General features: G+C 44.9%; 2 protein-coding genes, 2 long non-coding RNA genes and 1 pseudogene across 5 annotated transcripts; 3 read left to right on the plus strand and 2 right to left on the minus strand.

Moving 5' to 3' along the window:
• Positions 1–2,880: 2,880 nt before the first annotated feature.
• On the minus strand, positions 2,881–21,767 carry LOC118092896 (vomeronasal type-2 receptor 26-like). The gene is made up of 8 exons (XM_088657279.1): positions 21,722–21,767; positions 20,107–20,148; positions 19,142–19,367; positions 16,691–16,982; positions 14,668–15,528; positions 13,696–13,923; positions 6,439–6,565; positions 2,881–3,782 (listed from the first exon to the last, which is right to left on the minus strand). Exons 1-8 carry the CDS (start codon positions 21,765–21,767, stop codon positions 2,881–2,883), a joined length of 2,724 nt encoding a protein of 907 aa, XP_088513405.1.
• LOC148683738 (uncharacterized) lies at positions 11,132–13,253 on the plus strand. Its single transcript, XR_015946792.1, has 3 exons — positions 11,132–11,304; positions 12,615–12,744; positions 13,126–13,253. It is a non-coding gene; the product is annotated as an uncharacterized LOC148683738 (long non-coding RNA).
• A 4,400-nt stretch (positions 21,768–26,167) lies between the features above and the next one.
• LOC132593160 (vomeronasal type-2 receptor 26-like) lies at positions 26,168–33,581 on the plus strand. Of its 2 annotated transcripts, XM_088657041.1 has the most exons (6): positions 26,168–26,394; positions 27,469–27,760; positions 27,828–28,640; positions 30,956–31,183; positions 32,041–32,167; positions 32,683–33,581. In XM_088657041.1, exons 1-6 carry the CDS (start codon positions 26,168–26,170, stop codon positions 33,579–33,581), a joined length of 2,586 nt encoding a protein of 861 aa, XP_088513167.1. The 2 variants fall into 2 exon arrangements, with proteins under 2 accessions (XP_088513167.1, XP_088513168.1); XM_088657042.1 differs by lacking the exons at positions 26,168–26,394; positions 27,469–27,760; positions 30,956–31,183 and having other exon boundaries at positions 27,876–28,640.
• A 5,173-nt stretch (positions 33,582–38,754) lies between these two features.
• LOC148683739 (uncharacterized) lies at positions 38,755–47,775 on the plus strand. The gene is made up of 3 exons (XR_015946820.1): positions 38,755–38,800; positions 43,877–43,979; positions 45,405–47,775. It is a non-coding gene; the product is annotated as an uncharacterized LOC148683739 (long non-coding RNA).
• Positions 40,702–41,627, minus strand: LOC132593183 (olfactory receptor 13H1-like; annotated as a pseudogene).
• Positions 47,776–50,832: the final 3,057 nt, after the last annotated feature.

Below are 50,832 nucleotides of genomic sequence, written 5' to 3' on the forward strand. Positions count from 1 at the left end.
CCGAACCCAAAGGGTGCTCATCAATGGCTCCTCCTCATCCTGGAGAGTAGTGACTAGTGGGGTGCCACAGGGTTCTGTTTTGGGCTCAGTCTTATTCAACATCTTTATCAATGACTTGGATGATGTGCTTGAGGGCATCCTGAGCAAGTTTGCAGATGACACCAAATTGGGAGGGGTGGCTAATACCCCAGAGGACAGGATCACACTTCAAAATGACCTTAACAGATTAGACAACTGGGCCAAAGCAAACAAGGTGAATTTTAACAAGGAGAAATGTAAAGTACTACACTTGGGCAAAAAAAATGAAAGGCACAAATACAGGATGGGAGACACCTGGCTTGAGAGCAGTACATGTGAAAAGGATCTAGGAGTCTTGGTAGACCACAAACTTGACATGAGTCAACAGTGTGATGCAGTAGCTAAAAAAGCCAATGCAATTCTGGGCTGCATCAATAGGAGTATAGCATCTAGATCAAGGGAAGTAATAGTACCACTGTATTCTGCTCTGGTCAGACCTCACCTGGAGTACTGTGTCCAGTTCTGGGCACCACAGTTCAAGAAGGATACTGACAAGCTGGAACGTGTCCAGAAGAGGGCAACCAAAATGGTCAAAGGCCTGGAAACGATGCCTTATGAGGAACGGCTTAGGGAGCTGGGCATGTTTAGCCTGGAGAAGAGAAGGTTAAGGGGTGATATGATAGCCATGTTCAAATATATGAAAGGATGTCATATGGAGGAGGGAGATTGTTTTCTGCTGCTCCAGAGAAGCAGACACGGAGCAATGGATTCAAACTTCAAGAAAGAAGATTCCACCTAAACATTAGGAAGAACTTCCTGACAGTAAGAGCTGTTCGGCAGTGGAATTTGCTACCAAGGAGTGTGGTGGAGTCTCCTTCTTTGGAGGTCTTTAAGCAGAGGCTTGACAGCCATCTGTCAGGAATGCTTTGATGGTGTTTCCTGCTTGGCAGGGGGTTGGACTGGATGGCCCTTGTGGTCTTTTCCAACTGTATGATTCTATGATAACCTATGCTCTCAAGTACCTAGCAGTGCACTTGCTGTGGAGGGAGGGACCTCCTGCTCTCAGTTTTCCTGCAGGGCTGGAACATGTGTATAATAGTAGCAACAGAGACAGTGAATCATCATCACTTATCTAAAAAGATTTAAAAGGATATTTGTCAATGGGCAGCAGTGTGATCTGCAGTGGGCAAGAGTCATGAGCTACAAGGTTTTCAAAGTTCTCCAGTGGCGTCGAAACCTTAGCCAAAGTTGTTGAGCCCCCTTGCAGTGCCTTGCTATGCTACTGCAGTTCACCATGTGTGTGGTCTGTCCAAGGCAGAATACAGTGGTACTACTTGATTGGGATACTATATTTCTGCTGATGTAGCTTATAATAGCATTAGGGGTTTTTTTTGTTTTGGTTTTTGCTGCTGCTGCTGCATCGCACTGTTAACTCATGTGAAGCTTGTGGTGTACCAAAACCCTTAGATCCTTTTCACATGTACTGCTGGCAAGCCAGGTGTCTCTCATCTTTATATTTGTGCAGCTAGTTATTCCTGCCTAAGTGTAGAGCTAAATGCCTCAAACATTCCTCATCAGGCTTGGTTTCCAGACCCATCATCATCTTGGTCGCCCTCCTCTGCACACCTTCCGGCTTGCCAGTATCCTTATTCAAGTGTGACACCCAGAACTGGACACAGGATTCTAGGTTGAGTCTGACCAAGGCAGACGAGAGTGGGACTCTTGCTTCCCTTAAATGGGACACTAGACTTGTCTTGATGCAGCCTAGAATTGCATTAGGTAGTGTTGCTGTTGGTGTTTTTGCTGCTGCACCACACTGTTGACTCATGTAAGCTTGTGGTCTACTAAGAAACTGTGTGTAACCAAATGGGGCAAATGTCCTGGACAATTGCATTTATTCAAAAAGTTTCCAGGTGAGTTGTACACACACACTGTCAAAAGTCTGGGCTTAAAGCAATGGGCACCCAAGTGGTGGCTGAAGACACCCCTCGTGTCACCAGTGCTTCCCATGGAACCCATAAGGGATATTGTTGTTCCAGTTCTGATGGTTTATATTGCTATGACATTTGTTTGCATAATGCACAAGAATATCTAAACTAGTAATTTTGGCAATGATTGGTGTTATTATAATGTTCCATGTGTGCATCATGAATGGCAAGACTACATACAAGGAGTTTTTATTGTCATTTCTTTTTTGAACTCTACAACAATTATTTTCTTCTTTGAGATATATGTAGTCAGTGGCACTTGATGAGGAAGTTGAAGGCTGCTTGTGTCCTTAACTAGAGAGAGGTTGTAGTTATTACTAAATTTGTTGCCCGCATCACACTCTAAATTCCAGGGGTGCCAACTTGAATGAAATAGGGGGGGGCAGGTAAGCTCCACCCCACATAATTGGTCACAAGATGTGGTGCACTCACAGCATTTGAATGGCAGCGCCCATTTCCCTGAGGGGGCCTAGACCCCTCAAATATTTTTAAATCAATCTATATTTTTGGCAGTTATGCATAGTTTCTGGCCCTGATTTATAAATCTGGATCAGATTCTATAGGGTCCGAACTCACCCAAATGATCTGCATCCATATCCACATCTAGAGTGGTTGGGGAAGCCCAGCCAGATGGGTGGGATATAAATAAATTATTATTATTATTATTATTATTATTATTATTATTATTATTATTATTATTATCATTACCCAGAAAATACAGTTCCCCAGTCTGTAGGTGGTCAAGAATAAGAAACCAACACAGAGGAGACACAAATGTATTCAAAGATCAAGATCAGGTGAATGATATCCCAGGACTTTTCAAGCTCTAAGATATGGGGACACACACACACACACACACACACACACACACACACTATTTTCTCCCCCTTATTAGGCTTTCCTTGTTGTTCAGGTCGGACTTCAGCACAATGATGTAGCATTTAGGGAAAAAGATGCAACCCAGTAACCCAGCACTGGAGGACAAGATGGAGAAGACCTCCACGGCTACCATGTATTTCCCTTTGGTGCTCAGGTAGGTTGGAACAAAGGTCAGCCAAACACTGCAGAAAACCAACATGCTAAATGTGATAAATTTGGCCTCATTAAAACTGTCAGGTAACTTTCTGGCTAGGAAAGCCACAAGGAAACTCACCACGGCCAGAAAACCCATATAACCCAAAGCACAATAAAACATGGTAGCTGAACCCTCGTTGCATTCAAGGATGATTTCAGTCTTCAGTGACTGCATGTCTGTATCTGGGAATGGAGGGGAAGCACTTAGCCAAAGGGTACAAATGCCAGCTTGAACGAAAGAGCAGGAAAAGACCACACAATTGGCCAGCCCCTTCCCCACCCATCTCCTCATTCTGGATCCTGGCTTGGTTGCCATGAATGCTAGAACCACGGTGATGGTTTTGGCCAGAATGCTGGAAAGGGCCACAGAGAAGACGATGCTGAAAGTCATTTGTCGGAAGAGGCAGGTCCCTTTTCCAGGCTGACCAATGAAGAGCAAGGAGCAGAGGAAGCAGAGAAGGAGGGAGAGGAGGAGGAGGTAGGTGAGGCTGCGGTTGTTGGCTTTGACGATGGGAGTGTCCTTGTGCTTCACAAAAGTCGCCAGCACAAAGGTGGTGATCAGAGAGAAAGCCAGAGCGGAGACAGCTAAGCTGAGCCCTAACTTTTCTTGGTAGGAGAGGAAGCTCAGACCCCTTGGAATACACCCTGTTTTGTCCTGGTTTGGGTAGTTTTCTTCTGCGCACTTGACACAGGTATCCATATCTGGAGGGTGGAGGGGGAGAAGAAGGAACAAAAAAAATGTCACGATGATGACCTACATCCCCTGAAAGAATCAGTTATGGCAGGCAGTGAAATTCCTCTACTCCCTCTGCATTTTCCTTTCGTTTCCTTTTCCTTGGGTTTCCTTTGCTCTGGGCTGTTGTTGGGGGATTGTGCACACATGGGGGGCAGATGGTTGGTGGGAGGACCCTGAGTGAGAGACAGGGAAGGGAAAACCTCCCAGTGCGAGGGACTGGGAAAACGAAAGCTCCCAGGTGAGAATTAGAGGAGTGCACCACTTTCTGTGTGAGACCAGAGTCAAAAGCAGCTTTGGAGGGAGGACTCTGCGTTCTATCTCTATCTCTCTGTTTTTATGTAGAGCGGCTTATTTTGTCTTATTGTACAGTGGTACCTCGGTTTATGAACTTAATCCGTTCTGGAAGTCCATTCTTCAACCGAAACCGTTCTCAAACCGAGGCGCGCTTTCCCTAATAAGGCCTCCTGCCACCGGTGCCCTTCCACCATTCGACTTCCGTTCTTAGTCCGAGGTAAAGTTCACAAACCGGGACATTACTTCCGGTTTTGCGGAGTTCGTAAACCGAATCATTCGTAAACAGGACTGTTCTAAAACTGAGGTACCACTGTATTGTTAAAAAGCTTTGCTAAAATCCCGTTTTTAAAAGAAATGAAAGTGCTTTTGTGTTCTTGCAGTTCTTTGACCAACCATAGGACACTCGTGATTTCACTGAGAAAGTTTGGAGGATGCTGAACTGGTCTACTAGATAGTTTTTCCATGATATAGTAAATTCTGCTCTCATTGAAAACCATGAATACACTAGGCTGTTGTCCTATTCCAATACTTTATTATTATTATTATTATTATTATTATTATTATTATTATTATTATTATTTTGTGGCTGTTCCTGTTGTTGTTGAAAGTTACCATAAACTGAACTTTATTCCAAAGAGGAAAGTTTGGTGAAATTTCTGTGAGTGTTGTGCAGGACTTTTGTTGCACTTATTATTTTTCTGGTTGCTGGGGTTTTTAGATGTTCTTTCCTTTATTCTACAAGCCTTCCCACATACCCCTGCTTCCTGCATACCCCATTATACCCTCAGCTGAGCTTTATTTGAGATACCCTATGATTCACCTGACAACTGTTCATTTTGACTCAAATATTTTTACTTCCAAAGAAACCAGAGCTGAAATACATTTCTTAAGGTAAAAGGAAGAACTTGTTTTTAGCATACAACCGGTTAACATTTTCAACATTTTCAAGCACTTGGTGTTCAAACTTCAATTAAAGCCAGGAGAAGATGTCATGACAAAACATCTTTTCAGATAAGGAACTGAGAGCAACAAGGGAGACTGAAGGAAACGGTAGAAATATTTAATGAACTTAAAAGAAGACCTATACACCCGAGACCCATGGCCATGGAAGGTGGGAACTAGCATCATAGTCTCTCTTCCAGGATTTTCCTATGATTTATTGGGGTAAACACTAACAAATTCTTTTCGATTGCCAAGTATAATTTGTTAAATGTGTTCTTTGCAGTTCTGGTACATTTTATTCCTAAGGCATGGACCACATGACAGCCCCACATTTTCTTGAATTCCAATAAAGAAAGAAGACAGGACAAATTGTGCAATAAAGATAGGTGGAGTTGAAATTAATGTGAAAATCTACAAATGAATTACCATAATTCCCATTGTTCTCCTTGGGAACCAAGTACAACCAACTTAGCCTGGATGCAACCCACCCATCTAAGATCTAGAAATACCAAGAGCAGGATTAGGGTCATCTAGCCACACAAACCTGTTTGTGCCTTGAGGACTCCAATGCTCCTTAGCTTTGGAAGACTACTGGCCTTTTGCAAATGCTCAGTCATTTGACAAAAGACATTGCTGATGTGTGTGCTTTTAAAGATACATTTTATTCTCATTTCTCCCAGTTAGCTCAATGTAGCATATATTATTGCCCTCATTTGATCACGAAAACCCATTTAAGGTGGTTAGACTGAGAGACAGTAACTGACATAAGGTCACAGTGCTCTCTTTTTGAAACTATTGGAGAAAAGAATGTTACTTGTTTGATCTCTTCAAAATATGTATTGCAAAATATATTGAAAGGAATACACTATTTTCAAAGGAGGAAATAGCAAACATGTCATATTAAATACACGCCCAGAAGGTCGGCGGTTCAAATCCCCACAACAGAGTGAGCTCCCGTTGCTCAGTCCCTGCTCCTGCCAACCTAGCAGTTCGAAAGCACATCAAAGTGCAAGTAGATAAATAGGGACCGCTTCAGCGGGAAGGTAAATGGTGTTTTCGTGCGCTGCTCTGGTTCGCCAGAAGCGGCTTAGTCATGCTGGCCACATGACCCAGAAGCTGTACACCGGCTCCCTCGGCCAATAAAGCGAGATGAGTGCCACAACCCCAGAGTCGTCTGCAACTGGACCTAATGGTCAGGGGTCCCTTTACCTTTACTTATTTCTCTGTACATATTGCCTCCTACCCAGTGCCCTTTTTTCAGGGGGTACTGAAGGGTACACAGTGCCGGTACCTCTTTCAGCTGTTGTTAAAAAGTGTGGCACATATGCAACAACTTCATATTGAGAACTGTCACCTATTTTTCTAGAAAAAAAGCACTGCTCCTACCCTTCCGGTTCGAGATCGTCCCTTCTGGACATGGAACACAATCATAGCAGCAGAATTTCTCTCCCTCCTTCTTTTTCCTGCTGTAGCCAGGATAGCAGTTGTCATTGCACACAGAAACTGGCAGCATCTGCACCAAAACAAGAAAGGAAGATTAGCAAGAGGATATTATCCGTCATTTGACTGTTGCATGATTAGGATTATGTGCTGAGGATGGTGACTGAGCATGGAGCAGCCAGCTGTTCCTCCACATGTGGTAGGGAGTGAAATCTGGAAGCTCCTAGTCATGAACTGGCACATGGGTGGAGGATACAGATTCAGTCGTTCTGACTCAAGGAATGAGGCAGTTGAGCAGCTCAGCAGCTGTATCCATGACTGAGCAGCCCTTTTTAGGATCCACTCTGCTCACCCCGTAAAGGGGGGGGGCTAGAAAAGGTGCCCTAAACATAGTCTGCCTCCCTTTTCCGCTGATGGATTACCGCGCCCAGTGGGGTCACCACCTAGTGGTCGTAAAAGACAATTGAAATTTGGAACATGGAATATATGGACTTTGTCAGATAACACAGACAGCGAGCATCCTGAATGCAGAACTGCCATCATTGCAAGAGAGCTGTGATGTTTTAACATCGATATTGCAGCGCTTCAAGAGACTCGAAGAGCAGGCGAGGGACAACTGAAGGAAGAAAAAGGAGGCTACACATTCTTCTGGAAAGGTCTATCTGAACAAGAACATCGAATACATGGGGTAGGCTTCGCTATCAAAAATGACCTTGTGAAGCTCCTGTCAGAAGTCCCTACCGGCATTTATGAGCAGACTCTCAACCCTTCGAATAAAGCTCTCCAAAAACCAACAGGCTACTATTATAAGCACTTATGCACCAACACTGGATGCCGATGAAGACATTAAAGAAAATTTTTACTCTCAGCTGGATACCGTCCTATCAGAGACACTGAAGGAAGATAAAAATTATCCTCCTGGGTGAATTTAATGCAAGAGTTGGGTGAGATTTTGATCTGTGGCCTAGGACTATTGGGAAAGTAGGAGTTGGCAACAGCAACCAGAATGGAATCTTACTTTTGCCGATATGTGCAGCACACAACCTTGTTATCACCAACACACTCTTTTGACAGAAAAATAAATTTAAAACTTCATGGAGGCATCCTTGGTCAAACCACTGGCACCTCTTAGACTATGTTATTGTCCGTGCTAAAGATCTACCTGCCAAAGCAGTCAGTCCACGTTTTGCATCTATACTAGGGGAAACTGAGGAAAGGGGTGGGTTTGGGGTTTTTTTTACAATAAAAAAATATTTTTGGTAATAGGGAAATATTCCCCAACTGAACCATGTTGCTTCTCTCCAGAGAGAGTTTAAATAGAACAAATTCAACTGAATTGATAAGGCCCGAAGTTTAGCAAAGTTCTTTTATTGACCCCTAATGAGAATTAAAGATGGGTGGATTAAGGTGGTACTTCCTCAGTATCTTGCTCACTTTGGGTTGGGTTGTGCCAGGGGGGTATTGTTTTTGTTTGTTACTTTTGTATTACTAGTGAAGGGCAGTATAGAAATGTTGTTGTTGTTGTTTAGTCATTTAGTCGTGTCCGACCCTTCGTGACCCCATGGACCATTGCACGCCAGGCACTCCTGTCTTGCACTGCCTCCCGCAGTTTGGTCAAACTCATGTTCGTAGCTTCGAGAACACTGTCCAACCATCTTGTCCTCTGTCGTCCCCTTCTCCTAGTGCCCTCCATCTTTCCCAACATCAGGGTCTTTTCCAAGGATTCTTCTCTTCTCATGAGGTGGCCAAAGTATTGGAGCCTCAGCTTCACGATCTGTCCTTCCAGGGAGCACTCAGGGCTGATTTCCTTAAGAATGGATAGGTTTGATCTTCTTGCAGTCCATGGGACTCTCAAGAGTCTCCTCCAGCACCAGAATTCAAAAGCATCAATTCTTCGGCGATCAGCCTTCTTTATGGTCCAGCTCTCACTTCCATACATCACTACTTTGAAAACCATAGCTTTAACTATACGGACCTTTGTAGGCAAGGTGATGTCTCTGCTTTTTAAGATGCTGTCTAGGTTTGTCATTGCTTTTCTCCCAAGAAGCAGGCGTCTTTTAATTTTGTGACTGCTGTCACCATCTGCAGTGATCAAGGAGCCCAAGAAAGTAAAATCTCTCACTGCCTCCATTTCTTCCCCTTCATCTTTTTAAATTTTTAATAGTTCAGCTGGAATATCATCACTTCCACTGGCCTTGTTATTAGCAGTGCTTTCTAAGGCCCATTTGACTTCACTCTCCAAGATGTCTGGCTCAAGGTCAGCAACCACACTACCTGGGGTGTACGAGACCTCCATATCTTTCTGGTATAATTCCTCTGTGTATTCTAGCCACCTCTTCTTGATGTCTTCTGCTTCTGTTAGGTCCTTACCACTTTTGTCCTTTATTATGGTAATCTTTGTACAAAATGTTCCTTTCATATCTCCAATTTTCTTGAACAGATCTCTGGTTTTCCCCATTCTATTGTTTTCCTCTATTTCTTTGCATTGCTCATTTAAGAAGACCCTATTGTCTCTCCTTGCTGTTTTTTTGGAAATCTGCATTTAGTTTCCTGTATCTTTCCCTATCTCCCTTGCATTTTGCTTGCCTCCTCTCCTCCGCTATTTGTAAGGCCTCGTTGGACAGCCATTTTGCTTTCTTGCATTTCCTTTTCCTTGGGATGGTTTTCGTTGCTGCCTCCTGTATAATGTTACGAGCCTCCATCCATAGTTCTTCAGGCACTCTGTCCACCAAATCTAAATCCTTAAACCTGTTCCTCACTTCCACTGTGTATTCATAAGGGATTTGATTCAGATTGTATCTTACTGGCCCAGTGGTTTTTCCTACTTTCTTCAGTTTAAGCTGGAATTTTGCTATAAGAAGCTGATGATCTGAGTTACAGTCAGCTCCAGGTCTTGTTTTTGCTGACTGTATAGAGCTTCTCCATCTTTGGCTGCAGAGAATATAATCAATCTGATTTCAATGCTGCCCATTTGTAGAGTCGTCTCTTGTGTTGTTGGAAGAGAGTGTTTGTGTTTGTGATGACCAGCTTGTTCTCTTGACAGAACTCTATTAGCCTTTGCCCTGCTTCATTTTGAACTCCAAGGCCAAACTTGCCAGTTGTTCCTTTTGTCTCTTTATTCCCTACTTTAGCATTCCAATCCCCTGTAATGAGAAGAACATCCTTCTTTGGTGTCATTTCTAGAAGGTGTTGTAGGTCTTCATAGAATTGGTCAATTTCACTTTCTTCAGCTCCGGTAGTTGGTGCATAAACTTGGATTACTGTGATGTTAAAAATGTAACAAATAATAATTCCTGGGGAGAAAATGCCAGGATGGAGGGTGTGTGTGTGTGTGTGTGTGTGTGTGGCCATGGAGGTGCTTCTCTTCATCCCTCAGGTTTCATCCCAAGTCATCCTTTCCATGACCCTCCTCCCACCAGCCCTGCTCTGCACCTCCTCAAGCTCTTCTGATTGGCTAGAATGTGCCCCTGAACAGCGATCATCCATTTTGCTTGCCTCTGTGGAGAATAGAGAAAAATGCTGGGATGTCTCCAGAAGCCTCTGTGTTTGGAATCTTTGGAATGTAGCTGTAAGGGGGAAGGCTTATAGGGAACAGCCCCCCTCATCAGGTCAAGTTCCTCTCAGAGCAGTAAGTCCAGCAGCAGATCAGATTACAGGAGTCAGGAAGCAGAGAGGGGGAGACAAGGCTCTAGCAGCGTCAAACAGCCTCCACACCGAGTGGAGGGGGAGGAAGGGACTGGAGAGCAGTCAGAGGAACGGCCCTTTCCTCCAACGCCTGATTTGAGGCGTACGGCACCCCGTAGGACAAGGGGGAAGCGCTTTGGCGTTCCCAAGCTGTTGTGTTGGGCACGTAACAGAAAGAAGCCATTGCGAGGTTCTGACTCAGACTAAGCAGACATGATTTCCAGGCACTTTGCACTGTAAATAGAATGCACAATAAAAAACATCTTAAAGACAAGCAGATGTGGAGAGTTGTTACTCAAGAGTAGCCACAAGAAACTCTGACAGTAGCCTATTAAACAAAGGCAAGAGTCATCCCTGCTACTTCACCCTCTTTGGTCGCAGTCATATCCCTCTTTCCCACTCACCACCGACTGGCATATGATCCCTGAATGGTTTCCCCTAAGACGGGGGTCGGCAACCCGTGGCTCCGGAGCCGCATGCAGCTCTTTTACACCTTTGCCGCTGCTCCGGGGCGGATACTAACGCCACCGTCGCCTGCCGCCCTCCCACGGCGCCCCTGTGCGCCTTTCATTTGGTTTTCCCCCCGGCACGCGTGTGGATTCCTCTTTTTTTTTCTGAAGCTGCCGGGCTGGGGGGCGGGACCTGGGAGGAGGTGAGGGGCGGGCTAGGCTAGCATGGCGGTGCGTTATTGGCTGGCTGACGCTGACGCCCCTCCCTCCTAACTGGCCCGCCCCTCGCCTCCATGCCGGCTGCAGCTTCCTCTTTTATTTTTTCTCCTCCCGCCGTTGCCAGGCGAGGGGCGGGTTAGCGAGGCGCCACGCTAGTGGCTGACTGGCGTGACGCCCCTCCTCGCTGGCCCGCCCCTCACCCGACAATGCCGGGAAAAGAGAAAATTAAAAAGGAAGCACCGGCCGAGCGAGGAGCCCCGCCCAGCAGCCCTCCGGGCACAGAGCCTATGCCTGAGCCAGCAGGCACGGAGTGGCAGCCCTGCCTGCCAGGGCGTGCTGCCAAGCGCCAGGGCCGGAGACGGCTGGGCAAGCCAGCAAGCCTTGGGTGCCTGGTTCCTCAGCGGAGTCTCCTGGGTGCGTCGCCGCTGGGACAGGGAGAACTTAGCTGAGGAAAGGGAAGGTGTGTGTGGGTGTGGGTGAGTGAGTGAGAGACAGACAGACAGACAAACAGACTGTGAGGGAGAGGGGGGAGCCTTGCCCCCTTCTCTGTTTCTTCCCCTCCCTCCCATCCCTAGTCTGTACAAAGTGGGCCAATGCCATGTGGGGAATTGCTTGATAGGCATGGAGTGATCGGCCAATAGGGGTGTAAGGAGGGGAGGCCGAAGAGGGAGGCTGGTCAGGCTTTACCCCACCCTCTAAGAGGCATCATAGAATCATGGAATGGGGTGGAATTGGAAGGCATCCAGGGATCATCTAGTCCCCCAGCAATGCAGGAATCTCAACTAACGTATCCAAATGGTCCTCCAACCTTTGTTTCAAAGCCTTCCCGGAAGGAGAGTCCACCACCTGGGGGGGGGGGGGCAGGGCGCCAGAAGGTGATCTTGCCTAGGGCGTAAAAAACCCTAGCACCGGCCCTGCTAAGGAGGCCAACTGGCCTGGGCCAACAAGGCTTCGCCCCTTGTCCACCGGGCGCGCTCCGGCTTTTCTCGATCGCGAGGCACGCACTTTTGCCGGGCGACCTCCACTGCCGTGCGCCATCAACAGCATTTTAAAGAAGCGCAGGGCAGCGCATGACTCCGGCTTTCCGGCTGGCTTTCCCGAGGGGGCCAGCAGCGCGCGCGCCTCCAGTCTCACATTTCCACCACGTCTTCTTTCTTGGAAAGGGCTTTTGCGAGGCGAGCAGCTACTTGTGGAAAAATGTAACCGAAGGGGAGGAAGGAGGAGAAGAGCTGAGCGGGCGGTGGCGGGGTGTGTGTGGAGGAAAAGGAGGGACACACACACACACATGTCCCGGGCGCCCTCCGTCCTTTCCTTCCTTCCTTCCTTCCTTCCTTCCTTCCTTCCTTCCTTCCTTCCTTCGCCAGCCACTCAGTCTCTCCAAGGTACAGTCAGAGGGCGCTTTAGCCATGCCCACCCCCTGCAGTTGCTGCTGCTGCCACTCCAGCGCTGAGGAGGCTCCCGTTCCCCGGCCCCTGCTGCTGCTGCCGCTGCCACTGACAGACGCCCGGGGAAGCGGTGAGGAGACGGAGCCGCGCCACTGCCCCTCACCGCCTTCGTCCCTCCTTGGCATATAGCCCCCCCCCGGGGGGGGCTGGTGGCTTTTTTGTATGGTTGGACAAATCCATCTATTTCTGGTCTATACTAATTCTGCACAAGTCCATTCCATTAATCTGCCACCTATTTAAACAAGAACCCAAAAAACACACATTTTGAAATGTATATTCTTTTAAAAAGACATGTTTCTATAGATATTTTCGCTTTTTTAAATAGGCATTTTTAAACAGAGGGGTTTTTTTGGCCAGTAACTACATTTGAACATCTGAGAAGTCTAAAAGCCAGTAGATAATGATCCTAACCATGTTTCTCAGAAGTAAGTCCCACTGAATTATATAGCATTAAGGTAAGAAACCTTACCTTTTGAATTATGGTGCTGGAGGAGACTCTTGAGAGTCCCATGGACTGCAAGAAGATTAAACCTATCCATTCTTAAGGAAATCAGCCCTGAGTGCTCCCTGGAAGGACAGATCGTGAAGCTGAGGCTCCAATACTTTGGCCACCTCATGAGAAGAGAAGAATCCTTGGAAAAGACCCTGATGTTGGGAAAGATGGAGGGCACTAGGAGAAGGGGACGACAGAGGACAAGATGGTTGGACAGTGTTCTCGAAGCTACAAACATGAGTTTGACCAAACTGCGGGAGGCAGTGCAAGACAGGAGTGCCTGGCGTGCTATGGTCCATGGGGTCATGAAGAGTCGGACACGACTAAACGACTAAACAACAAGGTAAGAAACAATATATGCAGTGTTATATTTGTTTTAAATGTCGCAATGGTTTTGCGGCTCCCAGTTTGTTTGTTTTCTTTGGAAACGTGTCCAAGTGGCTCTTTTTGTCTTAAAGGTTGCAGACCCCTGCCCTAAGAGAATGTGGGCATAGGACTGAAAAAGATTCTGAGCTCCTGGTTTAATTGGCTTTATTAATAATCAGCATGACCATGAGTGAATATGGAAAATGGGTTACTAGAATCATGCCCAGAATATGGAAATATCTAGCAAATGGACATTCTCTCTGGCTACCGCACGCCAGAAATCAAGCAATTAAAAAAAAGATTATGTGGGATTTTACCAAAATTAAATCTGGAACACAATAAGGTACTTGCAAATTTTTTGAAACTGATCTCAATACCTGTCCTTCAGGCTTCAGCTCCCAGATACTGGTGCATTTTATTACACCTCCCATCACCCTTGATTATTGGCTAACCTGCCTGATGATGATGGGAGTTGTAGTCCAACAACCTTTGGGACCCAAGGTTGATTTCATGGCAATATCTGGTCTCACACACAGCTATGTCTCACCTGATTAAAGCTTTTATGCCACTCAATCTGATCATCATGAATAGTTAACTCTTTGCCGAAAGGAGCCTGAGGGTTCAGTTTCCCAACTTTGGCTCTAATCACTGAACCATTGGGGTAAATCCTCCAGTTTGTAACATCGAAACCTACAACTAATTCTGCATTTTCATTGAAGTGCACACTATCTCCAGCACTGTTATTGAAAACGATGCTCCGTAGAAAACGATGGACCTGGATTGAAGGATTGAAGGATAACACAAAAAAAGGACAACCATTTCACAAAGGCAGATATCAGGAGTTTTTTAAACTGCAGGTGTCAGAGGTGCAGAAACCTTTGGGTCCTCAGATGTTGTTGAACTACAACTTCTATAAACCACAATTGATTGAGCTGCAATTCAGCAACATATGGAGAACTGGGCACTCCCCACAACTAGCATAGGTGGGGGCTTCATCCATCTGACTGTCATGTCCTACTCTTGAATTGTACATGATATGGGATCATTTGATTTTTCTTTTCCTTTCACTGCCTCCATATGGGTGACAGATTATGAATTACAAACAATTCACTAGACGGCCATTGCTTATCCAAGTGGATTTGCAAAAAGAAACCGAAAGAAAACTGTTGCCTCATCGATAGCACCCCCAGGGTCCTGCTCCCGGGTCAACTTAAAATTCATTTTGCTACCAACTTTGTGTTCAACAAGCCTTCTATAGATTTGTGAGACCATGCCTCTAGCACACTCTGCACCTAAGATTATAAATTGTTCCCACATTGATCACACTGGCCTTTATAACTTGGTTTCCAATTCAGATATCATCCCATCTTTTACAACAAGAACCGGCTGCATGAGATCATTAAGGGAATTGGAGGGGTGATGGCTCTGGGGCGAACAGTACAGCTCTGGGTAACCACACCTTAAACACCTTAAACATAGTTATAGTAAAACTCAATTTAAATTTCTTTATTTCCGTTACCTGCCATGGTTCCACATTCTGAAATTCCGTTTTTCGTCTTACTTTCAATCTTCCATGCATGGATTTGAATTGGAATATAGCATTCAGAGCATGTGCAACAGCATAGATAGCATTGTAGACATTGTAGCTGTGGCCAGTCATTTTCATTTCAAACAAACTTCCAGGAAGACTCTCCAGATTCTCTTCCCCAGTGCAGATTTTATTCTCCTCTCCTTCCCACTCCTCGGACATTGTTAGCAAACAGTCAAAAGCCTGTTCCCAGAAGTCTTGAATAAAGCCATCTCTTTTGAACCACGAAGGTCTTACCATCTGAAGGAACTTTTGGAAACCCTCAGGCTGATTTGAGTGAACTGTGAAAGATATGGAACCATGGAAGATTTGTAAATCCCAATTCTTTTGAATAGAGAATGATGCAAAATCCCAGTGAGATGTAACAATCCAGACTTTGCCAAGAGGTGGCAATTCCATGAATGGTGCTGCAAAGAACAGCACTCTCAAAGCCTGAAAGGATGGCGGTTCTCCATAAACAAAAAATACATTGGCTTTCTCCTTGAAGACAGTTACATAGTGTTCTATGCGTTGTGAAACATATTCTATAATTTCATCCACATAATTCCATTTTGGTATTCTCATGATGAAGGCATAACAGATGCCATTTTCATCAAGCATTGGGGCCATTGTCTGTAAAAACTGGTCCCCTTTGTCGTCATCCACAGCACCAAGCCCAATCCAGGTCCATCCAAAATGCTGAAGTAGTATCACAACTCCTGTGTTTTGGTGGGCTTCCTTTGGGACCATCTGGTACAAAAAGGGGAATAAAGTGTTGGCATGTTGTATTGGCAAAAATGATCCATAGGTGAGCTGAAATAAAATGCATAAATATTATTAAAAAGTGATGTTAAATGAATCTATTCCAGTCGGCTTGTATGCTATTTTATATGTGGAATATCAGAATAACACCATCTGCAAGTAATTGCTTTGCTCAGTTTAAGTACCAGTCCTAGTCCTGACTTCCGGGACTGTAGAAAAGGGGGTCTCTGCTATGTGGCAGTCATTAAAATATCTGAAGTATTTAAAGATTCCTGGGGTTTTGCTTCAGGCGGTCATATGTTGCCATCATCTGTAACAGAAGATCTACAGGAATCAAGAATCATGTCAAAGGGGTGGATCCAGGCAAAAAAATAAAGAAAAGGGGGCTTTTGTGCACATTCTGTAAATCCGTTGTTTAATGCCAATGGAGGATACAGGGTATTGACAAATCATCACCTAAATATGCCAGGCAGACCACAGAGAGCTGGTACACATTCAGGCTCATGCAAGTAAGGTGTCAGATTGCTTTGTGTGCGAACATGCAAGCTCGATCCCAGCTCCCTCTTCTGCTCACTTTGAACACATTTTGTCACCATCCTGATCTGCCACCCTCAGTCTTCAAGGGGAATCAGGCATGAAAGCAGGACTTTCAGATTGTGAGAGAGGCTATTTGGGCTATTCGGGAGATCAGCTGAGTCCGATCTGTCAAGAGGCACTTCAGGTGGTCTTAGGACAGGAGTGGTTCCTCCAGATCAGGCATAGGCAAACTCCGGCCCGCCAGATGTTTTGGAACTACAATTCCCATCATCCCTAGCTAACAGGGCCAGTGGTCAGGGATGATGGGAATTGTAGTCTCAAAACACCTGGAGTTTGCCTATGCCTGCTCCAGATCCTCGGTTCTCCTGAGCTCCTCTGCAGGCCCCACATCTTTCCCTCCGAGGACGTTGCCCCTTTGTCTATGTCGGACAATGTTCATAGCATACAGCTCCCAACTAGTGATCAAAGTCATGGATGAAAATGTTGAACAGGACCCGGGAAAGGATAAAGCCCTGCTTAAAACTTGTTGATCAGCACAGTTTCCCAATGAACTGTCAATAAACCTGATAGCAGTATCATTATACCTGCATTTATCCAAAGGGTCACAGGCAGTTTTTCTAAAATCATGATGATCCCACCATTATGTGTCTCTCTATTCTCTCATGAACAGGCTTACCTGTGGAGTCTTGTACATTGCTGAAATGATGGCCACATTAGCAGAGATTTCGGAGATGCATCCTCCAATCAGAGCTATCACTTTGTTCTGGTTGTGACCCTGGAAGTTGGGGACAAACCTCTGTTGTGCAGAAAAGAGACTGAGGCTGCCCTTATAGGTCATTCTGGCAGTGTAGTAGCTGTTGAGGATGTGAAATCCCAGAGAGACGTTGGATAAAATGTCGGGATTTTCATTGATCTCTTGGACAGCAAATGCCAAGGCCAGGATGTGCTGGTAGTTCTTTGGCACCGAACTGCAATGGAAGTTGTTATACAGTTGTTATAGCTGTTGGTAAAGAACAGCTTTTGAATTATGGTGCTGGAGGAGACTCTTGAGAGTCCCATGGACTGCTAGAAGATCAAACCTATCCATTCTTAAGGAAATCAGCCCTGAGTGCTCCCTGGAAGGACAGATCGTGAAGCTGAGGCTCCAATACTTTGGCCACCTCATGAGAAGAGAAGAATCCTTGGAAAAGACCCTGATGTTGGGAAAGATTGAGGGCACTAGGAGAAGGGGACGACAGAGGACAAGATGGTTGGACAGTGTTCTCGAAGCTACGAACATGAGTTTGACCAAACTGCGGGAGGCAGTGCAAGACAGGAGTGCCTGGCGTGCTCCGGTCCATGGGGTCACGAAGAGTCGGACACGACTAAACGACTAAACAACAACAACAAAGAACAGTAACAGAAGCAACCAAAGGACATTAAGACTCTTCTTCTCTCATCTGCTTGTTTCCAAGATGGACTTGCAGTTTGAACCTCGGATAAGTCATTCCCTTTGCCAATCAACCGAGTATAAAAGTAAGATTTTCTTTACATGTTTTCACAATGTACATAAAATATTTTGTATAGTTTTAATCGTATTTCTCCTGGATCAGTATGTTTTTTCATTATTAGTTATTTAATGTATAACCTGCCTTTTGCCCCAGAGTTTTATATACCTAATTTTTCTCCCATTTTCTATCTTTATTCATCTTCCTAATCAGCCACATGATTACAATTTTCATTCTTTTATTGGCATTTCCCAAAATCACTTTGTTGTTGTTGTTTAGTTGTTTAGTCGTGTCCGACTCTTTGTGACCCCATGGACCAGAGCACGCCAGGCACTCCTGTCTTCCACTGCCTCCCGCAGTTTGGTCAGACTCATGTTCGTAGCTTCGAGAACACTGTCCAACCATCTTGTCTTCTGTCATCCCCTTCTCCTTGTGCCCTTGATCTTTCCCAACACCAGGGTCTTTTCCAGGGAGTCTTCTCGTGAGGTGGCCAAAGTATTGGAAAATCACTTTAATTCCTATTTATCATTGTTATAATCCTTTGCACTATTAATTTAGAACAAGCTTCCCTTAAATTCATAGCTAGAGAGAATCTATATGATTCCCCCATCCTAACTTTTCTCATGTCAACATGGGCAGACACTTTCCTATGTTCCACCCCCCCCCACCCCCATTTGATCATTATTTCCTTCCCCAGTTCAAGTTTAGTACTGTTTTTCAGGGATGATGTGTTTCCTACTTATTTTAGAAGGAAACTCTAAGAAGAGAAGTGATATAGAATGAGGCCCTTTTGCCGACTCTCTACTGACAATCTCGCTATTTCATTCTATACAGAGTTATTACTGAAAATCTCTATACCAATAGACACAATCAAACAATAACTGAGATAAAATTGCATTGTGTAACTAATAATGGATTATTTATTATCTGGATATATTATTGCAGCTGAAGAACATTTGCTACTTGGTGATAAAATGAGAGAAGAAAGCAAGAAGAAAATCAAACTTCAAGCCTTGTAATAATAGCAAGTGTATTATGTTTTACGTAGGACCAGCTTTAAATATCACACACAACCGTGCACGAACACACATCCCTATACTATTTTGCCTGTGCCTATTTATATATATTTAAATTTAAATGAACAAGACGAGGGGTCCAGGCTATATTTCCAAATGCATCTGGCCAACACATTCTCTCACCATCACAAATGCAGCTTGATGATCTGTTTGCTCCCAGCTTGACTCACGTTTATGTAGGAGCTAACCTTAACCTTTGATAAGCAACTTCATTGTGCATTTTGGGGGGCATTTCCACTGCCCCTTTGTTCCCTCTATTATTTCTGGTTTTGCTCATTTCTCTGGAGCAGAGTGCCTCAATTTACCAACACAATCACCAACCTAATTCCAATACAATGGACACCTTCCATACATTTCAAGAACACTTTTAAGAGAAAACTATGCTTTCTGCCGCCAATATGCCATGGAAGGCAATACAAGCCTAAATGTTCATGGGATGCCACTTTTCTCACTCCAAAAATGAACAAACACAATTGTTCCTGAAACATAAGTTCTCAGTAACTACGGTATACTTGGAACTTATTAATTAAGTAGCATGAGTGAGAGGGAGAGATGGTGCCTTACATTGGCTCATTAATCACAATCTGTGTCGGCTGTTTCAGGAAAGAGAGAAGATTATGGAGGAAGATGACCTGAGAAACAATCTCTCCAATGACCAGGTCTCCAGGATGGTAAAATTCATGAGGGATCGGGAGGGGATCCTCTTGTATGCTACAATTAATGGAATGTTTCTGGCCCACCACATGACACAGCAGGACAAGCAGAAGCATTGCAACCAGCACGATTCTGTTGGAAGAATATAGCCATGAACTGCAGGGTCCCATCTTTGCCTCTGCAGCATCACATACCACTTTCATCAGGATTGACTTCAACAACATCTAAAATAATTCTTTTTGTTGTAAAAATCCTCCTAGAGAGCAACAGTTATCCCAGCACTGGTGTATAAAGAGGAAAAAATGGTGCAACCTTGCAAATCAACTTCTCCAAAAGAAAGTGAGGTCAGTTATGATGAAGCAGTTTGCTTGGATATGCGTGTTAATTAAGAGCCATAGAATGAGGTCCAATTTTACACTGGTCAGAGATGAATGCCATAACAAACAGGGTGAAATGATCATAACAGGAATGATACAGAGTCCTGCCTAGACCCAAATCTAGTTCTAAATAATGTGAGATTTTTATAACTTCAGATGGTTGTTGATGTAGCCGAAGAGCTCTCGAAACACTTTGTGTTTTTCAGGATGAAAACCAGCAATTCTGCTAATGATGGTGAGGATTATCTGTTCCCCGGGGTGTTCCTTGCTTTGGAAGTTGCATCTTGCATGATGAACCTGTGAGGAGTCATCCTCCTGAATTGCAATCCTACAAATCTTATTATTTCTTTTGAAGAGTAATTAGTAGGCGGTGGCACTTAGCTCAGTAGGTCCAAACTGCACCTGCCTAGAACTGGAGGAAATTCATCTACACATCTCTGATATTGGGCATAACCCAGCAAGACTTCATTCCCCCCCCCCCGCCAAATGTGAAGGCCTAGAGCAGGCATCCCCTAACTTCAGCCCTCCAGATGTTTTGGACTACAATTCACATCTTCCCCGACCACTGGTCCTGTTAGCTAGGGATCTTGGGAGTTGTAGGCCAAAACATCTGGAGGGCCACAGTTTGGGGATGCCTGGCCTAGAGCTAAAGGCAGAATCACAGCCTAGGGAAATTCAAGGTTCATATCATGATTATGGATTCATCTCTTTAAATTGTTTGCCCCATTCATTGTTATCTGCGTATTGTGTTAATATCAAAAGTATTTGCTTAGGCAGTATTATCAACATGAATGTCATGACATAAGAGCATAAAACTGTCAAATGATTAGAATTATTTGTTGAGGAGAGTACGCAAGGGCCAGTTGGGTCCATGGGCATTTCTCACACCCGAGTCACTTGTTCCAGGTTTCCTCTACATATTATGGCCTTCTCTCCTTCTGTCACATTTCAGTACAGCTTAGAGCACTTCATTCAGGTTACTTATGCTTTGGGGGCAAAAAGTGTAAATAATTGATAAATGTCCTGCTTGCAATAAATTCAAATTAAGAGAACAATTGTTTCATACTTACTAAAGATAATGAATGAACAACTACATTTTCTGCATAAAGCAACACTGAAATTTTTGATGGACAGTTGAGTTTTACTGAGTTCAAGGGAACTTGTAGTAAGTGCGCTTCAGATTTCAGCTTAAATGTTTAAGCTGTAAAACGCAAGTTCTGTTAGGATCTCTATTGCATAATGCATAATGAGAGTCAGTGTAAATTGCGTCCTCCTGGAATATTCAATAAACAGTTTCCATTCTACATTAAACAGTTTATCATCTTGACTTCTTATTCTTCCAGTAAGTTTTGCCATTTTTGAGTAGTTAGTCAAGACAATTTCTTCTTTCCATCTTTGAGTAAAAATCACTCGTGTGGCAGTGGTTGCATAGATAAATGATTTTTTATATTGTCTAGGTATATTGTCCACCACATAGGGGAAAAGGTACCTTCTTTATCTTTACATTTCCAAGAGGTATTTAATTCAGATTTATAAATTTTTGCTAATATGATGGGTGTCAAATAACATCTATAGATCATTTTCATATACTGTAGTTTTTCCTCAAACCAACGCTTGCTGTAGACTTCAGATCTATATTCCACAACCGCTCCCATGTCAACATGGGAGAAAGGGAGAAAGGACTGTTTCACTTTAGCTGCAGCAGCATCTTTTTACTGCCCTCTCTCCAATGTGAAGGAAAAGCAAAATTACCTCCCTGCAAGCAGGAAATTGGGGCAATGGCTTGGCCTGCAGACAAGTGGCATCCAAACTGGGAGGAGGTCAATTGATGCAGCAAGACAGAAGGCAGAGTTTGGCCAAGGGGCAGTACAGGAGTGCCGTCAGGGCAAGACTTTGGGGCTAAAGACCAGGGCCCCAGTCAGCAGAAGGAGGAGGAGACCCCTGTCATCTGGAAGCAGGTGAGGCGCTACCAGGACCGCCTCAAGGAGGGAAGGAGGATACAAGTCTGTCTCACATTGCCCAAGTGGGGCGAGAAGGGGCTCCTGAGCAGCGATCCTTGGGACAAGCAAAGTAGCCTGTCAGTTTTGTTTTCAGTGTACATGCTGTCAATTACCGGGGTCCGGGGCGGGGGGTGGCGGCGACACAATGTCCTCTGCCATGCTACCTGATAAACTGCAAATATGGTACTCACAGGTACGTGATCCACTGAGTCAACCATTCATCCTATTATTTAATGTAAACTACTTAGCTGCTTGTTTAAGGGAGTTGCCTTATACTAAGTACATTGGTCAATCTTGTTTAGTATTGTCTACACTGACTGGCAGCAGCTTTCCAGAGATAGTATGACCTATAGCTATGGGAGAAAGAAATTTAAGCAAGGTGCCTGTCTGGAATCAGGGAAGCGGGAGCAATTTCAGAAGTGCACTTCAAAATATAGGGGAAGGGGATCTATTGCCTTTCTAATAAGGTGGGGGGGGAGAGAGATTCAGGTTTTTACTACAGAAATTATGAGAGGTGGCTTAAGTAAACAGAAAATTCTAGAGCAGCAGAAATTCTGGACAGTGTCCAAAGAGATGTTTGTGTGATTCTCTACAATTATGACCAGCAAATGTGAATAAGACCCACAAGGGATCTTTTACACAGAGGGGTGAAATCATTTTTGAGGGAAACCTATTGAGAATGGGGGTTGGGTTTTGTCAGGAAAGTAGACTCCTCTTTGAAAAGGGTTTATGTTTTTAAATGTGCGTGTGGAGGGGAGCTATATTTCCGGGTGCTGGAGGGGTGTTCTTTTTTTGGGTGGGGGGCTGGGTGTCTCCTAGTGGGAAAAGGTGTTCCTTGGAAATGGAATCAGATAATTTCCGGGGTGCTCAGAGAGGACGAATGAGGGTGGTGCCTAGCTAGTATTTGCAATTTAAACAGGGTTTTTTTTTTTGCAAATTCCACAACTCTTAAATCTCCTTGAAATCAAATAAAGAGAATGCTCAAGGCAGCACCACTGAAATCAACAAGACATTTGAAAGACTTAACTTTGGGCTGGATTACACATATTTCATTTGCCCCACCCCATTTATTTTAAATGAGAAGTTGCTTTTGTATGTATTCACGCTTGCTAGTGTTTCGAAGACTAATCTGAGGTTAAACTAGAAGGCACAATGGCAGCCTAACACAGGGATATCACTTTTTTGCATCTGCCTCCTTGAAGTTTAGGGGGAAACTACCGGTAACATGTCGCTGCCTTATTCACAAGATCAGCTAAGCTGCCTACCACCCTGGGTTTCCAGTTTTTTGCCATGATGCTCCCTAGATCCACTTTCAAACAAATACAACAGTGGGAATTTACAGTCTGTGGGGGGGGGGGGAGCTAAAGCTTTAGCGATTCAGAAACAACGAGGTAAAGACGGTATACTGAGAGGTGCTGTGAAGCCTGCCCTGGGAAATGCCCTCTCAATAGAGAAACAACTGCACGACTTTTAGAAGGCAGCCCTGTATAGCAAAGTTTTTGATGTTTGATGTTTCATTGTGTATACAGGTATTTTCCTGGGGCATCCCAGTCAGATGGGCAGCACAGAAATAATAAAATTACCATCATTGCTTTTATATTAAAGGGTAGGGAAAGCAAAGTGACGGGGCGCTCTCGATGTTTCGCTCTTTGGCTGGCATCGAGCAGCAGCCTCCTCATCTCAGGGTCGTGGGTTCGAATCCCACTGCTGAGCAAAAGATTCCTGCAGTGCAGGGGCAGGGGGTCGGACTAGATGACCCTCGTGGGGGTCTCTTCCACATCCAGCTCGGGAGAACGGACTTAGCAGTGCGTCTTTACGCACGAGTCGCCAAATGTTTCTCCCGAGCTCCATTGGGGGGGGGGGGAGAGACCTATCCCCAGACATGGGTCTACTCTACAGGATTGCGACCTAAATCCTGCTTTAGAAGCAAGGATCTTGAAAGTTTGCGCGTGAGGCAAACAGAGAAAACTCCCCCGCCCGGGAATCTGTACTTTTTCCTGGTCTTTCGAGGACGAGGTTGGATATTGGAGATGTTCGTGGCGAGGGGGGCAGAGAGAAGAGCCTTAAAGGAGAACCCCCCCTCCTGACACAGAAGCCCCTCCAGCGGTGGTTGCGGGGGGGAGGGGAGCGCCCATCGCGGTGGAATGGGGTCCACCCACAGTGGGCTTCGCAGAGCCTCAGCAAGAATCATAGAATCATAGAGTTGGAAGAGACCACAAGGGCCATCCAGTCCAACCCCCTGCCAAGCAGGAAACACCACCAAAGCATTCTTGACATATGCCTGTCAAGCCTCTGCTTAAAGACCTCCAAAGAAGGAGACTCCACCACACGCCTTGGTAGCAAATTCCACTGCCGAACAGTTCTTACTGTCAGGAAGTTCTTCCTAATGTTTAGGTGGAATCTTCTTTCTTGTACAGTAGTTTGAATCCATTGAATCCATTGTCCGCTTCTCTGGAGCAGCAGAAAACAACCTTTCTCCCTCCTCTATATGACATCCTTTTATATATTTGAACATGGCTATCATATCACCCCTTAACCTTCTCTTCTCCAGGCTAAACATGCCCAGCTCCCTAAGCCGTTCCTCATAAGGCATCATTTCCAGGCCTTTGACCATTTTGGTTGCCCTCTTCTGGACACGTTCCAGTTTGTCAGTATCCTTCTTGAACTGTGGTGCCCAGAACTGGACACAGCACTCCAGGTGACGTCTGACCAGAGCAGAATACAGTGTTACTATTACTTCCCTTGATCTAGATGCTATACTCCTATTGATGCAGCCCAGAATTGCATTGGCTTTTTTAGCTGCTGCATCACACTGTTGACTCATGTCAAGTTTGTGGTCTACCAAGACTCCTAGATTCTTTTCACATGTACTGCTCTCAAGCCAGGTGTCTCCCATCCTGTATTTGTGCCTTTCATTTTTTTTGCCCAAGTGAAGTACTTTACATTTCTCCTTGCTAAAATTCATCTTGTTTGCTTTGGCCCAGTTGTCTAATCTGTTAAGGTCATTTTGAAGTGTGATCCTGTCCTCTGGGGTATTAGCCACCCCTCCCAATTTGGTTTCGTCTGCAAACTTGCTCAGGATGCCCTCAAGCCCATCATCCAAGTCATTGATAAAGATGTTGAGGAGGGAGGAAGAAGACAAGAGAGACAAGTGGGAAGGAGGATATTATTTCCGGTGCCCCGACATGCGGACATGGGCAGCCCGGCACCGGAAGTCGCATATGCGCAGAAGCGACTTCCGGTGCCGCGCTGCTGGGTGAGGCTGCTCTGATCCCTTATTTTCCAATCCGGAAGTTGACAGCTATGGTGAAAGGCATCTCAAATCCTGATGCCAGTGTCAGAGGCCAGGCCTGCATTCTGTTATACAGGCTTTCTCATCTCAAACCAACCATGCATCTGCCATAAAAGTATAAAATCTTAAGACATAAAGACATAAAGCCTCGGTTTCATGAACATCAATTATATGCAATAAAACCACAGTCGCAGTGAAGTCATTAACTAAACACATACACTGGTACCTCCGTTTAAGTACACAATTGGTTCCGGAAGTCTGTATTTGACCTGAAGCATACTTAACCTAAAGCGAACTTTCCCATTGAAAGTAATGGAAAGTGATTAATCTGTTCCAGACGGTCCACGGAGTACTTAAACTGAAGCGTACTTAACCTGAAGTGAACTTTCCCATTGAAAGTAATGGAAAGTGGATTAATCCATTCCAGACGGGTCTGTGGAGTACTCAACCTGAAGCGTACTTAACCTGAAGTATGAGTGTGATTGGTTCTGGAAGTCTGTACTTAAACTGAAGCGTACTTAACCTGAAGCGAACTTTCCCATTGAAAGTAATGGAAAGTGGATTAATCCGTTCCAGACAGGTCCACGGAGTACTTAAACTGAAAATACTCAAACCGAAGCGTACTTAAACCGAGGTATGACTGTATTCTGAATTGTCAGTTGAAGTCATAGAATCATCTGGACACGTTCCAGCTTGTCAGTATCCTTCTTGAACTGTGGTGCCCAGAACTGGACACAGTACTCCAGGTGAGGTCTGACCAAAGCAGAATACAGTGGTACTATTACTTCCCTTGATCTAGATGCTATACTCCTATTGCTACTATGAGGTACAGGCTGTTAGACTAGTTGGGTCTTTGGTCTGATCCAGCTGCAGGGCTCCGTGTGAGAAAAGTTCAGACCAACCCCCCCCCCTGGCAATAACACACACACACTGAGTTATGCCAAATATATGAGAAACATGTTTTTCTCCAGCTCTGCACCTGCCTCTTCAGCCATTCAAAACTCCAGAAAGTTATCGAGGTGAAACTTCTTCCACTTGTAATTATCCAAATCATAGTAATTTCTTATTTTAAAAGCTCCAGAGATATTTCTGGAGATTGCATAAGCATCAGAAACAACAACAACAATATGATATTAATGACACCATGATGGTGAAAGAAAAAGTCGCTGAAGAGGATATTTCCTGTGTTGGAGACAGACTGAGCCATGATTTAGTGCAAGTGAAAGGCTGGGGAAAGAGGGATATATGTGTAAGATGCAGAGCCAGAATGAGATCCCTGCTGCTTCTGTTGCTACTTCTGCTGCTCATGATGCGCCATGTAGTCTGTGGGAACCGGAAGGCAAAATGCCCCTTGAATCTGGTCAGGGATCAAACTGATGCTTGCAGTTATTACCGGGCTGGTGACTTTCTCATTAGTGGCATTGTACCTTCAAAACATTTTGCTAATCAAGCTGCATACGTCTTTTCCAAGACCCCCTTCACCAGCACTGAGAAGTATGTCATCCTGTACAGAGGGATGCACAGAGTTCTTCTGCAGTGGTTCCTATTTATCAAGGAAATGGCCCTTATTTCAGAGTGGGGAGGGCTGGGGGCCCTCCTGATGTCACTAGACTAGAACCCCCATCATCCCTGACCATTGGCCCTGCTGGCTGGGCTTCATGGGATTTGGAAGCTGGGAAAAGAGTCACCTCTCCTATTGCCTTGTTCCCTGGGTCTTCCCTAGTCATGCTGCTGTGTTGCTTTTTGAAGGTGGTAAAACAATAATGTAAATGAATCTGGTCTGGAATCAAAAGAATGCACTGAATTATCCCACCTGCAGGATGGTACAAAACTCAAGCAGTTCCCAAGCGTCAACGATTTATTATTATTATTATTATTCTATTTGGACAATTTATAAACTATTTAATCAAAGTTGTCTTTTAGGAATGCAACCGTTTAAAACATTTTAAGACCCTCTGTGTGACTTTTGATGCTGAAAAGCAGGAAAAAATGCTTTGAATTAAACAAATGAAATAATGCAGGTAATATCACTTAATTGTTAGTGGAGTCAGATCTCTAAAATGTGAACAAGAAATTTTCTTTTTTCTTTTCACTCACACATTTTCAACACCACAGGCCTCATCTGTAATTAAAGAGGTGTTTTGTGCTTCTTCTCTAGGACACAAATTGTTCCTAACCAACTGTTATCTAATCTTGTGGTCATTTTTGGCAAAACCCTCCTTTTCCTTGACCCCCATTTTTCCTTCTGAAGAACAATTGAGGAATTTACACAGCTCCTCTTGGAAGCAGCCAAGACCACTGAAGCACAAGCAACATTTGCGGCTTCATACCGTAGTATTCCACAAACTTCATTTTTTACTCAATTTTTTTACATGAAGACTGTTTGCATCTGTGTTCCTGTAATGGAGCATGAATTGCCCAATCTTTATTGTATAATGGACAGGAAAAAATGTTGGCTATAAATGCAATAAGATAATTAAGTAAATACTAATCTCTGTTGATCATATAATGTTTGTTTTCATTCAACTGTGAATTGTAGTTTTATACTTCTTTATTCCTTTATTGTAGGGAGTCACCTTGGTTCTACTGGCGCATATCATCCTTCTTGTTCACCATCCAGGAGATCAACCAGGATCTCAGGCTCTTACCCAACATCACCCTGGGCTACAACCTCTATGAGAACTACGCAGACGCAAGGATGACTTCAGATGCTATGCTAGAGCTGCTTACAGGCAGTGGAAGCAATATTCCCAATTATCACTGTGGAGATCCAAATGATCTGCTAGTTGTTCTTGAAAGGGGAAATGCTGCCATCTCAAAAGAGATTTCAGCCATGTCAAGCATCTACAAAATCCCACAGGTATGAAGGGGTAGGGCATGGAATGTCAGAGAATTTGAAATGCATAATCTTTTCATTTCCTCACTAGATCAGTTATGGCTTCACTGCCCAGGGTCTTGAAGATAAAACTCAGTTCCCTTTTGTCTACCGGATGCTCCCGAAAGAGAAAACTCAGCACCAAGGAATTGTCGAGTTGCTCCTGCATTTTGGATGGACGTGGATTGGCCTCTTGGCTCCGGACAATAACAGTGGAGAAATGTTTGTGAGCTCCTTGACACCTCTGCTGATCAGCAGAGGGATTTGCATTGCCGTATCAAAAATAATAAAAGAAAATGATCTAGCACTTAGGATCAGCCCAAGTGAACCTTTTTTAATCTGGAGACAAGTTGGTGTATTTGTTTGCTATGTAACCGACATAATGGGAATCTTCAAAATTGTATCGATACAAAGTCTGTATGAGAAGGAAATAGGGGCGAAAGTCTGGATCACAACATCTTTTCAGGAAATCAGTGTTAGCTTGTCTAATCCCCCTATGTACTTCCAGTACATTCATGGGTCTCTCTCCTTCGTAATGAAGACCAGAATAAAGAGCACAAAACATGATTACTATGCAGTACATTCCAATCTTCTTCAGCGTTTTCTGGGGGAAATGTTTCATTGTTCATATTCAAAGCATGTGTTGTCTGTGAAAGGCCGGACAAGATGCAGAGAGGAGGAGAACCTGGAGGCTCTGCCGCAAGAGGAGCTGGAGAGAGCCCTGTCTCAAGACAGCTACAGCACTTACATCAATGCTCAAGCTGTGGCTCAGGCCTTCAGTGCTGCATTTTCATCTAGATCAAAGCGGCTGCTGAGGGTGGCGGAAGGAAACAAGGGGGAACATCAAAGGTTACAACCATGGCAGGTATTTTCTTCCCCATTTTGCAAATTGCAATCCACCGTCCTAACTTCAATACAATTTAGAAGTGAGGCAAAAAACAACAACCCTCTTTTGGGATTCCAGTGCATATTAAAAACCTCTACATATCATACCCTCCAACATTTCTCTTATGAAAATAGGGGCGTCCCATTCCATAATAATAATTTTACTATTTATACCCCACACCTCTTACTGGGTTGCCCCAGCCACTCTGGGCAGCTTCCAATACATATAAAAACATAATAAAACATTAAACATTAAAAAACAGAAACACTTTTCTATACAGGATTGTCTTCAGATGACTCAGGGGTTGGATAACTCCATACCCTCCCAACATTTCTCCAACGAAAATAGGGACATCCTAAGGCAAAGTGGGACATTCGGGGATCAAATCAGAAACCAGTACGGCTTCTCTAAATCAGAGACGTCCCTGAGAATATAGGGACACTTGGATGGTCTCTATTCCATGGTTTTGTATACTAATTTTGTGTCAAGGTTCAGATCAGTAGGTCAGCAATAAAACATCAAATCACCAGAAGCCAGTAAACTTAACTCTTTATTCAAAGTGAAACAGAAGCAACTCTGCCCTAGTGGTCCCAGTAACATTTATCTTAAGGTCTTGCCGGATTGAGGCAGTTACAAGAACTGAAGGTCCCCACTTTCCCTGTGCCCACCCATGCTACTCCTGCTCACGTTATTAACCTGACAAAAGGAAGGTAATGTAGACACTGAGAGAAATGAAAAGAGTCACTTTGGCCACAGGGCTCAGCAGGGGAGGCTATCAGGGTAAACTGAGTCTGATGCCACAAAAATATGTGTGCTTTGGAATTCTAGAGGTTGTGGAAGTTGGAGAAAGGGGAGAGGTTTCTGTGAAGGCCAGTGGCCAGTTCAGGAGGGCTCTATCTGCAAGGCAAGGCCACTGTGTTGGGCTCTTTGCTATTGAGATGACCATGTTGTCAGGCACTTAAAAATATGTCCTGAAGGCAAGCCTCCCTGGAGAGAGCATGCCACAAGTCAGGAGCCACCACAGAAAAGTCCCGCTCTCGTGTTGCCAGCCTCTGAACCTCTTGTGAAGGGGGCACAACACAGATGACAATGGCGGGGTCTGTGCAGGCCTTCTCTGCAGTTAGCCTCGTACTGTGGAATAATCTTCACTCGAGATAAAGGGGATTCCTGTGGAAATGCTGCTCTCTCAGCTATTTCCAATGCACTTATTCCCAAGCATTGTTTTTAGGATGGTGTCTGTTAGACATTTTTGATATCTATGGTCTTTGTGGGTTTTAAAATAGTATTGTCATTTGTATTAATCTCATTCTTCAAAGCTCCTTGTTATTTTATATGTAAATTATATAAATACTTTAATCCAGAGGTTTTCAGCTTTTTTTGAGTCCACAGCTCCCTTGACCAACTACATTCTTTTTGTGGCTCCCCGGTGGGGAAACAAGCTCCAGACCTCAGAAGCCCAGATATTTCAACCGTTGACTGCAGATCGGGCAGCCCCTCGCCCCTTTTCAGAAACCCTCCACTGTGGAGTGTTCCCTCAGCCTCCTCTCCTCTTCTGTCCCTTCTCCTTGAGAGTCCTGCAGGCAGGCACCACAGCCGTCCCTGATCCCTGAGCTACTCCCCACCTCAAAGGGAGATGACTCCTCATGCTGCCCCACACACAGGGGCCTGGAAAGAGGATGCCCCTGGTAGAAGGTGAATATGAGGCCACCATCTTACTCACTTTGGGAGGCAGCAGTGGGAGCAGTGGGAGCTGCCAGGCATGCATGGTGAAAAGGTTCCCTTTTGGTGCTGGGCACTAAGCTCCCGGCACACAGCAAGCACAAGAAAGGCCAGTGTGGTGCCTGCCTGCCTGGCCTCCCATTTGCCATCCATTCCACAAAGCAAGGGCTGGTGGACTAGATGGCTGGGCTCCCTTGCCCACTTACTTGCTTACTCTGAGGCTACCTCAGCTCCTGGCACCCAGCACCCCCTGGCCAGCCCCAGAGGCACCATTCGCCCGGGGAGCTTGTAGACAGGGCTGCTGCAACGAACAGCTGTGCAAGCCTTTGAGACGGAGGAGAGGAGGGAGGGAAGGAAAGAGGGATGGAGGCCAGTGTTGTCCATAGCACCCCTGACTATCATCCGACACCCCATCCGACAACCACAGCACACTGGTTGAAAATTCCTGCTTTGATCAATCAAATAAAATGCCTGAATAGGGCTTCTAGTCTAGATGAGTCTATCCCCAGTTCATAAGTGAGTAGAACTAAGATATTCAACATGGTTTCTTAATATTGCCTTCCCTATCGTTCCAGCTTCATCCTTTCTTAAATGAAATTCAGTGTTTCAATACTTCCAGGGGCAGACTTTGTTTGGATGAGAATTGGGAACTGCCTTCTGACTTTGATATAAAGAATTTGGTGATGTTTCCCAATGAGTCTCGTGCTATGGTGAACATTGGGGGCATCAGGAGAGAGGAATCAGGGGTAATAAAGTTCACCATTAATCCAGAAGCTATTGAGTGGCCTAATAAATTTAACAAGGTAGGTGGTGTAACAGATGGAGTGGGTAGGAGAGCCTGCTTAGGCTCTTCCTTGAGCAACTGCTGTAAAATGTCATTTTGTGGTCAACCAATGGTGCCTTAACTACCCAGTCACAGCTGCAACTCCTCATGTTATGAACCCCTGGAAACTGTGGGTTCACAGCAGGCCATGGGAAAATCATGGAACACTGGACCCAGCCTTTCAGAAGGGTCCTCAGAGCCTGGGCCAGCTCTAGCCATGAGCATCCTCTGCCTTGCAACCCCCACAGGGCTGTTCAGATATTAAATGAGATGAGGGAAAGCTGCAGAATTCACCTTGCGATCATTGGAGGAAAGGTCAGAGGATGATAATCGCGGTGATGACGATGATGACGATGATCACCAGAGGGGGGGGGGACTTCTCTGTTATGCAGGAACTTCCCACAAGAGGTTCATTTCTCCCTTTCTTTCCCAGCACTCAAAATTTCTTTTAATAATTATCCTAGAGTCATTTCTTCATTACTGTATTCAGGTGTCAGTATTTTCAATTAGTAATCTTCATCAGTTTGTTCTATAGCTGCCATTTTCTTAATGATGTGGTTCTAGGGTTGTTATTTGGTTTATGTATATTTTGTCCCCTGAGCAGACCTTTGTATAGAAAAGTGTGATATAAATGTTAAAACAAGCAAGCAAGCACACCTAAATGGTCTCCCTGCCATGCTGTTCTGCATCAAAAACAATTCTCTGCCAAAGTGGATGGGGTCAGTGGGATGAGAGATCCTGTTTGGTGGGTCATTTCCAAATTCTATGAGGGAATTCCGTCTGCACAAATACTCCGGACACTTTACCCTCAATACATCTTCTTCTCTCTATGGTTAGGTTGTACCTCGTTCCAGGTGTACTGAAATATGTCGACCTGGATATGCCAAGGTGGTTCAAGAAGGCAAGCCTGTTTGTTGCTATGCTTGCATTTTGTGTGCAGAAGGGGCATTCTCCACTCAGGCAGGTTGGTAGCTCCAAGGGAAAGTCTCCTTGGGAGAATAAATTCAGGGCAGAGATTCATTCAAGTGCATTTTTTTGTGTGAGAATTCTGAAGACATTGTTGAATGTACATCCTTTCTATTCTGTTCTTAATCACCTTCGTTCCAGGATGTGATTTGAAAGAAATGCCACAAGTCAGCAATCATTGTGGTTCAAAGCGGGAATCATTGCTTTTTGCTATTTTATACTGAGCTTTCAATGATAAAGGAACTAGAAGTGTGCATGCACACAAAAGCTCATACCAAAATAAAAACTTAGTTGGTCTTTAAGGTGCTACTGAAGGAATTTTTAAATTTTGTTTCAATTCAGACCAACACGGCTACCTACCTGTAACTAGCACTAAAAAGGAAATGAATTTAGAAAGTGATTAAGTAGAACTAGCAAAGCCACTCTTGATGCCCATATGGAACAGCTGCATATCCTTGCATGATAGGATTCCTTTCCAACTCTACAGTTCTGTGATTCTATTCTCTTTCTCAGATACAGAACATTGCACCAAATGCCCAGAAGATCAGCATCCAAACAAGGACAGAGATCAATGTGTCCCCAAGATTGTGACCTTCCTGGCTTATGAAGAACATTTGGGGATTATATTAGCTTGCATTGCCTTCTTCTTGTCTTTAGCAACAGGCATCGTATTAGGAATCTTCATTAAATACAAAGAAACTCCACTAGTCAAAGCCAACAACCGGAACCTCTCCTACATCCTGCTCATATCTCTCCTGCTTTCCTTTTTGTCCTCCTTCCTCTTCATTGGGCAACCACTAATAGTGACCTGCCTTCTCCGACAAATGGCCTTCAGCATAATCTTCTCTGTTGCTGTTTCTTCTGTCTTGGCCAAGACCATCACAGTGGTGCTGGCATTCCTGGCCACAAAGCCAGGAAACAATGTGAGGAGATGGCTGGGGAAGACTCTGGCCAACTCCATTGTCATTTCCTGTTCTGGTGTCCAAGTTCTCATCTGCACCATCTGGCTGGGCTCTTCTCCCCCATTCCCAGAGTCTGACATGCACTCCCAGGTGGAAAAGATAATGCTGCAATGCAACGAAGGCTCTGTGGCCATGTTTTATGTTGCCCTTGGCTACCTGGGCTTCCTGGCTGCCATCTGCTTTGCTCTGGCTTTCCTAGCCAGGAAGCTGCCTGGCTCCTTCAATGAAGCCAAGCTGATCACCTTCAGCATGCTGGGCTTCTGCAGTGTTTGGATATCTTTTGTGCCTACCTACCTGAGCACCAAGGGAAAGTACATGGTGGCCGTGCAGATCTTCTCTATCTTGGCCTCCAGTGCTGGGCTCCTGGGCTGCATCTTCCTTCCCAAGTGCTACATTATTGTGCTGAGGCCTGATCTCAATGCAAAGGAGCACCTGACAACAAGAACTTAAGATGGCACCTGAGGCTTAAAACATTCAGTGTTGTCGATGGCCAGCACAGTTCAGGCACTTGTAGTGGACATGCCCAATTGTAGTAAATTTTAGGGAAGAAATGTTTAATGAGATAAGTAACATTGCAAATCAGCATGTCACCAAGCCTCCAGAGCTTAAGTTACTGATTCGGTGATTAAATGAGAATCAGGATTTGGGGGATAAATCACAGAATTGACCTGCACCTCCATGGACAGCTGTGAGTCCAAAATGACTCCCAGGCTGCGCGTCCTGTCCTTCAGAGGCACAGTTACCCCATTCAGGACCAGGGAGTTGTCCCCCCCCACCCATGCCCCCTGTCCATCAAAAATAGTACTTCTGACTTGTAAGGTTCAACCTCAATCCATTAGCCATCATCCATCCCCCAATGGTAGAACATAAGACTCTTAATCTCAGGGTCATGGGTTCAAGCCACATGTTGGGTTGAAACCGTGTGGTGGTCCCTTCCAACTCTACAATTCTATGTTAAGAGAAGCTACTACGGAGCAATGGTTTTGCTTCGTCTACAAAGCTGATAGGCGGAGAATGACAACTCTTTTCTTTTTTAGTTTTTATGTTAAAAACACTTCATATTTGATGTTAACTGTTGTACATTACTTATTCTTTGTTTTCTCCCCCAATCTTTAATAAAAAACATTTTTTAAAAAAGTATTGATTAATCTATTTCATTTCATTCCCACCTTTCAGTGTTCTATTGTTTTTGAAACAAAATAAAAAAAATTCCTTCCAGCAGCACCTTAAAGACCAACTAAGTTTTTACTTTGGTATGAGCTTTCGTGTGCATGCACACTTCTTCAGATACACTGAAATAGAAGTCCCCAGACGCTTATACAACCCTTTCTCTCTATATAAGCGGGATTGGCCCCAACAACATCCAACATACCACCTCAGGACTATTTAATTGCTCATCTTCTAACATTGTGTATGCCATCAAATGCCAACAGTGCCCTTCAGCTCTCTATATTGGACAAACAGGCCAAACCCTACGCCAAAGGATAAATGGACATAAATCTGACATCAGGAATCACAAGACAGAGAAACCAGTAGGAGAACACGTCAATCTCCCAGGACATTCTATACAAGATCTCAAAGCAGCTGTTTTATTACAGAAAATTTTCAGAAACAGACTGGAAAGAGAAGTTGCTGAATTGCAAATCATTAGCAAGCTTAAAACCATGGAGCCACCTGGAATGAACAGAGACATAGGATTCTTATCTCATTATACATGATCAAGCTTTCCTTAGCACCTCAGCCCTTGCTTCCCCCCCCGCAAGACCTATTGCAGTCATTAACAGTCGTTAACAGTCATCAACAGGTTTACCACTCCTATCAGCCCATCACCCATTCCCATCACCCCACCCCCCACCCCCCGAATATACATAAGGGTCTGGTTACTTCTGTTTCAGTGTATCTGCTGAAGTGTGCATGCACACGAAAGCTCATACCAAAATAAAAACTTAGTTGGTCTTTAAGGTGCTACTGAAGAAATTTTTTTATTTTCCTTCCTTTCTTGACATTGTAGGGTGACTTCCTCAAGTCCCCCCTCTCTGCGTTTCATTATAAATCATCATTAGTAATTTCTATTTCATAATTATAACATCTTTTCTCTCTTATCTATTTTATTTACATACTCTTTAAATTCATTTCTATAAATTTTACTTATTTAGTAATCATTACTTCTAAATCTACAACCTATAACAACTTCCAAAAATAATCCGTATTCTCAAATCTTACAATATTTTTTAAAATAAATTTTGACTTTCTTCCAATCTTCTTCCACGGACTCTTCTCCGTGGTCACGTAGTCTCCCAGTCAGTTCAGCAAGTTCCATAAATCCAACATCTTCATCTGCCATTCTTCCACCGTTGGTGATTCTTGTGTCTTCCAATTTTTAGCTATCAATAATCTCGCTGCTGTTGTGGCATACAGAAAGAAGGTAGCATCCTTTGGGGGGATTTCATTCCCTACTATTCCAAGTAAAAAGGCTTCTGGTTTTTTTAATAAATGTGTTTTTCAACACCTTTTTCATTATAAATCTTTTCCCAGAAGTCTTTTACTTTAGGGCATGTCCACAACATGTGGTAAAAGGTTCCTTCCACATCTTTACATTTCCAGCATCTATGACCATGTGTATGATACATTTTTGCTAGCTTAACTTGAGTCAAATACCATCTAGACGTCATTTTCATCATATTTTCTCTTAATGTATTACATGCGGTAAACTTGATACCTTTTTTCCACAATCTCTCCCAATCCTCCAACATAATATGTTGCCCCACATCCTTAGCCCAATCAATCATTACTGATTTCACCTGTTCATCTTTTGTTTGCCACTCAAGCAATAAATTATACATCCTAGAGAGATTTTTTTGTTTTTTTCTCTAACAATTCCGTTTCCATTTTGGATTTCCGTGACTGAAAACCAATCTAATTTGGTGGACATCACTTCCTCCCATGAGAATGAGTTCCATAGCACTGCATGAAGCAGTATTTTCTTTTATCTTTCCCCAATCTTTCAACATTCAGCTTCCCATGAGTTCCAGCATTATAAGAGCAGAAGAATGAACTACCCACATTCTCCATGATGTGCATAATTTTATAATTCTGCAGTCCTGTGAGAGCAGAACAGGACATAGGTATTAGGTGAAATCCAGCCAACTCTTCATTGACTTTAGCAGGAAGCAGGATTGATGTGGCAGTAGGGTAGGGATCATTTCTTCATTTCAATTAACCATTACTGATGGACTAAAGGTAAAGGTAAAGGACCCCTGGACAGTTAAGTCTAGTCAAAGGCAACTATGGAGTTGCAGCACTCATCTCGCTTTAAGGCTGAGGGAGCTGGAGTTTGTCCACAGACAGCTTTCCGGATCATGTGGCCAGCATGACTAAACTGCTCCTGGCACAACGGGACACCGTGATGGAAACCAGAGCGCATGGAAACGGCGCTGTGGTCTAAGCCACTGAGTATCTTGGGCTTGCCGTTCAGGTTGGTGGTTCAAATTCCCACGATGAGGTGAGCTCCCGTTGCTCTGTCCTAGCTCCTGCAGTTAGAAAGCATACCAGTGCAAGTAGATAAGTAGGTACCACTGCTGCGGTAAGGTAAACAGTGTTTCCATGCGCTCTGGTTTCCATCACAGTGTCCCATTATGCCAGAAGCAGTTTAGTCATGCTGGCCACATGACCCGGAAAGCTGTCTGTGGAAAAATGCCGGCTCCCTCGGCCTGAAAGTGAGATGAATGCCGCAACCCCATAGTCACTTTTGACTGGACTTAACCATCCAGGGGTCCTTTTTTTAAACTGATGGACTAGCACTCCATTGGTTTGAGAAACACCCATCCTCTTCCAGTGAGGTGAGGTGCAACCAAGCACCCAGGGTCTCACTGAGCAAGCAGTGGACAGATTCCAGGCAGGCAGAGGCCCTAGTCCAAAAGTGGGGGGGGCACTTTTTACTATGCTGGCCATGTTCCATGTTGCCCCCCCAAAAAGAGGACATATCTGGGATTTCCCCGGACTTATGGCAACCCTACCATACTTTATTAGTTGTTGCCCTGCGTAGCATGACAGTTAAAAAATTCTCACTTGCATTTTCCATTCAGTCCAGCATAAGGGAGCAGTAATTTAGAAATTTGGAAATCCCTCCAGTGGCACCTTAGAGACCAACTAAGTTTGTCATAGATATGAGCTTTCGTGTGCATGCACACTTCTTCAGATACACTGAAACAGAAGTCACCAGACCCTTATGTATAGTCAGAGGGTTGGGGGGGGTGATAGGAGTGGTAAACCTGTTGATGACTGTTAACGACTGTTAATGACTGCAATTGGTCTTGCAGGAAAAAGCAAGGACTGAGGTGCTAAAGAAAGCTTGATCATATATAAGGAGATAAGAATCCTATGTCTCTGTTCATGCCAGGTCTCCCCATGGTTTTAAGCTTGGTAATGTGTTGCAATTCAGCAACTTCTCTTTCCAGTCTGTTTCTGAAATTTTTCTGTAATAAAACAGCTACTTTGAGATATTGGACAAACAGGCCAAACCCTATGCCAAAGGATAAATGGACATAAATCTGACATCAGGAATCACAAACAGAGAAACCAGTAGGAGAACACACCAATCTCCCAGGACATTCTATACAAGATATCAAAGTAGCTGTTTTATTACAGAAAATTTCCAGAAACAGACTGGAAAGAGATGTTGCTGAATTGCAATTCATTACCAAGCTCAAAACCATGGAGAGACCTGGTATGAACAGAGATATAGGATTCTTATCTCATTATACATGTTCAAGCTTTCTTTAGCACCTCAGTCCTTGCTTTTTCCTGCAAGACCAATTGCAGTCATTAACGGTCGTTAACAGTCATCAACAGGTTTACCACTCCTATCAGCCCATCACCCATTCCCATCACCCCCCCACCCCCACCCTCTGACTATACATAAGGGTCTGGTGACTTCTGTTTCAGTGTATCTGAAGAAGTGTGCATGCACACGAAAGCTCATATCTATGACAAACTTAGTTGGTCTCTAAGGTGCTACTGGAATGATTTTTTAAAATTTTTATCTCAGCACTCAGCATTCCATGGTCACTAAGTCTGCTCACTTCTCATTTGGCTGTTCTTCCCTGCCCTTATGATTTATTTTCCTGGTGTTTCTGTTTTGTTTTAAGTTCTGCAAACTTAAACCTGATAAGTCCTTTTTTGTGTGTGGATTATATAAATCCACTCTATTGTATAAATAAGGACTGGAACTCGCAACTCACTGCTGCACTTTGAAAATGCAGGGACTGGAGGCAGAAGACAGAAGGAGGGAGGAATTCAGCAGAGCTGGTGCCAGAGCAGAGCAAGTAGAAGGATCGGTTAATCATGGGGTGGATGTTTGTCAATCGCACTATGGCTCATAGGAATTGAAAGAGACGACCTGTTGCCTCCACCCGCTGCCCTCTCCCTTGTCTGCTGGGCAGGGCACCCCCCCCCCCTCAGGCAGCACGGCCAGTCGAGGCTCCGCTTAGCCGGGCTTGCTCCTCGCCACCCTTCTCCCCTCCCCTGCTCCTTCCATGCCCAGAAAGGTGCAAGGCACGTGACTCCACCCCTGAAAGCCCCACCCCGGAACAGGGAGGCGGGGGGAGGAGCAAGGACAAGACACGTGGCTGCGGAGGGAGCTGTGAGAAGGCAGCGCGTGGAGAGAGACGGTGAGTGACCCCCCTCCCCCTCCCCCTCCCCCCTCCCGCCCTTCTGCTCCTAGTTCTGTGTGGACGCTGAACTTTCCTCACTTTTACAGCTCCAGTCTAGCTGCGTTTACTAAGCCATCGCCGCCCCGCCCCCCAATGTCCCCATGGAACTCATTGTCTGGTAAAGGGAGAAATTGGACATTGGGGGGGGGGCATGTTGGCTTCCCGTGTGCACCAAGGGCCCTGGGAGGGGGTTGGTGGTGGTGGTGGGGGTTGTGAGAAGCCCCGGCAGGAGAGAAGCTGCCAATCTGTGTCAGGACAGCCTGTCTTGGTATAAGGCAGCTTCCCAACCCCAGGAAATTAAGGGGGCTCACCTTCCTGCAGTGGGAAGCAAAATGGTGCTTTGCAGGGCTGGACATGGTCCTCCGCTAAGGCCTTGGGGAAGCCAAATATAAGCTCAGCCAAATAGAATATGTTTAAGTTGAAGAATGACAATGGAAGAGTGTGGTAGATCACTGCCAGTTTTTGATACTGAGTCACAGCCTACTTGAAGTTGGGCATACCTGTTCTATATAATCAACTGGTACACTTTTAGTCCCACAGGAATAGTAATAGTAGTAGTAGTAGTAATAATAATAATAATAATAATAATAGTAATTTATTATTTATACCCCGCCCATCTGGCTGGGTTTCCCCAGCCAGTCTGGGCGGCTTCCAACCGAATATTAAAAACAGTTTAATTGGTTGAATAACAGAAACTGAAGTAAGGAATTGCTTTGCTAGTTCACAGCTAAAGGTAAAATAAGGGGGAAATAATTCTAAGACTTGGAGTGGAAGATATTTATATTTAATAAATTTATTTAATACATAGACTATTTGCAAATTGTTTGTACTCTGAGTATGTAAAGGATTTATTTGATGGCTGAAAATGGTACCCAAAATGTACTTCTGAGGGTTGTGTGCTAGATCTTTCACATGTAAACAGAAGAGTTGGACTTTGCTTACTGTGAAAGATGTTTAATATGATTTAATCTTACAAAAAAAGTTATGCACATCATGAACCACTCAAGTTTAAATGATATTACAACATGCTGATTTAAATTTTTAACATTTGGTTAGCTGGCCTAAAAAGTATGTTTTAATGCAGAATTTCTGAAGACAAACTAGGAAACAATGCTCCCCAAGAGAAGGAAGGAAGGAGGAAAAAAACACCCAAAAAATGATCTCTTACTAGTTGCAATTGAAAAAATAAAACTGCTTCTGACAGCATACAATTTTTGGAAAGAGGATTTCAAGAAATCTGCAGAGAAGAAATCATAAATATCCTTGCCTTTCCCTGTCCTCTATTGCCCATCTTTTACTCTTTTACTCAAGTCCTGTCTGAAGCAAAGATGGAGAACCTGTGGGCCTCCTGATGTTGCTGGAATACAGCTCCCATCTTCCCTGATCACACTGGCAATGCTAGCTGGGACTGATGATAGTTGGAGTCCCAAAACACCTGGAGGACCACAGGTTCCCCAGTCCATGCCTATAGTTAGATTGTAAACTGCTTGGGGTGCAGCTAAATCTTTTCCTTTCCTCACTTTGAGAAGCTATATTGCCACCATAACCAGCAGCAGCAATAAAAATATTGGGCTAGATTCAATTAAATAGTTGTGCTAGTGGGAGCCAGCATGACTCATGCTAGTGGAAATGGGTCTGCCCCCCCCAATCTGCTCTGTGGGGTCCAGAGAACCTCCAGAGAAGCACATCGAGGGGTGGTGGTGGAACTCATTCCCTTCAGAAAAGCAGAAATTCTTACACTGATGAAATCATCTCCTTAGCACTACTTTGAACTCCACCCATTTGCTGAATAACAAAACACTTTAGGTATTCCTGCTGATAAAATATCTATCAATATAGAATTTAATTTCTGAAGTGCTTTATTCCTCCACTTTCCTTCCAGTTGCTCTCCAAAGGGCTCCTTTCACATCCCTGTTCCTCAAGCCGTAGATCATGGGACTGAGCATGGGAGTGACGACCCCATAAAACACAGCCACTACCTTTTCCTTGTCAGTGAATGTCTTGGCTTGAGGCCTGAGGTACATGGCCAACATTGTGCCATAGAAAATTCCCACCACAGCCAGATGAGAACCACAGGTTGACAAGGCCTTACTACGCCCTTGTGATGAGCGGATACGCAGAACAGCGACACCAATACGACCATAGGTCACTAAAACAAAGGAGAAGGGGAACAGCAGAGCGAGGACACTGGTTATCATCATGCTGACTCCACTGGCTTGGGTATTAGAGCAGGCCAATTTCAACACTGCCTGGAGCTCACATTTGAAATGATTCACCACATTGGGCCCACACAAGCGCGCCTGCATACTGAGAAAGGGAACAATGGTCAGGAGGAAAGAGCTAGACCACAGGCTGACTGCCAGAGAGATACACACCTTTTGGCTCATGATTAAGCTATAACATAGAGGGTAGCATATTGCCACAAAACGGTCATACGCCATCATTGCTAGCAAAAGACACTCGGCCACTGCTAAAAACAGAGCAATGCTCATTTGTGCAAAGCATCTTCCCTTGGGGATTGTGGGCCTGTCTGTGAAGCAGTGGGCCAGCATCTGTGGGACGGAGGTGGTGACATAGCAGACGTCAATGAGGGAGAGGTTGCTGAGGAAGAAATACATGGCTGTGTGGAGGTGCGAATCCATCACAATGAGCACCACAATAAGTCCATTCCCAGCTACAGCAACCAGAAGAGAATAAACAAAACAGCACACGCTTTGGGGTTTCTGGAGAGGCCTATTAGAACGAACTCAGTCACTGCAGTTGTGTTGCCCCATTCTTCCATGTTACCTATAAAAAGTGATATCAAATATCATTGGACCTCATGTAGGACATTCCAGCCCTTCTAGTTATTTCCTCAGTCTGTTGTGAAATGTTATAAATGGAAAGCAAATTAAAAGTTCATGTGTAGACATCATGACTAAGTCCCGGCCATTAATGAAAGGCAAAACGTAAGGCTTTTGTTGATTAACCTAATTTAGGTGACACATTAACATGCATTAGGTTGTACTGCAAACTGACTAACATTTGATAGGAGATTAAGAAATTCAATTGGCTCTGTGTAATTAGGAAAGCATGGAGAACATTTTTTCCCTAAAGCCTATTATTTTCTTCATTTGCCTTTGGAGGGTGCATTTTACTGCTTTGCACTATGCAGGAACAGTGGTGAAAAAAGTATGTGTGTTCCCTACTAAATCTTTGAGGAAGATAACACTTTCCCTCCATTCTACTGAGTATTGGATATTGTGTCTGCATCCATTAATGCCAAACAAGCATAGACCCCCAGGTTAGACAACTGGGCCAAAGCAAACAAGATGAATTTTAACAAGGAGAAATGTAAAGTACTACACTTGGGCAAAAAAAATGAAAGGCACAAATACAGGATGGGAGACACCTGGCTTGAGAGCAGTACATGTGAAAAGGATCTAGGAGTCTTGGTAGACCACAAACTTGACATGAGTCAGCAGTGTGATGCAGCAGCTAAAAAAGCCAATGCAATTCTGGGCTGCATCAATAGGAGTATAGCATCTAGATCAAGGGAAGTAATAGTACCACTGTATTCTGCTCTGGTCAGACCTCACCTGGAGTACTGTGTCCAGTTCTGGGCACCACAGTTCAAGAAGGATACTGATAAGCTGGAACGTGTCCAGAAGAGGGCAACCAAAATGGTCAAAGGCCTGGAAACGATGCCTTATGAGGAACGGCTTAGGGAGCTGGGTATGTTTAGCCTGGAGAAGAGAAGGTTAAGGGGTGATATGATAACCATGTTCAAATATATAAAAGGATGTCATATAGAGGATGTAGAAAGGTTGTTTTCTGCTGCTCCAGAGAAGCGGACACGGAGCAACGGATTCAAACTACAAGAAAGAAAATTCCACCTAAACATTAGGAAGAACTTCCTGACAGTAAGAGCTGTTCGGCAGTGGAATTTGCTGCCAAGGAGTGTGGTGGAGTCTCCTTCTTTGGAGGTCTTTAAGCAGAGGCTTGACACCCATCTGTCAGGAATGCTTTGATGGTGTTTCCTGCTTGGCAGGGGGTTGGACTGGATGGCCCTTGTGGTCTCTTCCAACTCTATGATTCTATGATTCTATACAACATACCAGTACATTGGGGGGCTACAACCATACATTCGCCACCAGTCAAGCCATAAAGGGTGAAATAATTTGCAAGCAAACTCACTCCACCTCACCCAAAGCCTCATTTAATTCATGTTGTAATGAAAGCCAAGAATAATATCAGATTTGACATTTTTTTTGGGGGGGGGATATTAAGGTTTTCTTAAGGTGAGACCTGGGAACCTGGTGCCCTCCAGGTGTTTCTGGATTACAACTCACATCATCCCTGACTTTGGCCAAGCTGGCTGGGGCAGATGTCTGTACAGCCATATGGGTAATCACTCACTCATGGCATATGGACTGGAAGAGATTTTATTCTGTGTTTTATATATCACTAATATTTACAGTTTTATTTCTAAACACTTTTCAGATTTATCTGTCCAAAAACAAACAAACAAACAAACAAACAAACAAACAAACACTCCAAACTAGATAACAAATGACTGACCTTCTTACTGGTTAAAACATTGAGAGGGTCATTTTGCTGTTCTTTCAAAAGGAAGGATCACTATAGTTTGGTCCTTGTGATCATTTTAAACGTAGCTCCAGGTCAGATTTCATGCTTTATTGTCTAGAATACTTTAGTCGTCAGCAGTGTCTGGGCAAAAATCGGCCAAAAAAGTCCTGGAGAATCCGGACATATGGTAGCCCACGTCGACAGTGTCATTTTTGCCTATTTCCCATAAAAATAGCTCAATAATTGCATTTTAAACTGAACAAATTTGGGCAAAACTAAACTTTTTTTAGTGAACCACTCAACAACTTTTCTGTTTGAAATATGACAACCCTAATCATATTATATTATATTATATTATATATTATTATATTATATATTATTATATTATATATTATTATATATTATTATATATATTATTATATTATTATATTTTATATTATGATCTTATAAACTTGTCTTTCTCAGACTAGAGCTTTCCACATATTGGACTTCAACCACCACTTACCCTTCAGGGATGAAGGCAATTGGAGTTCAACACCAAGACAACGCCAAGTGGTGGAATGTGCCAGTAAGTGTGGCAGTTCTGTCAGCTTTTGATTTTAAGAAATCTGGTTCTTGACTGTGGTCAGTGGTGGGGTCTGAACAGTAGTGTTCTGAATGATAGACCCTCGTTGACTCTAGTGTGAGTTTAGCTGATAACAAACCCTTTTCTTCCTTGTTTTGCTTTTTGCAATGGTACTTAGAGATACAGTGAACTTAGCTTGGTACAGGAGCTGCACAAGTCGATAGAGGAAGAACAACCCCCTGAGATGCTATTGCCAATTTGCAAAATCCAGCCATAGTAAAGCATCTTTTAGAGCTGGTGATTTCTATGAGATAGAGATAGTCATGGACGTACAACCCTCTCTGAATAGTTCATAACTCTCTCTCCCTCTTCCCCCCCTATCACACACATATCACACACACACACACACACACACAACCACAACCACACATCACAAACACAAATTTCAGAGAGAATCTATATATTAAATATTCTTCACTGGAGTCCTGCAACATTTAGAGAGCACCAGGTTGGGGAAGAATCCTGTAAGTGTGACAGTGTTACAACCCATGTCAAATTGCTGTGCCAATATCAGTCTTGTGTCCCTCAGCTCAGCAGACTTTTTTTATTTTAAAAAACCTCTTAAGTCTGATCTCCTCAAAATGGCTCTGTATTTTACAAAATAAATAATCCTAGTTGCATTTTAAGAATGGTTGAAAATTGCAGATATAGGACGATGGCAGGATTTCAAATGTGCAGCAGCCACTGCATCACAGCTACTGCTCCATTCAGTTCAGGGCAGGGGTGTGGGTGGGTGGGTGGGTATACACGCGCGCGTGCACACACACACACACACACACACACACTTATATCCTTTGTGCATGGACTCATTAGTTTCATAGAAATAAATGGGGCAGCTGGAACACAGAGAGAACATCTCTGTCAGGGTCAGAAGGGCAACTAAAGACAATACTTTTAGCACCTGATGATTTTAGTTGGAGAGAGAGTACCTACGTATTGATGATATTTTTATTAGTTGGAGAGAGTTAGTCATGTGCTTACCTCCTTCACTGAAATAAGAGGAAGTCACAAATAATATATTAATTACTGGATCTGATACAGAGCTTGGATTTGGGGACATCAGCCCTATGTCCCACAACACACAAAACCAACCCACCTGAGAGAACCCACATATTGTTTTCATAGAATGGATTTTATTACCTTCACACCACAAGCTACTCAGCAGAGAACGTATTGCAGATTTGCCCATTTTTGGAAACCTAAGCAGGCTGTTGGGCTGTATTTGACTTAGTGGTTCACATATTGTTCAGATCTGTCTTCAAACCAAACCTCCCCCACTCCTTTCACACTTGCTAGCTTTACTCACAATGAGCAAAAAAACCCCCATTTATTTATTTATTTATTTATTTATTTATTGCATTTACTTAGGAGCTTTTTCTCCTGCTCTTTGACTTTGACACCCTGAAGGTGTTTCACAAAAGACAAGAGACAGAAAGTGCAGTAAATAATAATAATAATCATCATCATCATCTGAAACAAATAAGGGTCTGACACCATGTTTGCATCACAGTGCATGGAATGGGGGAAATAAAATTTGGGGAGATGAAGCAACCTTATAAAATATATCTAAGTGTATTCTTTATATCCTGAATTAGTGCATGGACTGGATTCCAAAAAGATACAAAAAAAGATACCTTATATTTTATGGGATATCTGTCTACCATAAGGGTCTCCTTCTATATTAAAAGACCATATACAACTATCTGTTTACTAGAAACTGTGTCATACACATCTTCAAAACTTTTTATCACACTTACCTCTCGAAGCACATCCACTGTGAATGTTCAGCAAAATCTGTATGTTCAGCAAATATCTGTTTTAACAAGAAGTCCCTTCTACTTAGTCCTAATTATTGAAATTAAAATCTATAGATGACTCACCAATGTTGTAGAATCTTCATCTGGGTAAGAAGAAAACATAGTTTCATGGGAACCAACTAAGGTTTACATTTTTATGGTATTGCCAAAGTATTTATATTATCCCCAAACATTTTTAAATCCATGATCTCATGTTGGAAATTCAGAAATGCTTATGGGATTCCAGAGGGACCACATCCCATGGATATAATTAATTAAGAAGAGCAGAAGCTAGAAGCAACTTCTAAGAATTTGCAACACCAAAATATCAACCATAAACTGAAAAGGATAATATGACTTTTCTCAAGGGTTCTTAAAAGTGCACATTGTGTTGCAGAAATTTACTCAAGTTCCGAACTCCTGAACCCTTGGATTTGGTAATTGCTATAGCAGATGGATCAATGCCTTGTCGTGGCGAAGGGGCTTGAATAACTCAGAGAAGCTATGAGCTATGCCATGCAGGGCCACCCAAGATGGACAGGTCATAGTGGAGAGTTTTGACTAAACGTGATCCACCTGGAGAAGGAACTGGCAAGCCACTCCAGTATCCCTGCCAAGAAAACTCCATGGATAAAGACAACAGGCATATAAAAGTTATGACGCTGGAAGATGAGCCCCTCAGGTCGGAAGGCGTCCAACATGCTACTGAGGAAGAGCGGAGGACAAGTACAAGTAGATTCAGAGCTGATGAAGCGGCTGGGCCAAAGCCGAAAGGACGCTCAGTTGCGGATATGCCTGGAAGCGAAAGGAAAGTCCGATGCTGTAAAGAAAAATATTGCATAGGAACCTGGAATGTAAGAACCATGAATGGAGGTAAGCTGGATGTGGTCAAAAATGAGATGACAAGAATAAATATCGACATCCTGGGCATCAGTGAACTAAAATGGAAGGGAATGGGCGAATTCAGTTCGGGTGACAATCATATCTACTACTGTGGGCAAGAATCCCGTAGTAGAAATGGAGTGGCCCTCATAGTCAACAAAAGAGTGGCAAAAGCTGTAATGGGATGCAATCTCAAAAATGACAGAATGATCTCGATACGAATCCAAGGCAGACCTTTTAACATCACAGTAATCCAAGTTTATGCACCAACTACCGGAGCTGAAGAAAGTGAAATTGACCAATTCTATGAAGACCTACAACACCTTCTAGAAATGACACCAAAGAAGGATGTTCTTCTCATTACAGGGGATTGGAATGCTAAAGTAGGGAATCAAGAGATAAAAGGAACAACTGGCAAGTTTGGCCTGGGAGTTCAAAATGAAGCAGGGCAAAGGCTAATAGAGTTCTGTCAAGAGAACAAGCTGGTCATCACAAACACTCTCTTCCAACAACACAAGAGACGACTCTACACATGGATATCACCAAATGGGCAGCATCGAAATCAGATTGATTATATTCTCTGCAGCCAAAGATGGAGAAGCTCTATACAGTCAGCAAAAACAAGACCTGGAGCTGACTGTAACTCAGATCATCAGCTTCTTATAGCAAAATTCCAGCTTAAACTGAAGAAAGTAGGAAAAACCACTGGGCCAGTAAGATACAATCTGAATCAAATCCCTTATGAATACACAGTGGAAGTGAGGAACAGGTTTAAGGATTTAGATTTGGTGGACAGAGTGCCTGAAGAACTATGGATGGAGGCTCGTAACATTATACAGGAGGCAGCAACGAAAACCATCCCAAGGAAAAGGAAATGCAAGAAAGCAAAATGGCTGTCCAACGAGGCCTTACAAATAGCGGAGGAGAGGAGGCAAGCAAAATGCAAGGGAGATAGGGAAAGATACAGGAAACTGAATGCAGATTCCAAAAAACAGCAAGGAGAGACAAGAGGGTCTTCTTAAATGAGCAATGCAAAGAAATAGAGGAAAACAATAGAATGGGGAAAAGTCATGTCTTATATTAATTTTTTCTTCAAAAAAACACGACATGGCTTATTTTTGAGGGATGTCTTATTTTTTAATAAAATGCACGCGGGCGCTGTTTGCCGGGCTTGTCAAGCCCAGCAAACAGCGCCCGCCGATCTTCGGTGACAGGCGGGGGTGGGCGGAGAGCGGAGAACGATCTCCGCTTCCCCCCCACCCCCGCCTGTCACACAGGACAGGTCCGAAGATCGGCGGGCGCTGTTTGCCGGGCTTGTCAAGCCCAGCTAGGAGCGCCCGCCGATCTTCGGTGACAGGCGGGGGTGGGGGGAGAGCGGAGAACGATCTCCGCTTCCCCCCCCACCCCCGCCCGTCATACAGCACAGGGCCGAAGATCGGCGGGCGCTGTTTGCCGGGCTTGTCAAGCCCAGCAAACAGCGCCCGCCGATCTTTGGTGACAGGCGGGGGTGGGGGGAGAGCGGAGCACGATCTCCGCTTCCCCCCCACCCCCGCCCGTCATACAGCACAGGGCCGAAGATCGGCGGGCGCTGTTTGCCGGGCTTGTCAAGCCCAGCAAGGAGCGCCCGCCGATCGTTGGTGACAGGCGGGGGTGGGGGGAGAGCGGAGAACGATCTCCGCTTCCCCCCCACCCCCGCCTGTCACACAGCACAGGGCCGAAGATCGGCGGGCGCTGTTTGCCGGGCTTGTCAAGCCCAGCAAGGAGCGCCCGCCGATCTTTGGTGACAGGCGGGGGTGGGGGGAGAGCGGAGAACGATCTCCGCTTCCCCCCACCCCCGCCTGTCACACAGGACAGGTCCGAAGATCGGCGGGCGCTGTTTGCCGGGCTTGTCAAGCCCAGCAAAGAGCGCCCGCCGATCTTCGGTGACAGGCGGGGGTGGGGGGAGAGCGGAGCACGATCTCCGCTTCCCCCCACCCCCGCCCGTCATACAGCACAGGGCCGAAGATCGGCGGGCGCTGTTTGCCGGGCTTGTCAAGCCCAGCAAGGAGCGCCCGCCGATCTTTGGTGACAGGCGGGGGTGGGGGGAGAGCGGAGCACGATCTCCGCTTCCACCCCCACCCCCGCCTGTCACACAGGACAGGTCCGAAGATCGGCGGGCGCTGTTTGCCGGGCTTGTCAAGCCCAGCAAGGAGTGCCCCCGATCTTTGGTGACAGGCGGGGGTGGGGGGAGAGCGGAGAACGATCTCCGCTTCCCCCCCACCCCCGCCTGTCACACAGGACAGGTCCGAAGATCGGCGGGCGCTGTTTGCCGGGCTTGTCAAGCCCAGCAAGGAGCGCCCGCCGATCTTTGGTGACAGGCGGGGGTGGGGGGAGAGCGGAGAACGATCTCCGCTTCCCCCCCCACCCCCGCCTGTCACACAGGACAGGTCCGAAGATCAGCGGGCGCTGTTTGCCGGGCTTGTCAAGCCCAGCAAGGAGCGCCCGCCGATCTTTGGTGACAGGCGGGGGTGGAGGGAGAGCGGAGAACGATCTCCGCTTCCCCCCCACCCCCGCCTGTCACACAGGACAGGTCCGAAGATCGGCGGGCGCTGTTTGCCGGGCTTGTCAAGCCCAGCAAACAGTGCCCGCCGATCTTTGGTGACAGGCGGGGGTGGGGGGAGAGCGGAGAACGATCTCCGCTTCCCCCCCCACCCCCGCCTGTCACACAGGACAGGTCCGAAGATCGGCGGGCGCTGTTTGCCGGGCTTATCAAGCCCAGCAAGGAGCGCCCGCCGATCTTTGGTGACAGGCGGGGGTGGGGGGAGAGCGGAGAACGATCTCCGCTTCCCCCCCACCCCCGCCTGTCACACAGGACAGGTCTGAAGATCGGCGGGCGCTGTTTGCCGGGCTTGTCAAGCCCAGCAAGGAGCGCCCGCCGATCTTTGGTGACAGGCGGGGGTGGAGGGAGAGCGGAGAACGATCTCCGCTTCCCCCCCACCCCCGCCTGTCACACAGGACAGGTCCGAAGATCGGCGGGCGCTGTTTGCCGGGCTTGTCAAGCCCAGCAAACAGCGCCCGCCGATCTTTGGTGACAGGCGGGGGTGGGGGGAGAGCGGAGAACGATCTCCGCTTCCCCCCACCCCTGCCTGTCACACAGGACAGGTCCGAAGATTGGCGGGCGCTGTTTCCCGGGCTTGTGAAGCCCAGCAAGGAGCGCCCGCCGATCTTCGGCTCTGTCCCCCGATGCGCGACGGCTCGGGGAAGCAGGCAGGGAGCTCCTGCTGGGTCCCGCGCCTTCGCCTCTCGCTCGGTCGGGGCTACACGACATGGCTTATTTTCGGGGTATGTCTTATTTTTCACCAACCCTTAGAAATCCTGTCATGGCTTATTTTTTGGGGATGCCTTAAAATATGAGAAACACGGTAGTGTGGTTGCTGACCTTGAGCCAGACATCTTGGAGAGTGAAGTCAAATGGGCCTTAGAAAGCACTGCTAATAACAAGGCCAGTGGAAGTGATGATATTCCAGCTGAACTATTTAAAATTTTAAAAGATGATGCTGTTAAGGTGCTACACCCAATATGCCAGCAAGTTTGGAAAACTCAGCAATGGCCAGAGGATTGGAGAAGATCAGTCTACATCCCAATTCCAAAGAAGTGCAGTGCCAAAGAATGCTCCAACTACCGCACAATTGCGCTCATTTCACACGCTAGCAAGGTTATGCTTAAAATTCTACAAGGCAGGCTTAGGCAGTATGTGGACCGAGAACTCCCAGAAGTACAAGCTGGATTTCGAAGGGGCAGAGGAACCAGAGACCAAATAGCAAACATGCGCTGGATTATGGAGAAAGCTAGAGAGTTCCAGAAAAACTTCTGCTTCATTGACTATGCAAAAGCCTTTGACTGTGTCGACCACAGCAAACTTTGGCAAGTTCTTAAAGAAATGGGAGTGCCTGATCACCTCATCTGTCTCCTGAGAAATCTCTATGTGGGACAAGAAGCTACAGTTAGAACTGGATATGGAAGAACTGATTGGTTCAAAATTGGGAAAGGAGTACGACAAGGTTGTATATTGTCTCCCTGCTTATTTAACTTATATGCAGAATTCATCATGCGAAAGGCCGGACTAGATGAATCCCAAG

This window comes from Zootoca vivipara, chromosome 13 (assembly GCF_965207765.1).
Source record: "Zootoca vivipara chromosome 13, rZooViv2.hap1.1, whole genome shotgun sequence".
Taxonomy (NCBI): domain Eukaryota; kingdom Metazoa; phylum Chordata; class Lepidosauria; order Squamata; family Lacertidae; genus Zootoca; species Zootoca vivipara.

Excerpts from the sequence above, each read along its gene's own strand:
- LOC132593160 (XM_088657041.1), top strand. The coding sequence starts at position 26,168 with ATGAGATCCCTGCTGCTTCTGTTGCTACTTCTGCTGCTCATGATGCGC. Across the intron at positions 27,761-27,827 it reads GCATCTACAAAATCCCACAG|ATCAGTTATGGCTTCACTGC; the intron begins GTATGAAGGGGT and ends TTTCCTCACTAG. Across the intron at positions 28,641-30,955 it reads AAAGGTTACAACCATGGCAG|CTTCATCCTTTCTTAAATGA; the intron begins GTATTTTCTTCC and ends CTATCGTTCCAG.
- LOC118092896 (XM_088657279.1), bottom strand. The coding sequence starts at position 21,767 with ATGGCAGAGGACATTGTGTCGCCGCCACCCCCCGCCCCGGACCCCG. Across the intron at positions 16,983-19,141 it reads ATTGTGATTAATGAGCCAAT|TTCGGTGCCAAAGAACTACC; the intron begins GTAAGGCACCAT and ends CTTCCATTGCAG. Across the intron at positions 6,566-13,695 it reads GGCATAAAAGCTTTAATCAG|ATGCTGCCAGTTTCTGTGTG; the intron begins GTGAGACATAGC and ends GTTTTGGTGCAG.